This window comes from Perognathus longimembris, chromosome 13 (assembly GCF_023159225.1).
Source record: "Perognathus longimembris pacificus isolate PPM17 chromosome 13, ASM2315922v1, whole genome shotgun sequence".
NCBI lineage: Eukaryota > Metazoa > Chordata > Mammalia > Rodentia > Heteromyidae > Perognathus > Perognathus longimembris.
Window position 1 is genome coordinate 16,022,779 of NC_063173.1, and position 63,298 is coordinate 16,086,076.

Here is a 63,298-nt window from a genome sequence, read left to right on the forward strand (position 1 = left end):
ATTTTGTACCAATTTCTGCAATAGCCAGCATTAAATACTTAGGGAGACATTGTTTGAAACATCGGGTAAGCCAACTTTTAAATGTCAAACAAATTTAAGACCTATATTAGCCTATCAGAATAAAGAAAATAAATACCTTAAGAATGGTGCAAATGAATACAAATCAAAATGAAGTTTGTCTGACTTCCAGAATGGAAATGGTGTCAAAATGTTGTTTTTTGAGTACTTCTTTATAGTATAGAACATCAGAATGTTCTAAATAAAGACAAAATACTACCCTAGCCCTCATGAATACTCAGTGTGGAATCTGCCATATGTAAGGCACTATATTGCCACTGTTGAGGGAGGAGGCTTAAAAACAATGATAACTTGAACCAATATTCCTGCCACACTCACTTTCTCCCAGCACCTACTCAGGAAGCTGAGAAAAGTAGCCAATGGCACCCTTCTCTTTGGTGGGGGTGGGGGACACTGTGTTGTCAATTCCTTCTCCCTATCATTTTCCTCCTTCCTATTTGCTTTGAAGCAACATAGACAGAGTTAGCAAGGAGTAAATTAGAAGAGGTGAATGAGAAAGTTCCACTATAGCATAAATGCACATTTAGGAAGGAAATAAAGGCAGAAAAAGTTCTGAGATAAATGACTTCCATATATGGTACCCAAATTTTAGCTAGCCCATCAACCTCTATTACCAGATAAAGGAAAGAATGAAGAATCCCCTAAGCATCCCAACTTCCCAGCAATTCAAGGGAACTCAAAAAAGAAAAGGGTTTCAAGAGGTCTTTAAAGAAAAGTCTCACAAAACAAAACAAAAAAATGGGTTGTTATTTCATTTGATTGGTCTAAGTATGTCATTTCAGGTTTTCCTCAGTTACTGATGCTTATGTAGAAATTTTACATGTACCCTTAACATTGATGTGTAAGGGAAAAATCATTATAAAATCCATAATCATCCAAAAATGTAATATTGTTTTGTATTTTTGTATACCTTTATCACTTAATAGGCACACAGCATTGACAATGGATTTGAGAACTTTGCCAAAGGAAAACTAGAAAACTGTGAAGTCTGTCATGATAGCTCTTTCATATAATCTGAATATGTTGACAATTTCTCAGAGAATCCTGTACTATACCCACAAAGCAGGTGACCCATTTCTCAAATATCACAACTCAGAATTCTATTTTGTGCCATTCTGCCTTTGGTACAATAAGACATAGCAAGCATGCATTCATTCTGAATTTGATATTGAATCTGCAGGCCATGTACTGTTCCCTGTAGGCAGAGCAGGTAGCAAAATAATTTGACTTTAGCAAGGACAAATCGTCCTTTGATAAACACCCTAGTTCTCTTAAATCTTAAATTTAAAATTAAGTATCATATCTGTTACCCACAATATTTCTTGAAACAAGTCTCTTTTATTGTGCATTTATCATGATTAGAATGAATATTTACAAAATATATTCTGTTTTATGCCACATGATTGCATGATTGCAGTGATTCTCATGACTATAAACAGCACCTGAAAAGTAGTGGACCAGTATCTGACATTTACTATAAAGTACAGTGGTATCAGTGAGGGCCACAGGGCTTCATAAATGGGATGTTCCTCTCTCTGCGCTGTAGAAATCTCTAAAGCCCCTTGGGGACTAGGCTCACCCAACAGAAATATGCCTGGTGTCATTCTGCTGGCATGGTGAGCTTTTCAGTTGTTAAGTAGTTTAGGATGATTTTCATACAATTTACTCATTACTTTTGGATTCTTATGGTTATATACATTTCAAATTATCTTTAATCTTATTTTTAATTGCACCATTTACTGTTTTTAACACATTTTCTAAATTGCAGACATGAAAGAATGCAAGTAAATCAGATACTAATAACTCTCCTGGTTCATTTGTACGATTCAGTAATTGTGAGGAGTTCTTTCTTTGAAATTGCTTTCAAATAAATGCCCTCACTTCCTTATCCTTGCTGAACTGTTATGTCCTCACTAAGACCTGAGCTGACCACTCCCTGCCCCTGGTCCATCAACTTGCAGTGCTTGAATTGCTTTGATTTTTCTCTATTGGATTCATGCCCCTCTTGAAGTAAGATTATTTTAAATTTTTATCATATTAAAAGTTTTATTATATGGGTATAGAACATAAAATTTCACCTTGACTGCTTGTCACTAAATAATTCAAAATGATTCTCAAATGCACAAAGGAATAAATAAATTATTTAAAAGATTCATATCCATGATTCTAGAAGCTAAAAGATTGATTTTTTTTTTCTGATGCACTGGAGAAAAGAGAAGAAAGGGAAGGACACATGATACTAGTCTGCATACAATGATGGATGATGGATGAGCAGAGAAGAGCTACAGTTTTGAGGGAGAGAAAGCCAAGTTAGCTCCATTATCCTGAGCAACACATGGGTCTCACCAGGAATTCAACTTTTCAAAATGTGTTCACCTCGCTGTCATCACACTACAAACTGGACTCTTTCCTCAGAAATTATTCTTTGTTTCACTCAGTCCTTAGATGAGGAACCATCTCCTCATTCCAGTAGAGGATTCACTTACTTTGACCAGACAAGGAAATTCACAGATTAATCAGAGTTGGTCCCTGCTCTTCTTTTATAGAGATCCTCGTAATTGGGAAAGATAAGAAGCTGGGACTACAAACTAGAGTATTATGAGTCCTGAAAGTCAATTATTCAAAGACAACTTTCTATAAGAAAAAGATTTCTAAAAGATGTTGTGTGTTCATACCCTGATATTTCTCTTAGAACGTATTCAGATGTAATTTTGGTTGTCATGCTTCTCTCAAGAAACAGCAGATAGAGGTTGGAGAGAACACAGCTGAGGGACTGAGGTAGAATGAACTGGGGTCTCACTAAACCCTTTGATGTTATATCCCTAATGAACTCAAGATCCCTAGTTGGCTCAACCTCTCATGTTCCCAATACCATTCAAAAGCACCATTCTGGGAAGCAAAACTGACAACCCCATGGTACTTTGGAAATACACAAGATCTAAATTATAACAAGATTGAAAAATGTGTGCATAAAATTTTGAAACAAGTTTCAGCAAATTCTGCATTCTGTAAAACAATTTATGCTTTCAATTGTAAGTTCTAATTGTATTTATGTTAATCATTATAAGTCTCTTAATTTTTATGTCATTTGAAATTGTAACCTTTATATTTGCTGACAGCTCCACATTTGGATAGATATAGATATATTTGTATACATCTTGCCAACAGAATGGGTTATGGCATATGTGGGTATTTATTGCTACTACAAATTCTGAGAAAGAGAGAGACTTTACTAAAATAATATTTTACTCTTAAGCACTTTCTTCAAAGCCCCCATAATCTCATTATTCCTAAGACTATAGATGAGGGGGTTCAACATGGGGATCACCACCATGTAGAACACAGATATCACCTTGTTCTGGTCAGTGGAGTAACTGGATGTGGGCATCACATAAATGAATGTAATGGTCCCATAGTACAAAGTCACCGCAGTGAGGTGGGAGGTGCAGGTGGAGAAGGCCTTTTGGCGGCCCTCAGAGGATCTCATCTTCAGGATGGTGATGAGGATGTATATGTAGGAGATGGCTATGACAATCACTGTGAACACAATTATAGAACCAGCAGAACAAGTGGAAACAAGTATAAAAATGCTGTGTACCGAACATGAGAGCTCAACTAAAGGAGCAAAATCACAGAAGAAATGATTGACTCTGTTGGGTCCACAGAAGGTTAAACCAAAGAAGGAAACGGTAAAGGAGGAAGCATTCAGAAAACCCCCTATGTAAGAAACTACAAGTAACTGCACACAGACTCCTGTGGACATTTTGGTTGAATAGAGCAGCGGGTCACAGATGGCCACAAAGCGGTCATAGGCCATGGCAGCCAGAAGAAAGCATTCGACTGTCCCAAAGCAAACAACTGTACCCAGCTGGATGCTACATCCATGGTAGGAGATTATATTTTTGTCCACCAGGAAGTTGACCAACATGTTGGGTGTGACAGAAGATGAAAAGACTATGTCAACAAAAGCTAAATTGCTTAGGAAAAAGTACATGGGGTGGTGGAGCTGAGTGGAGACTCTGATGAGAAGGATGGTGCAGAGATTTCCAGATATGGTGACCAGGTAGATGCCCAGGATGATGATGAAGAGGATGACTCGAAGGACTGGATCATGTGTTAAGCCCAATAAAATGAACTCTGTCACTGCAGTGTGGTTCCCCTCCACCAGGGAATCCATCAGACAATGGAGCTGCTCCCAAATAAACCTGCAATTTAAAAATTGCAGGAGTATGTTTAAAAATATGATGGTCCCATTCTCGTTAATAAATGTGGAATGTCATTTTAAACAGTAATATTCTAGAGCCATTACATATTTTCATGCAGTGATGAGTGTATATGTAATCATATAATTTATCGTAGTAAAAGTTCTGAAATTCTTTCCTGTACATGCTCTTTTTTCATATTTGTACTTTTGAACACTTTATTATGTGCCTTCAAAAATGCATAATACACAGCTAAAATTGTGTATATGTATAAATATATGCTTATGATATATTCCAGTACACAATACTATTTTCATTATCAATGTAGGATTGAATAAACACAGTCTGAATAAGAGTATGTAACTTTTCACATGGTTATATGCCAAATGGTAAAGTCAGAAGTATGAAGTTGTGAAGGTTGTTCCTTCAGTAACTATGTAAAAATGATGTCAAATTATAATAATCACACAATTCAGTATACCCAGGATCTAACAGGTTTCTTCCTTTTTTTTTTTTTTTTTTGGCCAGTCCTGGGGCTTGGACTCAGGGCCTGAACACTGTCCCTGGCTTCTTTTTGCTCAAGGCTAGCACTCTGCCACTTGAGCCACAGCGCTGCTTCTGGTCGTTTTCTGTATATGTGGTGCTGAGGAATTGAACCCAGGGCCTCATGTATACGAGGCAAGCACTCTTGCCACTAGGCCATATCCCCAGCCCCAGGTTTCTTCCTTTTTAAATTTTTTTAAATGTTTATAATTATAGTCACTCTTATAAACCAGATTTTAGCTCATTTTAATAGGATAGGCTGAAAGACCTATGTAGCTTACCGTAAACAAATTTGTGTTGCACATCTTCTGTCTGGAAATATGTGAGATCTTTTAAGTCGTTGTCTAAAGGAATTGTCATTTAGCAAAGCAGTTTATGACTATAACACATCTTGATCAATATCACCTCTTTCGACATTCATACTCACTCTCCCAAATCACCCTTTTGAGTGCTTTTCTTAATTTTGTAGGATATACATTGAATTCTTGACTGCATTCTCTCCCCCTTCTCCTCTCCATCCATCCACTACTGACATGTTTCTTTGGCTGTGGTAAAGTTAATGTGTAATATCATCAGGGTTCTTCTATTCTTCAATATACTTATCAACTTAGTGAAAACCTTTTTGTGAAGGTATGAATACATTCCTAGCTGGCGCCAGTTGCTCACACCTGTAATCCTACCTATTCAAGAGGCTGAAATCTGAAAATCTCAGGTCAAAGCCAATCAGGGCAGGAAAGTCTGTGAAACTCTTATTTCCAATTAGCCACCAGAAAACCAAAGTGGTGCTGTGGTTCAAGGAGTAAAGCACTAACCTTGAGCTGAAGAACTCTAGGACAGTGCCAAGGCCCAGAGTTCAAGTTCCACGATCAACATATAAATAAAGAAATAGATAGATGATAGATAGATAGATAGATAGATAGATAGATAGATAGATAGATAGATACTATTACCAGACAGGAATTCTGAATTCACTTTTTCAATTTTCAATTTATTGGCTGTTATTGTCTTACGTTTTTGAAGCAGACAATGTTCTTCTAACAAATACTTTCAAATTCAAACTCAATAACTATGAGAAAAGCACTTGATAGTCCAAATTCAGGAAATAAAGTAATTTTAAACTAGATTTATATTTAGCAATGCTCAATCTTCATTTCCAAATATCTAACTTCATTTCAAAAGGTTCTTCATATCCAATTTTAGTGTACATAGTAATAGTTTCATAATTCCTATGTAACTCTGAAAATTCATACATGAACTATATAAGTATTTCTGCAAAAAAAATACATCTTTATATTTCAAATAATCTATTTAAATCTTTAAGCATTAACAAAAGCCCAAACAAATAAATGATAACATTTTGGCCAAGTTAGAATTGTGTGGGATGATTATGTTAGCTCCTGTTCTTTGGTTAAGTAAATAAGATTTTTGATGACGGATAATGACTATTTATCCATGTGGTAGTTCCACAGATGGTGAACAGAACGGGTCAGCCAAAATCTCTCACCTCCTGATTGCTTGAGTAGCTCTGCCCTCTCTTTTTCCTATGACATGAGAACCACTCAGGAGTAAAGCTTTCTCAAGTGGTAAACGCAAGAAGTCAGATTCATTACCAAATCCCAAGTCTTACCTCTGGAAATGAGAATTCATTCATCTTTTGATAGCAATACAAAGTCAAAGCAGCTATATAGCTACTCTTTTATTATTTCGTTCATCTTTGGGGAATAAATCCCTAATGAAACTAGAGATTCAATTATGAATTCAAAAGCTTCGTAGAAAATCATTATGTTCTGGAGTGCATATTTGCAAACTCAATTCTCACAACACAACAACTTTTTCAGAGCTGTTATCAATTCTCTGGTGGTCAATTTATTCTTTTGTTTCTATCTTGCTAGATGTTCATAATAAGATCTACAACTTTATTTCATATTTACAAGATAGTATAACTAAACAAATGGTTCCCTAGATAAAATATTTCTAGATTTACTTTGATAATTATGACTAAGAAATAGGGGAGAGCCAGGCACTTGTGGCTCATGCTTATAATTCTAGCTACTGAGAAGTCTGATATCTGAGGATCACAATTCAAAGCCATCCCAGCAAGAAAGTCCATGAGACTCTTACCCCAAAATAACTACCAAGAAAGCCAAAGTGAAGCTGTGGCTCAAGTGCTGTTCTTAGTTTTTGGTTTTGGCCAGCAGTCAGGATGTGATATGCATGCTGTATGTCATGCCGGAGCACATACATGTCCTTTTTATTTTTGCCAGTCCTGGGGCTTGAACTCAGGGCCTGGTCACAATCCCTGAGCTTCTTTTGTGCAAGGCTAGTGCTCTACCACTTGAGCCACAGTGCCAGTTCTGGCATTTTCTGTTTATGTAGTACTGAGGAATCAAACCTAAGGCTTTATGAATGCTAGGCAAGCACTCTACCACTAAGCCACATTCCCAGCCCTACACCCATTTTTTTAACGAACATCGATGCAAAACTTCTCAATCAAATTCTGGCCAAACTACCTCAACAATTAATTTTTAAAAGTCCTAAACTATGGCCAAACAGGATTCATTCCAAGGATGCAAAGCTGGCTCAATATATGCAACTCAGTTAATGTAATTCAACACATCAACAGGAGCAAGGACAAGAACCACATGCTCATCTCCTTAGAGACAGAAAAGGCATTTGACAAGATGCAACATCCTCAAAAAAATTAACTTCCCCCAAAACAAATCCTCAAATAAACAACTGCCCCATTAATAAGTGGGGTAAAGACTTAAAGAGAGGCTTCTCTGACGAGGAAATGAGAATAGCCAAGAGGCACATCAAGAAGTGCCATAAAAGAAATGCAAATCAAAACAATACTGATATTCCACCTTACCCCAGTAAGAATGTCTATTATCAAGAAAACTAATAACAACAGATGCTGGAGGTGATGTGGCCAAAAGGGAACACTACTACACTATTGGTGGGAGTGTAAACTTGTTCAACCACTCTGGAAAGAAGTATGGAGGGTCCTCAAAAAGCTAAACACACAGAGCTCTCTATGACCTAGTCACCCCACTTTTGAGCATTTATCCAAAGGATCACAAGCAAGACCACACTAAAGCTACCAGCACAACCATGTTCATTGCAGCACTGTTTACCATAGCTAAAATATGGAACCAACCCAGATGTCCCTCAGTAGATGAATGGAACAAGAAACTGTGGTATAGTGGGACTGGGGATATGGCCTAGTGGCAAGAGTGCTTGCCTCATATGCATGAAGCCCTGGGTTCAATTCCCCAGCACTACATATACAGAAAATGGCCAGAAGTGGAGCTGTGGCTTAAGTGGCAGAGTGCTAACCTTGAGCAAAAGAAGCCAGGGACAGTGCTCAGGCCCTGAGTCCAGTCCCCAGGACTGGCAAAAAAAAAAAAAGAAAGAAAGAAAGAAAGAAAGAAAGAAAGAAAGAAAGAAAGAAAGAAAAAGAAACTGTGGTGCATATACACAATCTAATTATATGCTTCCATCAAAAGGAATAACATCACCCCTTTCATAAGGAAATGGAAAGACTTGGAAAAATTTCATATTATGTGAAGTAAGTTAGACCCAAAGAAAACTAGGCTCCATTGGTTTCCCTCATTTGTAATAATTAGCATACCTAGAGGATAGTCCTAGCAGAGCTATCACAATAGCTCAATAGCTATGTACATATGACCATATAAGATGATACTAAGCAAATGAACTCCAAGTTATGGAAATAACTGGTTTGCCAGTGTTGTTGTTTTCAATGTAGTATGTGAAATTATGCCCTTTTCTTTTGTTTTTCTTCCCTATGGTTTAGCCCCTGTTGTCACTGCACTTGATTTTGGTACTCTGGGTATTGTATATATGTTGATCTGAATCACGGAGGTGAAGGGAACCATCAAAATGGTGAGACAAAGGGTAAAAGGTGGACCAATACAACAACAATACTTACAAGACAATATGTTGTAAACTAGCTATACTACTCAGAGGAGGAAGGAAGGTGGGAGAAAAATGAGGGAGGAGGTAACAAGTTTGACAAGAAATGTACTTACTACCTTACATATGTAACTGTAACCCCTCTGTACATCACCTTGACAATAAAAATAATATTAAAAAATCCAACATTCATTTATGAGGAAAGCTCTGGAATAACTAGGAATCCATGAAACATTCTTCCATATAATAAAAGCTGTATATGACAAAACTACAGCCAACATTACACTTAATGGTGAAAAGTTAAAGCCATTTTCTCTAAAATTAGGAATAAGACAAGGATGTCGGCTCTCTCCACTCCTCCTCAATATAGTTTTGGAATTCCTAGCCAGAGCAATAAGGCAAGAAGCAAACATAAAAAGGGATCCAAAGAGGAAAATGAAGTAAAACTCTATCTCTTTGCAGGTGACATGATCAAGTATTTAAAGTATCCCATAGACTTCTCTCCCAAGTTACTTGATCTGATCTGAAACTTGGGCAAAGTAGCAGGGTATAAAAGTAACCTACAGAAATCAATAGCTTTTCTGTATTCCAACAATGAGAAGAGCCAGGCTGAAATCAGGAAAGCAACTCCCTTTGTAATAACCTCAAAAATAAAATAAAATAAAACAACTAGTAATTAACATAACCAAAGATGTGAAGGACCTCTGTAATGAGAACTTTAAAAACCTGAAAAGAAGAAAATAAAACAAATCTAAGAAAGTGGAAAAGCCTCCGTGCTCCTGGATTGGGAGGATTAACATTGTGTAAATGGCAGCACTGCCAAAAGCTATCTACAAATTCAGTGCAATCGCCATCAATATCCCAACAACATTTTTAATGAAATTGAATAAGCAATTCAAAATGTCATATTGAATAATAGAAGACCCCAGATAGCAATAACAATCCTTAGCAGGAAGAGCAGTGTTAGAGGAATATTAATACCAAATTTCAAACTCTATTATGAACCCATAATAGTGCTGGCAGAATTGGTTGCACACGTACTCAGGAAGCTAAGATAAGAGGATCTTGATTCAAAACCAGAGGCAAGAAAGTCTGTGAAACTCTAATCTCCAATAAACCAACAAAAAGTCGAAAACGGATATGTGACTTAAGTGGTTGAATGGTACCCTTGAGCACAAAAGCTCAAGTACAGTGCTCAGGACCTGATGTCAATCCCTAGGACTAGCACAGGAAGAAAATGATAGTTTCATAATGTGTTATGGTTGAAATTGAAGATGACTATGAAGTGACTCCTTGTAGATCTTGAAATGACCTGTAAATAACCTCAAGCAACTCTCAATCACATTCTGAGAATGCATACATTTCTAGAAAAATACTTGAAGTCTTAAGAGTCATATCACTTGGAGTTCCTGAAACATCTTGGCACTTACTTCTAACATCTCACCATCCACCCGCAGGGGATCCTCCAATGACCTAGTAGGAGCCCTCCCAAGGACACAGAGGAAGCCAGGCATGTCCATTAGATGATTAAATGGATCATTACATCTGAACATTAAAGTAGCCCTCTACTCCAGCCTATAGACCAAATTACTGGAGATAGTCCACTTATCTTGAGACCAGAGGGGTCTGGACGTACTAGAGCTCCTGATAACAGACCCACTACCTCACACCCTTATAAAGACTAAGAGGCTCTTTTTTGTTTTGTTTATAGTTTTTCTGAATAATAATTTATTTATTGTCAAAGTGATGTACAGAGGGGTTACAGTTTCATACATAAGGCAGTGGGTACATTTCTTGTACAATTTGTTACCTCTTCCCTCTTGAGACACCTACACATCCCCATGGATAAACTATACCAACCCTTACATCACACTACAAAAGAAAATGAACTAAAAATGCACCTTTGAGGAAAACAAAAATGAGAAAGTAGGGCTGGGAATATGGCCTAGTGGCAAGAGTGCTTGCCTCATATACATGAAGCCCTGGGTTTGATTCCTCAGCACCACATATATAGAAAATGGCCAGACGTGGTGCTGTGGCTCAGGTTGCAGAGTGCTTGCCTTGAGCTAAAAGAAGCCAGGGGCAGTGCTCAGGCCCTGAGTTCAAGGCCTAGGACTGGCCAGAGAGAGAGAAAGAGAGAGAGAGAGAGAATAGCCACATTTATAGGTTAATATAAGAGAAGTTCAAGGCCTAGGACTTGCCAGAGAGAGAGAGAGAGAGAGAGAGAGAGAGAGAGAGAGAGAGAGAGAATAGCCACATTTATAGGTTAATATAAGAGAAATATGTTCTTTGAGGAATATGGTTTCAGGCTTGGCAAAAACATCCACAAACCTTGAATTAGAAAAAAGAAAACCCTTTTGATCTTTATAGAACTATGGTAAGTTTTTAAACTGTATTTTGACAAAAAAAATCAGACTTTGTTTTTTTCTGTTTTTCAGGCTGTTATTCATATCCAGACAAATTTTAGATTTAGCTTAACAATCCATACAAACAATGCCATCATAGTTTTTTTAGCATAATTTCAATGAATGTTTATTTTAAGAAAAATCTGGTGGTGCACTTAAAGTAGTATTGTACCTACATAGCAACTCAAGACACCAATTTCAAATCCAGGCCACAAAACAAAACAAAAAATCTGTTGCTATTTCATTTGATTGATCTGAGTATGTAATTTCCATTTTTCCTCCATTGTTATTTCCTTACAAAGAAGTTTAATGTTTGCCATTAACATTGATGTACATGGGGGAAAATCATTATAAAATTCATGATCAACGGGGCTGGGGATATAGCCTAGTGGCAAGAGTGCCTGCCTCGGATACACGAGGCCCTAGGTTCGATTCCCCAGCACCACATATACAGAAAAAACGGCCAGAAGTGGCGCTGTGGCTCACGTGGCAGAGTGCTAGCCTTGAGCGGGAAGAAGCCAGGGACAGTGCTCAGGCCCTGAGTCCAAGGCCCAGGACTGGCCAAAAAAAAAAAAAAAATTCATGATCAACCAACAATATATAATGTTGTTTAGCATTCTCTGTATACCCTCATCAATTAACAGGTACACAGAATTGACAATGGATTTGAAAACTTTGCCAAAGAAAAATTGTAGAACTTCAAACCCTACAGGAGTACCTCTTTAATCCAATCTGAGTATGTTCACAATTTCTCTAAGAATCCTGTACATCACTCACAAAGCAAGTGACCCATTTCTCAACTATCACAACTCAGAATTCCATTCTGCACCATTTTCCCTGTGGTTCAACACGACAGAACAAGCAATGCATTTGTTCTGAATTTGGTATTGAATCTGCAGGCCATGTATTGTTCCTTGTAGGTGGAGCAGGTAGCAAAATAATTTGACTATAGCAAGGACAATTTGTCCTTTGATAAACATCCTAGTTATCTGAAATCTTAATTTTAAACTTAAATATATCTGTTACATGCAACACTTCTTTGAACTAAGATGATTCTTTTACTATACATTTAACATGACTAGAATGAATATTTGCAAAGTATATTCTGCTTTATGCCATATGCTTGCATGAGTGCAGACATTCATATGATTATGAACAGCACCTGAAAAGCAATGGACCAATATCTGACATTACTATAAAGTACAGTGGTTTCAGTGTGGGCCACAGGGCTTCATGAATTGGATGTTGCTCTCTCTGTTGTGGACTTGAAATCTCTAAAGCCCCATGGGACTAGGCTCACAAAACAGAAATATATCTATTGTCATTCTGCTGGCATGGTGTTTTGTTTTGTTTTTTGGTAAGTGCTTTATGAAGATTTTTGTACAATTTAGCATTCCTTTTGGACTCTTACAGTTATGTACATTTCAAGTTGCCTTTAACCTTCTTTTTAAATTGCACAGTTTTCCTGTTCTTAACACATTTTCTAAACTGCAGGTACAAAAGGCTGTGTGGTAGAATGCATAAGCATCAGATAATAATTGGTTTGTAGGCTTCAATAATTATGATTTCTTCCTTTGAAATTGCTGTCAAAGCAGTATGAAGTTTCCTCAAAAGACTAAATGTAGCTTTCCTATGGCTCAGAAATCCCATCCTTGGGCAACTCCCCAAATGATCACAAACATGCCCACACTAAAGCTACCAGCACAACTATGTTCATTGCAGCATTATTTACCATAGCTAAGATATGGAATTGATCCAGATGCCTCTCTGGAGATGAATGGATAAAGAAAATGTCATATATGTGCACAATGGAATTCTATGCTTCAATCAGAAAGAAAGACATTTCCCCATTCATAAAGAAATGGAAAGTCTTGGGGAAAAATCATATTAAGTGAAGTAAAGCAGACCCTAAGAAACATAGGCTCCATGATTTCCCTCACCTGTAATAATTAGTATATGTCTAGGATAGTCCTAGCAAAGGACTGCAATAGCCCAACAGCTATGTACATATGACCTTATGAAATGATGCTAATTGAAATGAACTACATGATGAGGAAAGGAGAGAATTTTTGTTGTTGTTTTGGTTTTCTTCCTTTCCTCTCTTCCTTCCTTCCTTCCTTCCTTCCTTCCTTCCTTCCTTCCTTCCTTCCTTCCTTTCTGTTGTAGTGTACTTTTTACAGTTAGTTCTATTGTCTTTTGACTTTTTTTTCGCCTCTGGTTTATTTCCCATGCTCCCTGTTTCTCATTTTAGTACCCTTTGTCTTATATATAAGCTTATTGGATTCGGGGGAGGGCAGGGGAATCATAGAAATTGTGGAACAAAGGATGAACCAATGCATCGTGATGCTCACTAGACACTATGCTGGAAATGAACTTTACAACTTGGGGGTGGGGGAAGCTGAGTGGAAGGAAAAACCAGAGAAAATAATGGAGGGGAATAACACTTGAAAAGAAATGTCCTCATTACCTTAATTATGTAATGTTCTGTACATCACCTTTACAATGAAAAAAGAAGGAAAGAAATTGATACCCAATAGGAAATGTCCTCACTTCCTTCCATCCTTGCTCAGGGTGTTATGCCCCCACTGAGACCTGCACTAACCATGCTCTGTACTTGGTCCATCAACTCCCAACACATGAAACTGTTTTAATTTTTCTCTGCTGAGCTCATGCCTCTCTCTCTCTCTCTCTCTCTCTCTCTCTCTCTCTCAGTAAAATTATTTAAAATGTTTACTATATGGATGGTAGGACATCAATTTCATCTTGACTGCTTGACACTTGTTAAAAAAAAAACAGGCTGAGCAGTTCCTCGAATAAATGAATAACTCAAAATACTTCTTCAAAAATATCAACTATTAAAGGAAATATTAAAAAGACTCATGCCCATGATTGTAACAACAAAAAGATTCATTTCCTTCTAAAGCCCTGAAGAAAAGAGAAGGGGAAGTGGATATAGTACTCGTCAGCACGTAAAGATGGATGATGTCTGAGGAGAGAAGAAATGGAATTTTAAGAAAGAGAAAGCCAAGTTAGCTCCAGCATCCTGAGCAGCACATGGGTCTCCACAGAAAGCCAGCCTCAACTGTGTTTATAACACCCTTTGTGTCATCACACTTCAAGCTGGACTCTTTCTAAGAAATTATTCTTTGTTTTTCTTTCACTCAGTCCTTAGATGAGGAAAGCTCTCCTCCTCACAGCAGAGGATTCACCTGCCTTGACCAGACAAGGGAATTCACAGATTAATCAGAGATAGTCCCTGCTACTCTTCTCTGTGGACCCCCCTAATTGGTGGAGAGAAGCTAGGACTACAAACGGCAATGTTATGAGTCATAAAGGTCAACTATTCAAAGATAACCTTTCTATAAGAAAAACATGTCTAAAAATGTTATGTGCTCATACCTTGATATTTCTCTTACAATGTATTTAAACATAAATATACGGTTGTCATGTTTGTCTCAGGACAAAACAGATATTGGAGAGAACACAGCTGAGGGACTGAGGTAGTGTCATTAGCAATCCTTCTGTTACTAGAAAAAAAAAGCTGAGATAACAAACTGGAGAAAAGGTTAATCTTGGCAACTGAGAATTGTTAGTCCTTGAAAGGTTGGTTCTGCTGCTCTGGACCATATGATTTCATCTTGGCAGGGACACATGCTATTTACCTCGTGGTTAGGAAGAAAAATAGAACCCAGAAGAATGAACTGGGATCTCATTAAACCCTTCGCTGTTACATCCCCAGTGAACTCAAGATCCCTAGTTGTCTCAACCTCTCATGTTCCCAGTAAAAAGCACCTAAAAGCACCACTCTGGGAAACAAGACTGACAACCCCATGGTACTTTGTAAATACATAAGATCCAAATTATAACAATATTGAATAACCTTAGCCTATAGGATTGAATGTTTTTGAAAAATTATGCATAAAACATTGAACCAAAGTTTATCCAATTATATTTTTGTAAAACAATTGTAAGTTTTATTCATGCAAATCATTAGGAGTCTCTTAATTTTTATTTTATTTGAAATTTTAACCTCCATATTTGCCAAAAGGTCCACATTGTATCCATTCACTCCACATTCATATGTGTCTCACTAACAGAATAGGTTAGGGCATATATGGGTTAGTATTACTATAACAAATTCAAAAAGAACAAAATAAGAGATGTCACTAAAAAGATATTTTACTACCAAGCTGTCTCTTCAATGCCCCCTTTATCTCATTATTTCTCAGACTGTAAATCAGGGGGTTCAACATGGGGATCACCACCATGTAGAACACAGATATCACCTTGTTCTGGTCAGTAGAGAAGTTAGACTTGGGCATCACATAAATGAATGTAATGGTCCCATAATATAGAGTGACCGCAGTGAGGTGGGAGGTGCAGGTGGAGAAGGCCTTGTGGCGTCCTTCCGTGGAGTGCATCTTCATGATGGTGATGAGGATGTAGATGTAGGAGATGGCTATGACAATCACTGTGAACAAAATTATAGATCCCGCAGAACAAGTGGAAATAACTATGGAAATACTGTCTACAGAACAGGAGAGCTTGACTAAAGGAGCAAAATCACAGAAGAAATGATTAACTCTATTGGGTCCACAGAAGATTAAACCGAAGAAGGAAAGGGTAAAGGAGGAAGCATTTAGAAAACCTCCTATGTAAGCAACTACAAGTAACTGCACGCAGACTCCTGTGGACATTTTGGTTGAATACAGCAGGGGGTTGCAGATGGCCATAAAGCGATCATAGGCCATTGCAGCTAGAACAAAGCATTCAACTGTCCCAAAGAAAACAGCTGACCCAAGCTGAATGCCACATCCTAAGTAGGAGATTGCATTTCTCTTCACCAGAAAGTTAACCAGCATATTAGGTGTAACAGAAGATGAATAGCCTATGTCAGCAAAAGCTAAATGGCTGAGGAAAAAGTACATGGGGTGGTGGAGCTGAGTGGAGACTCTGATGAGAAGGATTGTGCAGAGATTTCCCAATACAGTCACCAGGTAGATGCCCAGGATGATGATGAAGAGGACGACTCGAAGGACTGGATCATGAGTTAGGCCCAATAAAATGAACTCTGTCACTGCAGTGTGGTTCCCATCCATCTGGGAATCCATCAAACAATGGAGTTACAGCAAAATAAACCTGTAATTTAAACAATTGCAGGAAAATCAAAACCACATTGAGATTCCACTTCACCCCCATTAGAATGGTCATTATCAAGAAAACAAATAATAGTAGATGCTGGCAGGTATGTAGCCAAAAGGGAATGCTACTGCACTTTGGTGGGAGTACCAACTTGTTCAACCACTCTGAAAAGCAGTATGGAAGTTCCTGGAATGACTATCCACAGAGCTCCCACTCCTGGGCATTTACCCAAATGATCACCAACAAAGTCACACTAAAACTACCAGCACAGCCATGTTCATTGCAACATTATTTACCATGCCAGATGCCTCTCAGTAGATAAATGGATCAAGAAAATGTGGTAAATATACACAATAAAATTCTACACTTCCATCAAAAGGAATAACATCGCCCCTTCCATAAGGAAATGGAAAAAAATTCATATTAAGTGAAGTCAGACTCCCCCCCCCAAAATTAGGATCCATTGTTTCCCTCATATGTAATAATTACTATAGGTCTAAAATAGTCCTAGCAGAGGATCACAAGAGCTCATTAGCTATGTACATATGACCTTATAAAATGATGCTAATCATAATGAACTATAAGATATAGAAATAAGAGTTTTTATTGTTTTTGTTCTTCTAAGGTACTGTGTGAAGTTATTCATTTCTTCCTTAGTTTTTTTTCTTTTACCTTTGGTTTATACTATTGTCACTGTATTTGATTTTGGTGCCTTGTGTCTTGTATATATGTTTATCTGATTCTGGGAAGAGAAGGGGAATAACAAAATGGTGAGACAAAAGGTGAAACAATGCAACAGTGATACTCACAAGACACTATGATGGAAATGAACTTTACAACTTGGGTGGAGGGAGATAGGAAGGAGGGAAAGACAGAAAATGAGGGAGGGTGTAACAATATTCGACAAAAAATGTACTCATTATCTTACTTATGTAACTGTAACCCCTCTGTACATCAACCTTACAATAAAATAAAATAAAACTTGGAGCAATGTAGTTATAAATATGATGGCTCTATTTTCTTTAATAAATGTGGAATTTCATTATAAATAATATTATTCAAGAACCAGTACATGTTTTTGTGATATGATGAGTGTACATGTAATTTTATAATTGATCTTAGCAAAAGAGCTGAAATTTTTTTCTTATGCTCACTTTTTTTATATTTCTACTTTTTATCATGTGGCTTCAAAAACACATAATAAAAAATACAGGACAATGAAAATACCAGCAAAGAATACTAAGTATCATGTAAAAACAACATACATGAGGTCTTCACAGGTTACTCGGGAAGTAGCCAATATTTATATATGTGCATCCTCAATGAGAGGTATACACTTAAAATAGTGTATATATACAAATACGTGCTTATGTTATGTTTCACTAAACAATTTTATTTCATTATTAATGTAGAATTGAGTAAACAGAGTCTGAAAGAGAATATGTGATCTTCGCAGTTATATAGCAAATAATTAAGTCAGAAATATGAAGCTGAGAAGACTTCCTTTAATAGCTATGTAATAAATTATAGTCATCACTAAATTCAGTACACACAGGATTGAGTTTAAAACAAGTTTCTTATTTTTGCATTTGTGAAATGTTTATTATTGTAATCATTTTCATAAATCAGACAGATTTTAACTCATTTTAATAGAATAAGATGTAAGACTTACCTACCTTACACTAAATAACTTTTGTATTGCATGTCTTTAGTCTGGAAATATATGAGATGTCTAAACATAAGTTTGGGGAAGATTTTGTTTTTTATTACTATTTTAAGTAGTTAAATAAAGGAGTTGTCAATTAATAAAGCAGTTTATGAATTCAACACATCTTAATCAGTATCACCCCTTGCAACATTCTTATCCATCTCTACCCATCCATCCCTTCCCATGCTTTTCTCAATTTTGTAGGCTATGCACTGAATTCTTGATGGCATTCTCCCCTCCTTCTCTTCTTCCTTCATCTACCACTAGCAGGTTTCTTTGGCCTTAGTAAAGTACTTGTGTAATATCATCATCAGGGTTGCTCTATTCTTCAATATACTTATTAACTTAATTAATACAAACATTTTTGTAAATGTATAAATATAAATATGTTGTTGATACTATAATCAGACAGGAATTGTAAATCAGTATTATAAATAAAGTTGCCTACTATTTCAATTTAGTGGCTGTCATGGTCTAATATTTTTTAAGCAGAAAGTGTCTTCTAGCAAATAGTTTCAAATTCATCTTCAATAACCGTGAGAAAAGCATATGATACCTAATCCAAATGCATGACACAAAGTTATTTTAAACTAGCTTTATATTTAACAATGTTCAACCTTCATTTCCAAAGCTTTCTTTTCCTTTCATGGTTTTTCATTTCCAAAGCTTTCATTTCATTTCCAGGTTCTTCATTTCCAAATTTTGGGTGTGTATACTAAAGTTTTAAAAAATATCATTTTACTCTCAAAATTCATACATAAACATTGTAAATATTTCTGCAAAAATATTACATCTTTATATTTCACATCTCCTCTTTAAATCTTTAAGCATTAACAAAAGCCCAAAGCAAGTCAAAGACAGCATTTTCACAGACTGCCAAGTTTGGACAGTGTGAGATGATGGTGGGAGTTCCTGTCCTATGGTAAAGTAAATAAGATTTCTGATCATGGATAATGACTACCCATGTGCAATTGATGATGTAAACAGAACAAGTCAACCCAAATCGTTTACCTCCTGCTTGCTTGAATACCCCAGCCCTCTCTCTGTACTAAGACATGAGAACAGCTTAGGAAGTAAAGCTGTCTTAATCAGTAAACATGAGAAGTCAGATTCATTACTGAAACCTGAAGTCTTACCTCTGGAAATGAGAATTCATTCATCTTTCAATAACAACACAAAGCCAAAGAGATTATATAGCTAGTCTTTTAATTTTTGGTTCACCCTTTGGGAATAACTCCCTGATGAAATTGGAAATTTAACTATAAATTCAAAAGCATTGTGGAGCATCATTATGTTCTGGAGTGGATATTGAGCAACTCACTTCTCACAACATAACAACTGCTCTTACAATACTTGACCAATTCTCTAGTGGTCAATTTTTTCTTGTTTCTATGCCAGTAGATGTTCATGAGACTATCTATAATCTCATTTAATATTTACAAGATAGTATAACTAAACTATATTATTGAGCAATATATAAAGCAATACTATTTCTAGATTTACTTTGATATTTATGATTAAGAACAGGTAAATGGAAAGATGTTCACCCTCATTAATCAGCAGGGAATTGCAAATCAAAATCACAATGAGATTTTATCCCATAACTAGTGGGATGGTAGTATTGAAAAGCAAGATGACAGATGCAAGTAAGGATGCAGATATACTGGACCTCTTAAACAATGATGGTGGGAATACAAAAGGCTTCAAACCAGCTTAGTAAACTGTATGAGAGTCCTCAAATAGTTCAAAGTAAAATTAACCTATGACGTAAAAAAAGAAATGGTATGAACCAGACACTGGTGACTCATGCCTATAATCCCAGCTACTCAGGGGACTTACATTTTAGGATTACTATTTGAAATCAGCCTGGGCAAGAAAGTCCTTGAGACTTGTATCTCCAATTATCTACTAAGAAAACCAAAACTGTAGCTGTGCCTTGAGAGGGAGCATGCTAGACTTGAGAAAGAAATATCAATGATAGCACCTAGGACTTGAGTTCAAGTTCCAGAAAGAGAGAGGGAAAGAAAGAAAGACACAAAGAAGGAAAAAAGAAAGTGAGAGAGAAAGAGAGAGGGAAAGAGAAAGAGAAAGAGAGAGAAAGAAAGGAGAAAGATAAGAAGAAAGAGGAAGGAAGGAAGGAAGGAAGGAAGGAAGGAAGGAAGGAAGGAAGGAAGGAAGGAAGGAAGGAAGGAAGGAAGGAAGGAAGGAAGAAAAGGATGATAAAGAAACTTTACTGAATTTCGGGTATAAAATACAGTAGCTTTGACTGGTATTTGTTCACTGCTAAGTATTTTGTATTGATAACTGCAATACACAGCATTAAATACTGTGGGGACACTGGTTGGACATCATGTAAATTGAATTTTAAATATTAAAACAAGTTAAGAAATGCATTAGCCTAACAGAATAAATAACTATCTTAAAATGGTATAGTAGACTAGAGCTGGGAATATGGCTTAGTGGTAGAGCCTTTGCCTAGCATGCATGAAGCCCTGGATTTGATTCCTCAGCACCAGATAAACAGAAAAAGCCAGGAGTAATGCTGTGGCTCAAGTGGTAGAATGCTAGCCTTGAGGAAAAAGAAACCAGGGAGAGTGCTCAGGCCTTGAGTTCAAGCCCCAGGACTGTCAAGAAAACAAAAAAGCAAAAAAAAAAAAAAACCCAAAAGATAGAATACAAATAAAAAAGAACCTTTAATGACTTCCACAAGAGAAATGGTATCTTTATTATGATCTCTTTTTTCATCTGTCTAATCAAAGATTTTGTATCTTCTTTACATCTAAAAAAAGAAGAAAAATGTTCACTTTATTCTATGTCTCTCTCTTATTTAGATGCTTAAACATCTCAAGAAGAAGAGAAGGTGATAGAAGGAAAACATATTGTCTCAAACTTTATTTCTTGAGTCTGTTTAAATAGTTTCATATAATTCCCCTATTGTTTCATCTATCTATACTTCCTCAGTCGAAAATTGTAGTAACAGAACATTACTCTTATTAACATTCTTAAATCATTCTATCATCGACCTGATGATTATGGTCCACTCTAATATAAGGAAAACACTCCCAGAATTTCCTAATTGATTATGTTCTTTTCACCAATGAGCAGGTCCCAAAAGAATATGACTTTGTATGCAAGCACCTGGCTCTCAGTGAGGTACAGGGTTATGTTTCTTTTCCCCCTTAGAGATCCAGGCAAGACATTATAGGTCCACCTAATTCATTGTTATAGACAGGTACTGAGCCTGCTATATTAAATCTATTGGCACTGAGCTTCTCCTACCGCCTCTACTAGATTTCCTTTTCCTTTTTAATAGATGTGCTATTATCAAAAATTTAGCACAGCCAATCAATCCGGATATGTGCATCTCCCACACAGAAAAAAAATCTGGCAAGATGAAAACATAGTAAATATGATAGTAATGTTTACTAGGAAAAAATTATGGTAGAGCAAAATTACATAGCATGCTGCTACCACACGAAGATAGCATTTCAGTTTATCTCTATCTTCAGGATAGAGATAATGAGGTTTTAAGTTTAAATGCAGGAAGAATTAGGGATAGAGCACAAAGTATATATAATTTAAGACTTTTAGTAACTGATGTGCCATAGCTTGTCATTGTATCAATTGTGGTTCTCTGGGTTCCAGAGACGTTTCCTGGCTGCCATCACTTGAGGGGATCAATCTGGTTCCCAAAATACTACTCTCCAACTGTGGTGCAAGTTGATCATTATTGATACTTATCCTCATCTGCAGGTGATCTGTCTTATCAGGCCCTGATATCCTTCTGGTAGTTTTGTTACTAATAAGATGTTCTCAAGCTGGAAACCAATGGCTTAAACCTAGACTACTAAGCTACTCAGGTGGCTAAGATCAGAGGATCTTGATTCAAAGCCAGCACAGCAATAGTCTGTGAGACTCTTCACTCCAATTAACTTCCTAAAAGTCAAAAGTGGAACTTTGACTCAAGTTGTAGAGGATTCGCCTGGAACACAAAAGCTCATGGACAGTGCCCAAGCCCTGAGTTCAAGCCCCAGAACCAGCACACATACAAAAATATATGTCATCAATCCTACCCTATCTTCCCTGAAATCGAAGGTGATTACAACAGGACTCAAGGTTGAATCTTGGAATTACCTATAAATAAACTTAAGCAACTCTCAATTGCTTCCTGAGAACGCTCCAAAAACCAGTTGGGAGATGCACACACAACGCTTATATAAACAGACTTGAAGTCTTTAGGCTCATCTCACCTGTGGATCCTGAAGCATCTTGGGACATAATTCTAACATCTCACAACCATGTTTTAACAGTACTCCACCCCCAGGGGCTCATCCAATGACCTAGTAGGAGCCCTCTCAGGGACAGAGAGGAAGCCAAGTCTGTCCACTTGATGATAAGTGGTTCACCAGGTGCAGACATTAAAGTAGCACTCTACTCCAGCCTATAGACCAAGTTACTGGAGATAGTCCACTTATCCTGAGACCAGAGGGGTCTGAATGTATTAGAGCTCCTGATAACAAACCCACTATCTCACACCCTTATAAAGACTAAGAGGCTCTTATTGAAACACCTACACAGCCCCATGGATAACCATACCAACCCTTATATGTCAATGTATAAGTAAATGGACTCAAAAAGAAACACTGATCAAAATAAAAACTAAAACATGGTCATGAGCTAGCTGGTGGCTCACACCTGTAGTCCTATCTATTCAGAAGGATGAGATATTAGCATTGGAGTTCAAAGGAAGTCTGGGTGGAAAAGTCCATGAGACTTTTTTCTCTACTTAATCACAAGAAAATGGGGAGTTGAACTGTGGCTCCAAATGGTAGAGCATGAACCATAATCAAAACACCTCAGGAGCAGTGCCCAGACACTGAATTCAGCCCCAGGAATGACCCCCCTCCCCCGCAAAAGGGGGTTGGGAGGCTAGAAAATAGCAATATATATTCTTTAGGGAATATGTTTTCAGGCATGATCCAAGAATTCACAAACCAATCACACTAAGTGAAGTGAGTGAGACCCAAAGAAACAAACTCTATGGTTTCCTTTATTCATAATAATTACTATATTTCTAGGATTGTCCTAGCAGATGATCACAATAGCTTAATAGCTAGAGACATATGATCATATAAGATGCTGCTAAGAGAAATGAACTCCTAAGTATGGAGGCCAGCGGTTTATCACTGAGGTTATTATTTTTGACATACTATGTGAAATTATTTCTTTTTTCCTGTGTTCATCTTCCCTATAATTTAGCCACTGTTGTCATGTATTTGATTTTGGTACTCTGGGTATTTTATATATGTCTTTTGGAAATAAGGAAGGAAAGGGGAACATTAAAACAGTGAGACAAAGGGTAAAAGGCGAAGCAATGCAACAGCAATACTTACACAATATGTTGTAAACTAAATGTACAACTGGGGGAGAGTGGATGAGGGAGGGCGAATGTGGGAGAAAACTGAGGTAGGGGGTATCAAGTTGGACAAGAAATGTACTCACTACCTAATATATTTAACTGTAACCCCTCCTGTACTCCACCTAGACAATAAAAAATTTGTTTAAGAATTCACAAACCGGGCTGGGGATATAGCCTAGTGGCAAGAGTGCCTGCCTCGGATACACGAGGCCCTAGGTTCGATTCCCCAGCACCACATATACAGAAAACGGCCAGAAGCGGCGCTGTGGCTCAAGTGGCAGAGTGCTAGCCTTGAGCGGGAAGAAGCCAGGGACAGAGCTCAGGCCCTGAGTCCAAGGCCCAGGACTGGCCAAAAAAAAAAAAAAAGAATACAAAAAAAAGAATTCACAAACCATGAGTTAGAAAAAAAACACCTTTTGATCTTTATAGAAGTATGGCAAGATTCTAAACTATATTTTGCCTATAATCAGACTTTGGTTTTTATTTTCTGTTTTCAGGCTGGGATTGATATCCAGATAAACTTTAGATTTCCCTTAGTAATCCATACAAACAATACTAGTTTTTTTATTATAATTTCTTTGAACATATAAAATGATGCATTTTTTTAACAAACACACAATCTACTGGTTTACTTAAAGTATCAAAGTACCAGAGTAGCAAATCAAGACCCCAAGTTCAAATCCAGTCCACTTAACAAAACAAAAAAAAAAAATCTGTTGCTATTTCATTTGCTTGACCCCAGTATCTCATTTCAGTTTTTCCTCAGTTAGTACCTTTTTACAAAGGCATTTAACATTCTCCATTAACATTGATGTATATAGAGAAAAACTTACCTAAATTCCATGATCAACCAACAATATATAATGTTTAATATTCTGTGTGTACCCTCATCAAGTAGGTACATAATATTATTATCCCCTGTAGGCAAAGCGGTTAGCAAAAATAAACCCTTTGATATTATATCCCCAGTGAAATAATGATTCCCTACATGGTTCAAAGGTTCAATGTTTCTTATTGCATACCCAAAGCACTACTCTGGGAAACAAAACTGCCAACTCTATGGTACTTTGGAATCACATAAGATGCAGATAGTGACAAGCTTTAATAATCATGGCCTATAGCTGTGAATGTTTTTTGAAAAAAAAAAGTGTGCATAAAATAGTGAACTAATTTTTAACAAACTGCTTTGGGTAAAACAATTTATGCTCTCAATTGTAAGTTTCATGTTATTTTATTTCAGTAAATCAAAATGAGACTTAATATTCATATAATTTTAAATCACAGTCTCTATATCTGCTGAAAGCTACACATTAGATAGATGTAGATAAATGTATATACATTTAACTGACAAAAATAGTTAGGGCATATATTGTCTATTATTGCTGCAACTTATAAAACAAAAACAGAGACTTCCCTAAAAATATGTTTTACTACCAAGCTCTCTCTTCAAAGCCCCCTTAATCTCATTATTCCTGAGGCTGTAAATCAGGGGGTTCAACATGGGGATCACCACCATGTAGAACACAGAAACCACCTTGTTCTGGTCGGTGGAGTAGTTGGACTTGGGCATCACATAAATGAATGTAATGGTCCCATAGAACAGAGTGACCGCAGTGAGGTGGGAGGTACATGTGGAGAAGGCCTTGTGGCGGCCTTCTGTGGATCTCATCTTCAGGATGGTGATGAGGATATAGATGTAGGAGATGGCTATGACAATCACTGTGACCACAATGATGGAGCCAGCAGTAAATGAGGGAACAATTGTGAGGATGCTGCCTGCAGAACAGGATACTTCAACTAAAGGAGCAAAGTCACAGAAGAAATGATTAACTCTATTGGATCCACAGAAAAGTAAGCCAAAGAAGGAAAGACTAAAGGAGGAAGCATTCAGAAAACCTCCTATGTAAGCTACTGCAAGTAACTGCATGCAGACTCCTGTGGACATTTTGGTTGAATACAGCAGGGGGTTGCAGATGGCCATAAAGCGATCATAGGCCATTGCAGCTAGAACAAAGCATTCAACTGTCCCAAAGAAAACAGCTGACCCAAGCTGAATGCCACATCCTAAATAAGAGATTGTATTTCTCTCCACCAAAAAGTTAACTAGCATGTTAGGTGTGACAGAAGATGAATAGCCTGTATCAGCAAAAGCTAAGTGGCTGAGGAAAAAGTACATGGGGTGGTGGAGCTGAGTGGAGACTCTGATGAGAAGGATTGTGCAGAGATTTCCCAATACAGTCACCAGGTAGATGCCCAGGATGATGATGAAGAGGACGACTCGAAGGACTGGATCCCGTGTTAAGCCCAATAAAATGAACTCTGTCACTGCAGTGTGGTTCCCTTCCACCAGGGAATCCATCAGACAATGGAGCTGCTCCCAAATAAACCTGTAATTTTAAAAATTGCAGAAGAATATTTATAAATATGATGGTCCCATTTCTTTAATAAATGTGAAGGGTCGATTTATACACTAATATTCAAGTCACTACATCTTTTCTTAAAAAGATGAGTCTATATGTAATTTTCTTTTTGCCAGTCCTGGGGCTTGAACTCAGGGCCTGAGCTCTGTCCCTGGCTTCTCTTTGCTCAGGGCTAGCAGTCTACCTCTCGAGCCACAGCACCACTTCTGGCTTTTTCTGCTAATATGATTCAGAGGAATCGAACCCAGGGCTTCATGCATGCAAGGCAAGCACTCTACCGCTAAACCATATTTCCAGTCCCAAGTCTATATGTAATTTTATCACTGATCTTAGCAAGAGACCTGATAACCTTTTTCTTATGCTCACCCTTTTTATACTTCTACTTTTGAATACTATTTATTATGTGGCTTCAAAGAAAATAGCAGCAAAGAATACCAAGTGTCATGGATAAACAACATACATAGGGTCTTGACAGGTTACTCTGGTAATAGCTGATATTTATATACGTGCATCCTGAATGATAAGTACACAGCTAAAATTGTGTATGTGTACAAGTATGTTATTACGATGTGTTCCATTAAACAATATTATTTTCATTATCAATGTAGAATTGAATAAAAAGAGCCGGAAAGAGAACATGTGATCTTCACATGGTTATATAGCAAATAATAAAATCAGAACTATGAAGCTGTGAAGACTTCCTCTAGTTGCTATGTAAAAATGATGTCACGGGGCTGGGGATATGGCCTAGTGGCAAGAGAGCTTGCCTCGTATACATGAGGCCCTGGGTTCGATTCCCCAGCACCACATATACAGAAAACGGCCAGAAGTGGCACTGTGGCTCAAGTGGCAGAGTGCTAGCCTTGAGCAAAAGGAAGCCAGGGACAGTGCTCAGGCCCTGAGTCCAAGGCCCAGGACTGGCAAAAAAAAAAAAAAAAAAATGATGTCACGAAGTTCAGTATACCACAAGTTATAGTAATCACAAAGTTCAGTACACTCAGGATTGGGTTTCTAACAGGTTTCTTACTTTTCTAATTTGTGAAATCTTTATTATTGTAGTCACTTTCACGAATCAGACAGGTTTTAGCTCATTCTAATAGGATAAGCTGAAAGACCAATCTACCTTACAATAAATAACTTTTGTATTACATGTCTTTAGTCTGGTAATATATGAGTTGTCTAAACATAAGTTTGGGGATGTTTTTGTTTTTTATTAATATTTTAAGTAGTTGTCTATAGGAGTTGTCATTTAACAAAACGGTTTATGAATTCAACACATCTTGATCAATATCATCCCTTGCAAATTCTTATCCATCTCTCCCCATCCATCCATTCCCCTGCTTTTCTTAATTTTGTAGGCTATGCACTGAATTCTTGATGGCATTCTCCCCTCCTTCTCTTCTTTCTTCATCTACCACTAGCAGGTTTCTTTGGCCTGGGTAGAATTCATGTGTAATATCATCATCAGGATTGCTCTATTCTTCAATATACTTCTTAACTTAATTAATATAAACATTTTGTGAAGGTGTAAATATGTTGTTGATACTATAATCAGATAAGAATTGTAAATTAGTATTATAAATACAGTTAGTTATTCTTTCAATTTATTGGCTGTTATGGCCTTATACTTTTGAGGCAGAAAATGTTCTTCTAGCAAATAGTTTCAAATTCATGAGAAAAACATATGATACCTAGTTCAAATGCATGATGTAAAGTTATTTTAAACTAACGTTATATTTAGCAATGTTCAATCTTCATTTCCAAATTTTTCGTCTCATTTCAAGGTTCTTTCATTCCAATTTTTTGAGTGTGTACACTAAAGTTTTCATAAATGTCATCTTACTCTAAAAATTCATATATAAACAATGTATTTCTGGAAAAAATACACCTTTATGTTTCAAGTCTTATATTTGAACCTTTAAGCACTAATAAAAGCCCAAAGCAGGTCAAAGACAGCATTTCCACAGGCTTCCAAGTTTGGACAGTGTGAGATGATCATATGAGTGCCTGTCTTATGGTTAAATAAATAACATTTCTGATCATGAATAATGACTACTCATGTGCAACTGATGATGTAAACAGAACAAGTTAACCAAAATTGCTTACCTCCTGCTTGTGTGAGTACCTCGGCCCTCTCTCTGTACTAACACATGAGAACAGCTTAGGAAGTAAAGCTTTCTCAAATGGTAAACACAAGAAGTCAGATTCATTAACAAAACCCAAAGTCTTACCTCTGGAAATGAGAATTCGTTCATCTTTTAATAACAACACAAAGCCAAAGCAATTATATAGCTAGTCTTTTATGATTCTCTCTGGGGGAATAATGTAATGAAACCGGAGATTCAGCTATGAATTCATAAGCATCAAGGAGCATCATTATGTCCTGGAGTGGTTGTTGGGCAACTCAATTCTCACAACACAACTATTCTTCCAATACATAACCAATTCCCTGGTGGTCAATTTATTCTTGTTTCTATGTTAGTATATGTTCACAAGGAGATGTATAATATTATTTAATATTTACAAGATAGCATAAATGAACAAGTTCTTTCATAGAACAATTTTATTTCTAAGTTCATTTTGATATTTATGATAAGAAATGGTACTGACCAGGAACTGGTGTCTCATACCTATTATCCTTACTACTCAAGAGGTTTACATCTGACGATTACTACTCCAAGTTAGCCTGGGCAAGAAAATCATTGAGACTCTTATTTCCAATTTTCTACCATGAAAACCAAAGCATATCTGTGCCTCAAGTAGTAGAGTGCTACACTGGAGAAAATTTCTCAATGATAGCACCCAGACCTTGAGTTCAAGCTCCAGGAAGATAGAAAGAAAGAACAAATTAAAGAGAGAGAAATAAGGACAGAAAGACTAGAGGAAGAATGAGGGAAAGAGAGAGAATGGAGAGAAAGCAAGGAAGGAATGAAAAAAGAAAGAATGAGGAAGAAAGAGAGAGGAAGGAAGGAAGGAAGGAAGGAAGGAAGGAAGGAAGGAAGGAAGGAAGAAAGGAAGGAAGGAAGGAAGGAAGGAAGGAAGGAAATATAATAAACTTTACTGGGTTTTAGGTATAAAATGGTGACAGTAGCTTTAACAGTCTGGTATTTGTTCGCTGCTAAATAGTTTGTATTGATAACTGAAATACACAGCATTAAATACTGTGGGGACACAGGGTAGATATCATGTTAATTGACTTTTAAATATCAAAACAATTTAAAATGCATTATCCTATCAGAATAAATAAAACCCTTAAAATGGTGTAATAGAATATGAATAAAGAAGCTTGAGTGACTTCCACAAGAGAAATAATGTCTTTTATCATTTGCCTCTTTTAATATCTGTCTCTCTGTCTCAAGCCCCAGGACCAGCAAACACACACACACACACACACACACACACACACACACACACACACACACACACACATCCTCAATCCTATCTTCCCTGAAATTGAAGGTGATTACAACACAACTCAAGGCTAGATCTTGGAATTAACTCTAAATAAGCTTAAGCAACTCTCAATTGCTTCCTGAGAACTCTCCAAAAACCTGTTTAGAGTTGGACACACACATATAAACAGACTGGAAGAATTTAGGCTCATCTCAGCAGTGGATCCTGAAACATTTTTGGATTTAATTCTAGCATCTTAATAACCACACTCTAAGAGTATTCCACACACAGGAGCTCATCCAATGACCTAGTAGGAGCCCTCTCAGGGATACAGAGGAAGCCAAGTCTGTCCAGTTGATGATAAATGGTTCACCAGGCGCAGACATTAAAGTAGCACTCTACTCCAGCCTGTAGACCATGTCACTAGAGATAGTTCACTTATCCCAAGACCAGAAGGGTCTGGACGTACTAGAGCTCCTGATAACAGACCCACTACCTCACACCCTTATAAAGACTAGGAGGCTCTTACAGGGCTGGGAATATGGCCTAGTGGCAAGAGTGCTTGCCTCGCATACATGAAGCCCTGGGTTCGATTCTCCAGCACCATATATATGGAAAACGGCCAGAAGGGGCGCTGTGGCTCAGGTGGCAGAGTGCTAGCTTTGAGCGGGAAGAAGCCAGGGACAGTGCTCAGGCCCTGAGTCCAAAGCCCAGGACTGGCCAAAAAAAAAAAAAAAAAAAAAAAAGACTAGGAGGCTCTTATTGAACCACCTACACATCACCATGGATAGCCAACTCTTATATGTCACTGTATGAAAAATAATCGCTGATCGAAACAAAAATTAGAAAACAATTAGGCACTGGTGGTTCACACCTGTAAACCTAGCTACTCAGAAGAATGGGATCTAAGGTTTGAAGTTTAAAGCCAGCCCCTGGCAGGAAAGCCCATGAGATTCTTATCTCCAATTAATCACAAGAAAACTGGGAGTAGAACTGTGGCTCAAAATGGTAGAGCATTAGCCCTGAGCAAAGACCTCAGGGACAGCACCCAAGTGCTAATTCAAGACCCAAGACTGACAAAAAAAAAAAAAAAGAAAAACAAATACAAAATAGGGATGTTTATAGAAGTAATTATAACAGAGAATATGGTCTTTGGAGACTATGGTTTCAGGCCTGACACAAGAATTCACAAACCATGAGTTAGAAAAAAGAACCCCCTTTTGATCTTTATAGAAGTATGGTAGGTTTCTAAACTACATTTTGCCTATAGTGAGATTTTGATTTTGATTTTCTGTTTTCAGGCTGGGATTGATATCCAGAAGTTTTTAGATTTCCCATAGCTATCCATAAAAACTATGCTATCAGTTTTTATTATAATTTCTATGAACATGTAAAATGATGCATTTATAACAAACACACAATCTGAAGGTTCACTTAAAGTAGCAAAGTACAAGAGTAGCAACTCAAGATCCCAAGTCCAAATCCAGTCCACTAAACAAAAAAAAAAATCTGTTGTTATTTCATTTCATTGATCAGAGTATGTCATTTCAGGTTTTCCTCAGTTGTAACTTCCTTAGAAAGACGTTGAACAAAGTGGTCCGGTTGCCGGTGGCTCACGCCAGTAATCCTAGCTATGCAGGGGACTGAGATCTGATAATCTCAGATCAAAGCCAGCCAGGCAGGAAAGTCTGTGAGATTCATATCTCCCATTAACCACCAGAAAAGTAGAAGTGCACTGGGACTCAAGTCTTAGAATGCTAACCTTGAGCTGAAGACCTTAGGGACAGTGCCAGGCCCAGAGTCCAAGTCACATGACTTACAAAAATAAAGTTTAACAAGCCCCATTAACATTGATGTTTATAGAGAAAAACATCCTAAAATCCATGATCAACAAGAAATATATAATATTGTTTAATATCTTCTATATACCCTCATCACATAATAGGCACACAGTATTGTTGTCCGTAGGCAAAACAGTTAGCAAAATAAACCCACTGATGAAGTTAATTTCATCCTTAATGAAATAAAGATCCCCTATTGGCTCAACCTTCCAATGTTTCTAACACTTCCCCAAAGCACTACGCTGGGAAACAAAACAGCCAACCCTATGGTACTATGGAATTGCATAAGATCCAGATTATAACAAGATTTAATAACCTTAGCCTGTATCTGTGAATGCTTTGGAAAAAATATGCATAAAATATTTAACTAATTTTTAACAGGCTCTGATTGAGGTAAAACAATTTATGCTCTCAATTGTACATTTAAGAAACTTTAGGTAAATCATCATGAGCCTCTTGGTTTCTATACAATTTTAAATTTTAATCTCTATATTTGCTGAATGCTATGCATTTAGATATAGGTAAATTCATATACATCTCATTAACAAAATTAATAAGGATGTATATTGGCTAGTATTGCTACAACTTCTAAAAAATAGACTTCACTAAAAATATGTTTTACTACCAAGCTTCCTCTTCAAAGCCCCCTTGATCTCATTATTTCTGAGGCTGTAAATCAGGGGGTTCAACATGGGGATCACCACCATATAGAATACAGATATCACCTTGTTTTGATCGGTAGAGTAACTGGACTTGGGCATCACATAAATGAATGTAACTGTCCCATAGAACAGAGTGACTGCAGTGAGGTGGGAGGTGCAGGTAGAGAAGGCCTTGTGGCGGCCCTCAGTGGAGCGCATCTTCAGGATGGTGATGAGGATGTAGACATAGGAAATGGCTATCACAATCACAGTGAACACAATGACAAAGCCAGCAGTAAATGAGGGAACAATTGTGAGGATGCTGCCTGCTGAACAGGATACTTCAACTAAAGGTGCAAAGTCACAGAAGAAATGATTAACTCTATTGGACCCACAGAAAACTAAACCAAGAAAGGAAAGGATAAACGAGGAAGCATCAAGAAAACCTCCTATGTAAGCTACTGCAAGTAAGTGAACGCAAACTTGTGTAGACATTTTGGTTGAATACATCAGGGGGTTGCAGATGGCCATAAAGCGGTCATAGGCCATCGCAGCTAGAACAAAGCATTCAACTGACCCAAAGAAAACAGCTGACCCAAGCTGAATGCCACATCCTACATAAGAGATTGTATTTTTCTCCAGCAAAAAGTTAACTAGCATATTAGGTGTGACAGAAGATGAATAGCCTGTGTCAGCAAAAGCCAAATGGCTAAGGAAAAAGTACATGGGGTGGTGGAGCTGAGTGGAGACTCTGATGAGAAGGATTGTGCAGATGTTTCCAGATAGGGTGACCAGATAGATGCCCAGGATGATAATGAAGAGGACGACTCGAAGGACTGGATCATGAGTTAAGCCCACTAAAATGAACTCTGTCACTGCAGTGTGGTTCCCCTCCACCAGGGAATCCATCAGACAATGGAGCTGCTGCCAAAACAAATATAGGATGAAAAGAGTACATGAAAGTTTTATAAATAAATATGATATCAATTTCTTTAACAAATATAGAATGCTATTAAAAAAACAAAGACCTTCAAGTACCTGTACATTTTTATAAACAACGTTGCTGTCTTTAATTTTAAAATTTTTAGCAAGCACATCCCAAAAGTTCTCAGTATATTGTCTTTTTTCCATTGCTTATGTTTTTGAAACTGTCTAATGTGCCTTTACACCCAAATAATAAAAATACAAGGCAATGAAGATAACAGCAATGATAGACATTTTTAATAAATAAATTAAACTCATGTAGAATTTTGCAAGAACTTTGTAGCAACTAATAATTATTTCAGTGATTGTTAATGGCAAGCATGCACCTGGGAATTAGATACTTACACAAATATTTATAAATATATGATTCACTGAATGTTCCAGAAAACATTAATTCCATTATATTGTAGAATTCAATTAGCAGAGTCTGAAATAGAATATAAAATATTGTCATAGTAACATAGCAAGTGATAAAGTTAGAAAAATGAAGTCCAAGAAAGACTACCTGTTCGTTTAGTAAATATATAATAATGAAATTAAATGGTAATACCCGTAAAGTTCAATACACCTATGGTTGAGTATATCATCAACTCCTTTATCCCTGAAAAATTTAGTGAGTAATATCACATGGATATTCAGGTATTTTACTCTTAAATTAGTTCTTTAAGTAGTAACAAACACCCAAGACAACTGAAACCTAGCATTTTGAGAAAGAATGCCAAAAATTTGGATAATGCTGAATAAACAGTGTCAGCTTCTGTCTTATGGCTAATTAAACAGGAATCCTAGTAGTGGACTTTCACTGTACGTGATGCATGAGTACATCTGCCCTGCTTTCATATTATGATATATGAAAAGTACAAACTACAGAAAGCACAGTTTTCTCAAACACTAAGTGAAACCAAGAAAGAAGATTAATGAAAGTCAAACACTTACCTCTTAAAATGAGAAGTCACTCAGCTTTCGGTAGCAATACAAAGTCATAATAGAATATATATATATATATATATATGCATATATATATATATAGAGAGAGAGAGAGAGTAAATTGTTTTATAATTTCTGTTCTTCTTTGGGAAATAATTGCTAGGGTAACTGAGGATCCAGCTATGGATTCAAAACAAAAGGTTCTGGAGTATGTACTATGCAACTCAGTTCATATAACACAACTGATTCTCCAAGATGGTACCAATTCTCAAGTGATCAATTTAGGCTTTTTTTTTTCTACCAAGGTGCTTGATCATGCACACAATGATAGTCTTTCCTTAGTATTTCCTCAAGAGAATAATTAAACAAATTGCCTTACAGATAAATATTAGTTCAAGTTCACTTCAAAGATTATGATTAAAAAGTAGTGCTAAATTTCAAGGACAAATGTCAACATTAACTTTAAACATTCAATATGTGTTTGCTGCTAAGTAATTTGGTTTTGTTTTTGTGGTTGTGACTGTAGTTTGCAATGGCATCCAATCAATCAGTACTTTTTTGAAATTATCTTTAAGTACTTCTACAAAGGAAATGCCATTTAACAAAGCAGCTTATAAAAACAATGCATCTTGATCACTGTCATCCCTTTCGACATTCCCATCCATTCCTCCTCTACCCACCACTTCCCTCACAATTCTTAATTCTATAGGATGTATACTGAATTCTTGACAATCTCCCCCTATTCTCTGCTTCATTGTCGACCTATTTGCCCTTGACCCCACTCCAACACTTTCAAGTTCCTGCTTCCTGGTGTCTATTTGGTTTAACTTTGACTTCACCTTCCGAAGGAATTACACTATTTGGCTTCTCCTTTCTGAAAAATATATTCTGAAATATATATTGTTTCCAGGAGATGCTGGCTCACACCTCTAAGCTAATCAGGAGGCTGAGATCTGAAGACCACGGGTCTAAGCCAGCCCAGGCAGGAAAGTCCATGAGACTCTTATCTCCAATTAATGGCCAGAAAAGTGGAAGGGGTGCTGTGGAATATACTTGGAGCTCAAAAAATTAAACTCTCAATAATAAACCCTCTTTGTAGGTCTTTAGCCCACTTGATGAGTGGGCTATTAGTTCTTTGTGGTTTTGTTTTGGAGGAAAGTAATTTTTTTAGTTCTGCATATATTTTAGATATGAGGCCTTTGTCCGTTGAATGGCCGGTAAAGATCTTCTCCCACTCTGTGGGCTTTCTGTTTATCTTGCAAGCTATGTCCTTTGCCGTGCAGAAGCTCTGCAGTTTGATGCAGTCCCATTTGTCCAACCTTTCTTTGATTTATAGCCTTTCTGGGTCTTTGTTCAGGAAGTTCCATCCTGAGCCAATGAGCCCAAGTGTTTCTCTTACTTCTTCCTTTAGTGTTTTCAGGGTGTCTGTTTTGATTTCGAGGTCTTTAATCCATTTGGAATTGATTTTGGTGCAGGGTGATTCTCTGATGAGGAAATGAGAATGGCCAAGAGACATATGAAAAAGTGCTCTACATCACTGGCCATAAAGGAAATGCAAATCAAAACAACATTGAGATTCCATCTCACCCCAGTAAGAATGTCATATATCAAGAAAACTAACAATAACAGTTGTTGGAGGGGATGTGGCCAAAAGGGAACCCTACTTCATTGTTTGTGGGAATGTAAACTGGTTCAGCCACTCTGGCAAGCAGTATGGAGATTCCTCAGCAGGCTAAATGTAGAACTCCCCTATGACCCAGCAACCCCACTTTGGAGTATTTATCCAAAAAACTACAAACAAAATCAAAGTAAAGCCACCAGCACAACAATGTTCATTGCAGCACAATTTGTCATAGCGAGAATCTGGAACCAACCCAGATGCCCCTCCGTAGACGAATGGATCAGGAAAATGTGGTACATATACACAATGTAATTTTATGCCTCTATCAGAAAGAATGACATTGCCCCATTTGTAAGGAAATGGAAGGACTTGGAAAAAATTATACTAAGTGAAGTGAGCCAGACCCAAAGAAACACGGACTCTATGGTCTCCCTTATTGGGACGAATTAGCACAGGTTTAGGCAAGTCACAACAGAGGATCACAAGAGCCCAATAGCTATACCCTTATGATCCCATAAGATGATGCTAAGTGAAATGAACTCCATTTTATGAAAATGATTGTTATATCAGAGTTGTAACTACTTTCAACATCCCATGTGTATCTGTAGTTTCTAGTATTGATGATGTTCGTGTATCACCTTCTTGTGATTGTATCTACACTATCTCTGTAATCTTATCTGAGTGTATGGGAAACAGTGTGTACTGGTATTAGAATTAGGAAATTGAAAGGGAATACCAAAATTGAGAGACAAAGGGTAAAATACGAGAAACAACAACAAAAGCAATACTTGCAAAACTGTTTGGTGTAAGTGAACTGAACACCTCAGGGGGAGACAGGGGGAGGGGGGAGGGAGGTATGATGGACAAGGTAACAAACAGTACAAGAAATGTATCCAATGCCTAACGTGTGAAACTGTAACCTCTGTACATCAGTTTTATAATAAAAACTTAAAAAAAAAAGAAAAAATAATAAACCCTCCAAGAAACAACTCCTCCTTAATAAACGAGCTAATGATTTAAAGACAGACTTCTCAGAAGAAGTAAAAATGTGAATAGAGGTTCAACTTCTCTGGCCATAAAAGAAATGCTAATCAAAACAAAACTAAGATTCTACCTCACCCGTGTTCAAGTTGTCATTATCAAGGAAACAATGACAAATTCTGGTTAGGATACAGTCAAAAGGAAAAAGTATTTTACTAATGGTTGGAATGAAAGGTTGTGCAACCACTCTGAAAGGCAATATGGAGGTTTCTCAAAGCCAGCCCCTGGCAGGAAAGTCCATGAGATTCTTATCTCCAATTAATCACAAGAAAACTGGGAGTAGCAAAACCAGTCAGGTACTCATGAAGGAAAGAGAACTATAGACTGATTTCCCTGATAAACATTAATGCAATAATTCTCAACATAATTCTGGTCAATAGAGTTCAACGGGTCATTAAAAAAAGTCATGCACTATGACCAAACTGGATTCATCCCGGTATGCAGAGCTGGTTCAATGTAGGCAAGTCAATCAACGTAATCCAACAAATCAAAATACACCAAATCAACCAGAGCAAGGTCAAGAATCACATGATTATTTCACTAAATGCAGAAAAAGCATTTGTTAAACTCCAGCACCCATTTATGATAAGAGCTTTGGAGAAACTAGGATTCCAGGGAACATTCCTGAATATAATTAAGGCTGTCTACAATAAACCCACAGCGAACATTACTCTTAATGGGGAAAAGCTAAAACCATTTCCTGTAAAATCAAGAGCAAGACAAGGGTGTCAGCTCTCCCCTACTCTCTTCAACATAGTACTAGAATTCCTAGCCAAAGCAAAAAGGCAAGGGGAAGACATAAAGGGGATCCAAATTGGAAAAGATGAAGTCAAACTCTCTCTCTTTGCAGATGACATGATCCTGTATTTAAAGAACTCCGCAGACTCTACTCCCAAGCTACTTGAGCCGATGCAAAACTTTGGCAAAGTTGCAGGATATAAAATATTCCCTCAAAAATCAATGGCTTGGGGCTGGGGATATAGCCTAGTGGCAAGAGTGCCTGCCTCGGATACACGAGGCCCTAGGTTCGATTCCCCAGCACCACATATACAGAAAACGGCCAGAAGCGGCGCTGTGGCTCAAGTGGCGGAGTGCTAGCCTTGAGCGGGAAGAAGCCAGGGACAGTGCTCAGGCCCGGAGTCCAAGGCCCAGGACTGGCCAAAAAAAAAAAAAAAAAAAAAAAAATCAATGGCTTTTCTATATGCAAAAGACCCAAAGACTGAGGCTGAAATCAGGAAAGCAATTCCTTTTGCAATAGCCTCAATAAACATAAAATACCTAGGAATAACCTTAACCAAAGAAGTGAAAGACCTCTATGATGAGAACTTTAAAAACATGAAAAATGAAATTAAGGCAGAACTAAGGAAATGGAAAAACTTCCCATGCTCCTGGGTTGGGAGGATTAATATTGTCAAAATGGCAATATTGCCAAATGCTATCTACAAACTCAATGCAATACCCATTAAAATCCCAACATCATTTTTTAATGAAATAGAGTAGGCAATCCAGAAATTCATATGGAACAATAAAAGACCCCAAATAGCAAAAACAATCTGAAGTAGAAAGAACAGTGCTGAAGGAATTACAATACCAAACTTAAAGCTGTACTATAAAGCTATAGTAATAAAAACAGTCTCAGGAACAGGCCTGAAGACCAATGGAACAGAACTGAAGACTCAGAAATGAACCCGCAGAACTATGCCTATCTTTGATAAAGGAGCTAAAAAAAATAGCATGGAAAAGAGATAGCCTCTTTAACAAATGGCAAAACTGGTTCAATACCTGCAACAAACTAAAACTAGATCCTTATATAGCACCCTGCACCAAAATCAATTCCAAATGGATCAAAGACCTCTAAATCAAAACAGATACCCTGAAAACATTGCATGGATTAGGAGAAACACTTAGGCTCCTAGGCACAGGATGAAACTTCCTTAACAAATGACCAGAAATGCAACAAATCAAAGAAATATTGGAAACATGGGACTGCATCAAACTGCAGAGCTTCTGCAGGACAAAGGACATTGCTTGCAAGATAAACAGAAGCCCACAGATTGTGAAAAGATCTTTACCGGCCATACAATGGACAAAGTCCTCGTATCTAAAATATATGCAGAACGAAAAACATTAAATTCCTCCAAAACAAAACCTCAAAGAACCAACAACACCCTCAACAGTGGGCTAAAGACTTAAAAAGAGACTTTTCTGAAGAGGAAATGAGAATGGCCAAGAGACATATGAAAAAGTGCTCTACATCACTGACCATAAAAGAAATGCAAATCAAAACAACATTGAGATTCCACCTCACCGTAGTAAGAATGTCCATTATCAGAAGAACTAACAATAACAATTGTTGGAGGGGATGTTGCAAAAAAGGTAACCCTACCTCATTGCTGGTGGGAATGTAAACTTGTTCAGCTACTCTGGCAAGCAGTATAGAGATTACTCAAAAGACTAAGCAAAGAGCTCCCCTATTACCCAACAGCCCCACTTTTGGGCATCTACCCAAAAGATTACAAACAAGAACACACTAAAGCCACCAGCACAACAATGTTCATTGCAACATAATTTGTCCTTGCTAAAATGTGGAACCAGGCCAGATTCCTCTCAGTAGTCGAATGGATCAGGAAAATGTGGTACATATACAGAATGGAATTTTATGCCTCTATCAGAAAGAATGACATTGCTCTATTCATAAGGAAATGGAAGGACTTGGAAAAAATTATACTAAGTGAAGTGAGCCAGACCCAAAGAAACATGGACTCTATGGTTTCCCTCATAGGGAATAATTAGCACAGGTTTAGGCTAGACACAGCAGAGGATCGCAAGAGCCCAATAGCTATACCCTTATGAACACCTAAGAAGATGCTAAATGAAATGAACTCCATGTTATGGAAACCAGTGTTATATCACTGTTGTAATTACTTTCAACATGCCATGTGAAGCCATAGCTTCTTTTGTTGATGATCCTCTTGTATCCCCTTCCTATGGTTGTACCTGCACTATCACTCTATCTTATCTGAGTACCCTGGATACTGTATATACTGGTATTGGAACTAGAGAAGTGAGAGGGAATAACAAAATCGAGAGACAAAGGATAAAAAGACAAATGATTCCAAAAGGAATACTTGCAAAACTATTTGGTATAAACCAGTGGAACAACTCATGGCAGGAGAAGGAAAGGGGAAGGGGGGAAAGAGGGAGGAGGTAACAAATAGTACAAAAAATGTGCCTATGGCCTTACTTAAGAAATTGTAACCCCTCTGTACATCACTTTGACAATAAAAAAAGTAATCATTTAAAAAGAAAAAAAAAAAAACAGGGAGTGGAACTGTGGCTCAAAATGGTAGAGCACTAGCCCTGAGCAAAGACCTCAGGGACAGCACCCAAGTGCTAATTCAAGATGCAAGACTGACAAAAAAAAATGGAAAAAATACAAAATAGGGATATTTATAGAAGTAAATATAACAGAGAATATGGTCTTTGAGGATTATGGTTTCAGGCCTGACACAAGAATTCACAAACCATGAGTTAGAAAAAAGAACCCCCTTTTGATCTTTATAGAAGTATGGTAAGTTTCTAAACTATATTTTGCCTATAGTGAGATTTTGATTTTTGATTTTCTGTTTTCAGGCTGGGATTGATATCCAGATATTTTTAGATTTCCCGTAGCTATCCATAAAAACTATGCTATCACTTTTTATTATAATTTCTATGAACATGTAAAATGATGCGTTTTATAACAAACAAACAATCTGCAGGTTTACTTAAAGTAGCAAAGTACAAGAGTAGCAACTCAAGATCCCAAGTCCAAATCCAGTACACTAAACAAAACAAAAAAAATCTGTTGCTATTTCATTTCATTGATCTGAGTATATCATTTCAGTTTTCCCTCAGTTGTAACTTCCTTAGAAAGAAGTTGAACACAGTGGCTTGGTGATAGTGGCTCTAGTGATAGTGGCACTAGTGATGCAGGGGACTGAGATCTGATAAACTCAGATCAAAGCCAGCCAGGCAGGAAAGTCTGTGAGATTCATATCTCCCATTAACCACCAGAAAAGTAGAAGTGCACTGGGACTCAAGTCCTAGAATGCTAACCTTGAGCTGAAGACCTTAGTGACAGTGCCAGTCCCAGAGTTCAAAACACATGACTTACAAAAATAAAATTTAACAAGCCCCATTAACATTGATGTGTATAGAGAAAAACATCCTAAAATCCATGGTCACCAGCAATGTATAATGTTTTCTAATACTTTCTATATACCCTCATCACATAATAGGCACACAGTATTGTTGTTCGTAGGCAAAACAGTTAGCAAAGTAAACCCACTGATGAAATAAATTTCATCCTCAATGAAATAAAGATCCCCTATTGGCTCAACCTTCCAATGTTTCTAACACTTCCCCAAAGCACTACTCTGGGAAACAAAACGGCCAATCTTATGGTACTTTGGAATTGCATAAGATCCAGATTATAACAAGATTTGATAACCTTAGCCTGTATCTGTGAATGCTTTGGAAAAAATATGCATAAAACATTTAATTAATTTTTAACAGGCTCTGCTTTATGTAAAACAATTTATGCTTTCAACTACACATTTAAAAAACGTTAGGTAAATCATCATGAGCCTCTTGGTTTCTATACAATTTTAAATTTAATCTTTATATTTGCTGAACGCTATGCATTTAGATACAGATAAATTCATATACATATCACTAACAAAATCAGTAAGAATATATATTGGCTAGTATTGCTATAACTTCTAAAAAATAGATTTCACTAAAAGTATGTTTTAAAACCAAGCTCTCTCTTCAAAGCCCCCTTGATCTCATTATTCCTGAGGCTGTAGATGAGGGGGTTCAACATAGGGATCACCAGCATGTAGAATACAGATATCACCTTGTTCTGGTCAGTGGAGTAGTTGGACTTGGGCATCACATAAATGAATGTAATGGTCCCATAGTACAAAGTGACTGCAGTGAGGTGGGAAGTACAGGTGGAGAAGGCCTTGTGGCGGCCCTCAGTGGAGCTCATCTTCAGGATGGTGATGAGGATGTAGACATAGGAAATGGCTATCACAATCACTGTGACCACAATGATGGAGCCAGCAGTAAATGAGGGAACAATTGTGAGGATGCTGCCTGCAGAACAGGATACTTCAACTAAAGGAGCAAAATCACAGGAGAAATGATTAACTCTATTGGATCCACAGAAGAGTAAACCAAAGAAGGAAAGACTAAAGGAGGAAGCATTCAGAAAACTTCCTATATAAACTACTACGAGTAAGCGGACGCAAACTTGTGTAGACATTTTGATTGAATACAGCAGGGGGTTGCAAATGGCCATAAAGCGATCATAGGCCATTGCAGCTAGAACAAAGCATTCAACTGTCCCAAAGAAAACAGCTGACCCAAGCTGAATGCCACATCCTAGATAAGAGATTGTGTTTCTCTCCACCAAAAAGTTAACCAGCATATTAGGTGTGACAGCAGATGAATGGCCTATGTCAGCAAAAGCTAAGTGGCTGAGGAAAAAGTACATGGGGTGATGGAGCTGAGTGGAGACTCTGATGAGAAGGATTGTGCAGAGATTTCCAGGTACTGCCACCAGGTAGATGCACAGGATGATGATGAAGAGGACGACTCGAAGAACTGGATCATGAGTTAAGCCCAATAAAATGAACTCTGTCACTGCAGTGTGATTACTATCCACCAGGGAATCCATCAGACAATGGAGCTTCTGCCAAAGCAAATCTAGGATGAATAGATTACATGAAATGTTTATATATAAACATGACGCTATTATTTTCTTTAACAAATATGGAATGTTATTAAGAACAAAGTCCTTCAAGCTTAAAGTTCAAAAACTTTAGCATGCATGTCTCAAAAGTCCTTAGTATATTGTTTCTTTTCCTTTATGCTTATGTTTTTGAAACTGTCTAATGTGCCTTTATACCCAAATAATAAAAGTGCAAGGCAATGAATATAAAAACAATGAAATTAGTTTTTGGGGTTTTTTTGGCCAGTCCTGGGGCTTGGACTCAGGGCCTGAGCACTGTCCCTGGCTTCTTTTTTTGCTCATGAAATTAGTTTTTAATAGAAAAATAAACTCATGTATAGTTTTGCAAGAACTTTGTAGTAACTAATAATTATTTCAGTGCTTATTCAATGGCAAGCATGCCCCTGGAAATTAGATACTTACACAAATATTTATAAATACATGATTCATTAAATGTTCCAGAAAACATTAATTCTACTATCATCGTAGAATTAAATTGTCAGAGTCTGAAATAGAACATAAAATATTCACATAATTATGTAACAAGTGATAAAGTTAGAAACATGAAGTGCAAGAGGCTACTTGTTCTTTTAATAACTATTTAATAATGAAATTAAATTATAATGCCCATAAAGATCAATACATCTGTGATTGAGTATATAAGAAATTCCATTACCCTTCAAAATGTTAATGAGTAATATCACATGGATATTCTGGTTTTTAATTCTTCAATTAATTCTTTAAGTATTAACAAATACCCAGACAACTGAAACCTAGCATTCTGAGAAAGTGTGCCAAAAATTGGATAATGCTGAATAAATAGTGTCAACTTCTGCCTTATGGTTAAGTAAACAAGAATCCTCATAACGGACTATCACTGTAGGTGATGCATGATTACATCTGCCCTGTTTTCACACTATGTTATGTGAAAAGTGCAAATTACAGAATGCAAAGTTTTCTCAAATAGTAAGTGAAACTAAGAAAGAAGATTAATTAATGAAAGTAAAGTCTTACTTCTTGAAATGACAAGACATTCATTTTTCAGTAGCAACACAAAGTCATAACGGATGTATATAGAGAGGGAAAGAGCAAGTTGTTTTATAATTTCTGTTCTCCTTTGGGAATCACTAAGGTAACTGAGGACCCAGATATAAATTCAAAACAAAAGGCTCTGGAGTAGGTACTGTGCAACTTAGTTCACACGATACAACTGATTCTCCAAGATGCAACCAATTCTCAAGTGATCAATTTAGTCTTTTATTTCTATCTAGAGCCTGCTCGTGCACACATTGATAATCTTTCCTTAGTATTTCCTCAAGAGAATAATTAAACAAATTGCCTTACAGATAAATATTAGTTCAAGCTCACTTCAAAGATTATGATTAAAAAGTAGTACTAAATTTCAAGGACAAATGTCAACATTAACATTAACTTTAAACATTCAATATGTGTTTGCTGCTAAGTAATTTGGTTTTTGTTTTTGTGGTTGCTACTGTAGTTTACATTGGCATCCTATCAGTCAGTACTTTTTAAAATTACCTTTAAGTACTTCTACAACAAAATAGCTTCCAGAGTCTGACTTAGGGACTTGATCAGAGTCACCCTTTCAACATTTTCACCTGTAACGCCCAACCCACTCTTACCTCACTGTTCTTAAAATTTTAGAATACCTATTTATTCTCATTTAACAAAGCAGTTTTTTAAAAAAAATTTATTATCAAACTGATATACAGAGAGGTTACAGTTTCGTACATTAGGCATTGGATACATTTCTTGTACTCTTTGTTACCTTGTCCCTCATACCCCCCTCTCCCCTAACCCCTTTCCCTTCCCCAACCCATGAGTTGTTCAATTCATTTACACCAAACAGTTTTGCAAGTATTGATTTTGTAATTATTTGTCTTTTTCATTCTGTGTCTCTTGATTTTGGTATTCACTTTCAATTAGTTCTAATACCAGTATACATGGTTTCCAATATACTCAGACAAGATACAGAGATAGTGTAGGTACAACAACAGAAAGGGGATACAAGAAGATCATCAATAATAGAAGCTACAGTTACACATAGCATGTTGAAAGTAGTTACAACTGTGATATAACAATCGTTTCCATGACATAGAGTTCATTTCACTTAGCATCATCTTATGTGTTCATAAGGATATAGCTATTGGGCTCTTGTGATCCTCTGTTGTGACTTGCCTAAACCTGTGCTAATTATTCCCTATAAGGGAGACCATAGAGTCCATGTTTCTTTGGGTCTGGCTCACTTCACTTAGCATAATTTTTTCCACGTTCTTCCATTTCCTTACAAATGGGGCAATGTCATTCTTTCTGATAGAGGCATAAAATTCCATTCTGTATGTGTACCACATTTTCTTCATCCATTTTTGTACTGAGGGGCATCTGGGTTGGTTCCAGATTCTAGCTATGACAAATTGCACTGTGATGAACATTGTTGTGCTAATGGCTTTACTGTGATTTTGTTTGTGGTTTTTTTGGATAGATACCCAAAAGTGGGGCTGCTGGGTCATAGGGGAGTTCTATGTTTAGCCTTCTGAGGAATCTCCATACTGCTTGCCAGAGTGGCTGAACCAGTTTACATTCCCACCAACAATGAAGTAGGGTTCCCTTTTGACCACATCCCCTCCAACAATTGTTATTGTTAGTTTTTCTGATAATGGACATGATCAGAATGTGAGGACATTATCAGATTATCAGAATCTGGGGTGAGGTGGAATCTCAATGTTGTTTTGATTTGCATTTCTTTTATGGCCAGTGATGTAGAGCACTTTTTCATGTCTCTTGGCCATTCTTATTTCCTCATCAGAGAAGTCTCATTTTAAGTCTTTAGCCTACTTGATGAGGGGGCTATTGGTTCATTGAGGATTTGTTTTGGAGGAATGTAACTTTTTTAGTTCTGCATACATTTTAGATATGAGGCCTTTGTCCATTGTATGGCCTGTAAAGAACTTGTCCCACTCTGTGTACTTTCTGTTTATCTTGTGAGCTATGTCCTTTGCCCTACAGAAGCTCTGCAGTTTGATGCAGTCCCATTTGCCCAACCTTTCTTTGATTTGTAGCCTTTCTGGGTCTTTGTTAAGGAAGTTCCATCCAGTGCCAAAGAATCCAAGTGTTTCTCCCACTCCTTCCTTTAGGTTTTTCAGGGTATCTGTTTTGATTTCGAGGTCTTTGATCCATTTGGAATTGATTTTGGTGCACGGTGATATTTAAGGATCTAGTTTTAGTTTGCTGCATTTGTTGAACCAGCTTTGCCAGCACCATTTGTTAAAGAGGCTATCTTTCTTCCAGATTTTGTTTTAGCTCCTTTATCAAAGATTAAGTAGCCATAGTTCTGTGGGTTCATCTAGGTCTTCAGGCCTGTTCCGGTGCCAATACCAAGCTGTTTTTATTACTATAGCTTTATAATACAGCTTGAAGTTGGGTATTATAATTCCTCCAGCACTGTTCTTTCTGCTTAGGATTGTTTTTGTTATTCTGGGTCTTTTATGGTTCCATATGAATTTCTGGATTGCTTCCTCTATTTCATTAAAAAATAGTGTTGGGATATTAATGGGAATTGCATTGAATTTGTAGATACCCTTTGGCAATATTGCCATTTTGATTATATTAATCCTCCCAATCCAGGAGCATGGGAGGTTTTTCCATTTCCTTAGTTGTGCCTTAATTTTGTTTTTCATGTTTTTAAAGTTCTCATCATAGACATCTTTCACTTCTTTGGTTAAGGTTATTCCTAGGTATTTTATGTTTTTTGAGGCTATTGAAAAAGGAGTTGCTTTCCTGTTTTCAGTCTCGGCGTTCGGGTCATTAGCATATAGAAATGCCATTGATTTTTGAGGGTTTATTTTATATCCTGCAACTTTGCCAAAGTTTTGGATCAGCTCTAGCAGCTTGGAGGTAGAGTCTATAGGGTTCTTCGGGTATAGGATCATGTCATCTGCCAAGAGAGAAAGTTTAACTTCATCTTTTCCTATTTGGATCCCCTTTATATATTCTTCTTGCCTAATTGCTCTGGGTAGGAAATCTAGTACTATGTTGAAGAGAAAGGGAGAGAGTGGACATCCCTGTCTTGCTTCTGATTTTAAAGGGAATGGCTTTAGTTTTTTTCACCATTTAGAGTTATGCTTGCTGTTGGTTTGTCATAAACTTCCTTGATTATATTCAGGAATGTTCCTTGGAATCCCAGTTTTTCCAGGGCTTTTAGCATAAATTGGTGCTGGATTTTATCGAACGCTTTTTCTGCATCCAATGATATAACCATGTGGTTCTGTACCTTGCTCCGGATTACAATAATTGACTTGCATATATTGAACCAACTTTTCATCCGTGGGATGAATCCAGTTTGATCGTGGTGTATGATTTTTTTTGATGACCTGTTGAAGTCGATTGGCCAAAATTTTGTTGAGAATTTTTGAGTCTATGTTCATCAGGGGAATCGGTCTATAGTTCTCCCTGCCGGGTTTGGGGATGAGGGTTATACTGACTTCATAGAATGTGTCTGGTAGTGAACATTCTTTTTCAATTTCATTGAAGAGTTTGAGAATTATTGGTGTGAGATCTGTTTTGAAGGCCTTTTAGAATTCTGCTGTGAATCCGTCTGGACCTGGGCTTTTCTTGGATGGGAGATCACTTATTCCTGTTTCTATTTCAATACTGGATATGGGTCTGTTTAGAAGGTTTAAACCTTCATGGTTGAGTTCAGGATGTCAATTTTTTCTAGGAAATCATCCATTTCTTCCAAGTTCTTGAATTTGTTGAAATAAAGGTTTGCAAAATAGTCTCTTATTGTGTTCCGAATTTTGGTTGTTTCTGTGATGATGTTACCTGTTTCATCTCTTATCTTGTTTATTTGTGAGTGCTGCCTTCATTTTTTGGTCAGGTTTGCTAGGGGTCTGTATATCTTGTTGATTTTTTTCAACGAACCAACTCTGTTTTGTTGATTCTTTGGATTTTTTTTTTTGTCTCTCATTGATTTAATCCTATTTGATTTTAATTATTTGCTTCTATCTATTGACTTGGGGTTTGGCTTGTTGTTCTCTTTCAAGGAAATTAAGATGCTTCTTTAAGTTGTTGAGTTGCTGTTTCTCCAGTTTTTTGGTGTATGCACTCAGAGATATAAAATTTCCTCTGAGTACTGCCTTTGCTGTGTCCCAAAGGAGCTGGTACTTTGTGTGCTTATTTTGGTGAATTCCATAAACATTTGAATTTCCATTTTAATTTCTTCAATGACCCACTGATGGTTCAGCAGTGTGTTGTTTAGTCTCCATGAATTGTAGGATTTTCTGTGGTGGCTGTTTGAGTTGAGCTCTAGTTTTATTCCATTGTTGTCTGAGAGAATGCAGGGAATGGTTTTGATACTTCTAAATTTGTACAGATTTTCTTTGTGCCCTAAGATGTGATCTATTTTGGAGAATGTTCCATGTGCTCCTGAGAAGAATGTGTATTCTGTTGTTGCAGGGTGGAATATTCTGTAGATGTCGATTAATTCTAGTTGGTCTATGCAACTGTTTAATTCTGTGGTTTCTTTGTTCACTTTTTGGCATGTTGTTCTGTCCATAGATGACAGTGGAGTGTTAAAGTCCCCAACTATCAATGTGTTTGGGTCTTTGTGTGTTTTTAGAGTCAGTATTGTTTGTTTGATGAAGTTGGGTGCTCCTGTATTTGGAGTGTAGATATTAGGGATGGTTATATCTTCCTGTAGGAGTGATCCCTTTATTAGTATGTAATAACCTTCTTTGTCTCTTCTTACCTTTTTTAATTTGAAGTCAATTTTGTCTGATACTAGGATTGTAACTCCAGCCTGCTTATGGGGGCCATTTGCTTGGTAGATTTGATTCTAGCCTTTCACTTTTAGAAGATGTTTACTTTTGCTGGATAGATGTGTCTCTTGGAGGCAGCAGAAAGATGGATCTTGATTTTTCATCCAACTTATGAGCCTATGTCTTTTGATTGGAGAATTAAGTCCATTAATGTTGACAGTTAGGATTGAGAGATGATCTTTTGTTCCTTTCATTATCACTATCCTGTTAAAAGCTGTGTCTTCCCATTTCTTGATCTGATATTCTGGTTTACTATTTAGGGTTCATTTCTCTGTCTGTATTGGGATCTTGATTATTTTCCTTGTATAGTACATCTTTGAGGGTTTTCTGTAAAGCTGGTTTGGTGGAGATATATTGTTTCAGTTTTTCCTTACTGTGGAAGACTTTTATTTGACCGTCGGCTATGAATGAGAGTTTAGCTGGGTACACTATTCTTGGTTGGTAGTTATTTTTACTTAGGGTTTTCTATACCTCATTCCAGGCTCTCCTTGCTTTCACAGTCTCTGCTGAGAAGTCTGGAGTAATTCTGATTGCTTTTCCTTTATATGTGATTGTTTTCTTCTCCCTAACAGCTTTAAGGATTCTTTCCTTCTACTCTATTGATTCTGTTTTGATCACAATGTGTCAGTGGGATGTCCTATTCTGGTCTGGTCAGTTTGGGGTTCTAAATGCTTCTTGCATCTGTATAGGCCTATCCTTCTGGATATTTGGGAAGTTCTCGGCTAATATTCTGTTAAATATGTTGCCTATTCCATTAACTTCTTTTTCCAGGTTTTCCTCAATACCTATTAGCCTTAAATTGGGCTTCCTGATTGTGTCTTGGAGCTCCTGGAGTGATCTGTTTTGTTGATTGGATTAGTTTTGTATTGATTTTTGATCTTTCTCCATAGATTCTAGGGATTCTTCAGCTCCTGGGATTTGATCCTCTGCTTCAGCTAGTCAGGACTGTAGGCTGGCTACTTTATTTCTGACTGGTCTTTCCTGATGATTTCCATGTCATCTCTTAGGTCCTGTATGGACTTCTTTACTTCGTTAACTTCATTAATTTGGTTTTGAGTGCTGTCTTTGTGCTGGGTAGCTATCTTTTCATTTGACTCTTGAATTTCATTTATCTTTCTATTTGTCGAGGCCATGAAATCATCTATTACTTTAAGGAAGGATTGCTGTATTGATTCAAGCTTTTCATTTATTATGTTTATCAGTAGACTTTGTAGAGCATTTTGAGGGTTCTCTTCTATGTCTTTGATTGATTGCTCTGCTTCCTGCTTGTTTTGAGTGGGAGATAAGACTCCATTGTTTGCCATCTTTCTTGTCTTTCTTCTGCCCATTTGGATTGGGAATGCCAATCTACAAGCACCCGTGAGCACCGTTTAAGACCCAAAGCAGCCCTTACCAAGCACTGTTGTGTAAATCTTAGAAGTTCACAATTATATATAGATACCTTTTATACTTGTGTATAAAAGTATATTTGTTGTTTCTAATGAATACAATTTCAATATAACAACCAATCCTGAGCCCTGTATTCAGTAGTTACTTATTTACTGTTACAACCCTATGAGCAATTCTTGTTCTTATATTAAGTTCTTTTTGGACTGGCTTTCTCTATGAACCCCTTTGATTCACTTGGAATAAGCAGGGATACCCTCTATCCAGTAACCAGGAGTCAATGGAATCTGGAGGTCCTAAAAGTAAGTCAGGAGGGTAAGTTAGAGGTAGTAAAGAGAATAGAGTAAAATGTATGGGGGGTGATGGTTTTGGTTTAGTTTCAGTGACGTGGAAATATGGAGGAGAGTAGAATCAGTAGAAAGAACAAGGTTAAAATGATAGACAATAGAGAGTTAGCAGTAAAGAGTGGAGGTGTTATTCATAGGAAAGTAATTTCTAAAGAAAGAGAATGCAAAGAGAGAAATAAAGAAAAAATGCTGGAAGACAGATGCACATAACAGAGAAAAATTATTTAAAAAAAATAAAAAAGGAAAAAAGAAAAAAAATCAGAAAAAAACAAACAAACACCAAAAAACAAACGAAAAAGAACTTGATAGAACCCACAGGTAAAAATGGAAAACAAAAACAAACCAATGACGTTTCAGAAATGAAAAAATATATATATAAAAAGAAAGCTTAAAAAATGTTTGAGAAAAAATTAAAAAATAAAAAGGAGTCTTCCTTGTTTGGATGGGCTTTCTACAGTCTCTGGTTTCCTTGCGATGATCTGCAGTCTATTCTGCTGCTTGGCTTGTTTGACTTGCTTTCAGCTTGCAGGGGGTGGATCTGGTCTGACCCTCTTCCCCTGTTAGTGAAATCCTGGGGCTCTGTGGTTCCCACAGCTTGCAGGTAAGACTTGGGCATCCTCTGTAGGTGGTGGATATGAACAGTCTTGGGAACCATGGCTCCTCCTGTCTGCTGTAGGGCCACTGCCTTTAATGCCTGGCTTTGAATAGCCTGTGGACTCAGCAGGGCGGGGCACCTCTGGTCTGGTTTACCCAGCTGAGAGTTGCTCGCCTAGGGGAGGTTCCTCCCTCCTGGGTGGGGCAGTCTCCTGGGTAGAGCAGGGTATGGAATTCAGCTCCATTTTGGGCTGGGAATTGGGCTTCTAAATGGAACTGTTCTCTCTCTCGGGAAGTTTGTTCTCCTGTGTGGCTGTTCTGTACCGCTGGTATGGTAGCTGCTCACTGCTTTTGCTTTTAATTGAGGAATTCCGGTGGTCCGGGTAGGCCACCTCTAGCAGAGCTGAGGCCCAGGACAAGCCCCTCCCCCCCTGCCTGGGCAAGGGTCGTACTTCTGGGTTTAGCTGGCTCTCACTGGTTGGCCCCTCTTGCCCTTCTCGAAGATGGCTGTTTTGTCCTCATTTTCCCCAGGCCCGCTTTAACTCCAATCTGGTCTGACCCTATGCCAGTGTCAAAGATGTCGCTTTGCTCTGGTGTTGGGGGAAGAAGCTGCTCTGTGGGCGCGAGTGAGTGTCTTTCATGGGGTACTCACGCTTTCTCAGTGATTTCGGCCTGTCCGTGCTCAGCCTGTGATCCATGTCTGTCTACTGCTGTCTGAAGGATTTCTCCCTGGTCTCGAGTGAGTGTTTTTGCTGCATGGAGTGCAGGGCGCTGTGCTGGCGCTGGAACTGGTGTTATGGCGGGATGCTGCCAGGAGCTCAAATCTGTGTTTTCAGATGAGCAAAGTCAATTTTTCCTTCCTGGCCAGAATCCCTGTACTGTTATAACTTACTTTGGCTGTCTTTCTAGGAGTAAAAGTTTCTCTGGGGTGGGAAAACTGCAGTGTTGGAAGGAGCTCAGCTAGGGCTCTGCTGTTCCTCTGCCATCCAACAAAGCAGTTTATAAACACAATGCATTTTGATCTGTCACCACCTTCATTTTCACTGCCCTTTGATGTACTCTTTCCTTAATTTTGTGGTATATACAATGAATTATTGACTGCATTCTCCACCTCTTCCTCCCCTTCATACATCTACCTCACTTCCTTTGGCCCAATGGTCACAAAAATAAGCCTGAGGACCAATGGAACAAAATAGAAGACTGAGAAATGAACCCACAGAACTATAGCCATTGAATATTTGATAAGAGATCGAAAAACATTGATTGGAAAAAAGGCAGCCCCTTCAACAAATAGAGATGGCAAAGCTGGATATCCACATGCAGAAAACTGAAACTACATCCTTCAATATCACCTTGTACCAGCATCACTTCAAAATGGATCAAAACCTCAATTAAGTCCTGAAACCATGAAACAATTATAGGAAGGGATAGGGGAAACACTAAGGCTCCTTGCACAAATCAAAACTTAATAAGAAAAGATCCAGAAATAAAACAAATCAAAGAAACACTTGATAAATGGATTGCATCAGACCTAAAATTTTCGGCATGGCAAGGGCATAGCTAACAAGACAAAAAGAAACCCCACAGAATTGGAGAAGATTTTTATTAACTATACTCAGACAAGGGCCTAATTTCCAGAATAGAGCTCAAAAAGTTGAACTCTCAGTTAATAAATGAGCTAATGACTTAAAGACAGGCTTCTCAGAAGAAGTAAAAACATGAATAAATGTTCAACATGTCTGGCCACAAAGAAAATGCAAATCAAAACAGCACTAAGATTCTACCCCATCCCTATAGAATGGCCATTATCAAGAACAAAAAACAACGAGAAATGCTGGTAAGGATGCAGTCAAAAGGAAACAGTGTTACATTGTTGGTGGGAATGAAAACTTGTTCAACTATTCTGAAAGGCAATATGAAAGTTCCACGATTAACTAAACATAGAAATACCCTATGACAAAGCAATTCTACTCCAAGGCACTTATCCAACACAGCAGAAACAAGTCTATAGTAGAGCCACTTATACAACCCTATTCACTGCAACACTATTTACCATAGCCAAGAAAACATCCCAGATGCCCCTCCATGGATAAGTGGATTTAAGAAAATGTGGTATAAGTACACAATTGAGTTCTCCCTTGAATTTACTGTATTTCAGTTAAAACACTTATATACACTTGCATACCACCCAATACATTTACTTAAAAGATTACACACTAAATATAGCTTCCATATATAAGGGGGGAAAGCATCCTTTGTCTCTCTGGGCCTGACTTACTTCAAAATATCCCAGGAACGTAAATGTTCATCTTCCTCATACTACCTTCAGCATATTGTTGTATTATGTCTTATAGCTATTCATACAAAGACACCAAAAATCAATTATATGTGTTGTATTATTTAAAACAATTAGCAGAATTGCATGCTTATGTTACACCTGATATTCATAGTTCAGATTCACTCCATTCCACCAAGAAAAGAGATTGTATCTCTCCTTAATATCCATCTACCTGGCTGGCCAGCTTCAGCCACAGCTCAGTTCTCCTGTGTCACATGACACACTCGGGGTTGGCCTTCTAGCATGGTCCATCTGAAACTTAAGGGACTAATGTTCATGCAACGGAATTCCAATTTCTATTATTTATTATTGCCTTCAGGGACTTGAACAGCTTCCATATCTGCAATTTGCTTGCCTGTGGACTCAACAGTCTACTGTGGCTTCTCAAAAACACTAAGGCTTCAGTGAATGTTAAATGACATTGACCTATAGACCTCAGTAGATGGCAGTGGATCTAGAGAAATAACAGTGAAAGCTGACATCCATCATCACAAGTTGTTTCACTCTTTCTTCTCTTCTGAAGAATGAACACAAAAAAGAAAAGGACCTAACTTATAAGCTATGAAGATTTAATAAGTGTTCTTTGTTAGGAAGACATACTTGTGAAAAGTGAAATTTAGTTATAATTATCATAGTGTTCTAAAATTGCCATCTCAAAAATAGTTACATTATTTTGCATACAGCAGATTCTACATTGAGGATATATAAGATAGCTAGAGGAACATTGCCTTCATTGTAAACATTGTGCTGCTCTACAAAATAAGATTTTGATATGATTTCCCTTTTGGAAGTCATTGAACTTCTTTTAACTTATAGTTCTTTTGTGGTTTTTTTTAGGGGGGGGGGGCAGTCCTGGGGTTTGAATTCAGGGCCTGAGTACTGTCCCTGGCTTCTTTTTTGCTCAAGGCTAGCACTCTGCGACTTGAGCCACAGCACCACTTCTGGCTGTTTTCTATATATGTGGTGCTGAGGAATCACACCCAGGGCTTCATGTATACGAAGCAAGCACTCTTGCCACTAGACCACATTCCCAGCCCCTAACTTATAGTTCTTGAGAAAGTTTTAAAGATGCACTTTCTGGCTGCTGTATGACAATGTATGTCTTATTTTTTATTATTTAAAAAATACCTAGGAATTAAACCAACCAAAGGTGTAAAAGATCATTATAGTGAAAACTATAAAAATCTGAAGAAAGATCTCAAAGAGGACACCAGGAAATGGAAAGACCTTCCATGTTCATGGATAGGTAGAATCAATATTGTGGAAATGGCCATACTGCCAAAGATGATATAATGCAATACTATCCCCATCAAAATCCCAGTGATGCTCTTTACTAAGATAGAGAGAACAATCCCAAAATTCATATGGAACAACAAAACACATAGAATAACCAAAATAATTCTAGCAAAACAAAGCAATGTATGAGGTATCACAATGTCAGGTTTCAAACTCCACTACAGAGCCATAATAACAAAAACAACTTGGTATTGGTACAGAAATCCACCTGAGGTTACAAAAATAAAGGACCCAGAAACAAAAGCACATACTTACAGTCATCTGATATTTGATAAAGGAGCCGAAAAAAAGCATAGCCTCTTCAACTACTGGTGTTGGGAAAACTGGCAGTCATACGCAGAAAACTAAAAGTGGATCTCTGCTTGTCACCATGTAATAATATCAATTCAAAGTGGATCAAAGATCTCAACATCAGACCTGAAACTCTGAATCTACTGTGAGAGCAGGACAAACGCTAGAACTTATGGGTATAGGCAGGAACTTCCTGGATAGAGTTCCAGGAGCACAAGAGATAGGAGAGGGACTCAACAAGTGGTACTACAGTGCAGTAAAATAAAGTTTCTACACAGCTAATGACATAGTTACTAAACTAGGAAGATAGCCAACTAACTGGAACAATACATCAGACAAAGGCCTAATATCCAATATATACAAGGAGCTCAAGAAACTAACCCCTCCCAAAATTAATACACCAACTACTAAATGGGCAAAGGAGCTAAGGAGAGACTTCTCAGAAGAAGAGGTAAGAATGGCTAAGAAACACATGAGGAAATGCTTATCAGCCTTGACCATAAACTAAATACAAATCAAAACAGCAGTGAGATTCTGTCTCACCCCAGTTAAATTGGCCAACATTGTAAATTCAAACAACAACAAATGCTGGTACGGATGTGGAGAAAAAGGAACTTTAGTGTTTTGCTGGTGGTAATGTAAACTAGTACAACACACTCTGGAAAGAAATCTGAAAGTTGCTCAGAAAAATAAACATAGACATACTCTGTGATCCAGCCATACCACCCTTAGGAATCTACTCTGAGCAACATGAACCAGGATATGAGAAGGACACCTGCACATCTATGTTCATTGCTGGACTATTCTCAATATCCAAGATATAGTAACCCTGGTGCCCCACAATAGATGAGTGCATCCAAAAAATGTGGTGCCTATGTACAATGGAATTTTACATAGCCATTAGATAGAATAAAATAATGTCATTTGCAGGGAAATGGATGGAACTAGAACAAACCAGGTTAAGTGAAGTAAGATCAGAGACAGATGTGTGGAAGTTAGGGTTAAAACACACTGGAATATGACAAATTTACACACGAGTCTAGATACACACATGCAGTGAAACCAAAACAGGATAGCCTTAGGAGAGAATCACAAATGTGCAATACCCAAGCACTGCTTCGTATATATATATGGAAATGAAATTTAAAGATAAGGAAAAAAAGACTGTTTTCATAATTTTTTTAAAGTTCTATAGGTATTCAGTAATCTTTACCTTATAGACAGTGTGTTTATTCATGGGCATATCTGTGGGTGAGTAGTGGGAGTGCACCAAATCCAAGGGGAAAGGCTGGGAAAGTGCAGCAGAGGAGCATACTAGACATTTATGAAAGTGAACTATGCAGCTCATCAACAGAGATAGGAGGGAGGGAACAGGAGAGAATGAGGTGGTAGATGACACTGTACAAAAGGAAATGTACTTATTACCTGACCAGAGTAAATGTGACCTCTCTGTATATCACCTCTATAATAATAATAAAGTAGGGAACCCTACTTCATTGTTGGTGAGAATGTAAACTGGTTCAGCCACTCTGGAAAGCAGTATGGAGATTCCTCAGGAGGCTAAACGTAGAGCTCCCCTATGACCCAGCAGCCCCACTTTTGGGCATCTACCCAAAAGACCACAAACAAGAACACACTAAGGCCACCAGCACAACAATGTTTATCGCAACACGATTTGTCATAGCTAAAATATGGAACCAACCCAGATGCCCCTCAGTAGAAAAATGGATGAGAAAAATATGGTACATATACAGAATGGAATTTTATGCCTCTATCAGAAAGAAAGACATTGCCCCACTCATAAGGAAATGGAAGAACGTGGAAAAAATTATACTAAGTGAAGTGAGCCAGACCCAAAGAAACATGGACTCTATGGTTTCCCTCATAGGGAATAATTAGCACAGGTTTAGGCTAGTCACAGCAGAGGATCACAAGAGCCTAATAGCTATGCCCTTATGAGCACCAAAGATGATGCTAAGTGAAATGAACTCCATGTTATGGAAATCAGTGTTATATCACTGTTGTAATTACTTTCAACATGCCATGTGAAACCGTAGCTTCTTTTGTTGATGATCCTCTTGTATCCCTGTTCTGTGGTTGTCCCTGCGCTATATCACTGTATCTCATCTGAGAACCTAGGATATTTTATATACTGGTATTAGAACTAGGGAAGTGAAAGGGAATATCAAAATCAAGAGACAAAGGATAAAAAGACAAACAACTCAAAAAGCAATATTTGCAAAACCATATGGTGTAAACCAACTGACCAACTCATGGGGAGGTGGGGAGAAGGAAAGGGAGAGAAGAAGGGAGGAGGTAACAAATAGTGCAAGAAATGTACCCATGGCCTTACATATGAAACTGTAACCCCTCTGTACATCACTTTGACAATAAATAAGTAATTATTATTAAAAAATAATAATAAAGTAAATTCTTCAAAAAAGTTAATGTTATTTCATTCTAGGAGTTTATTACCATTTCTTAATCATAGATATCAAAGTAAACTTGGAAACAATAGCTGTCTAGAAGACAATTTGTTTAATTAAGCTCTCTTGTAAATATTAAAGTTTCCAGATGTATGCATGAACATCTACATAGAAACAAAAGAATAAATTGACCCCCAGAGAATTGGTGCCATATTGGAAGATCAGTTGGGTTGTGGTGGGAATTGAGTTGTACAATAGCCACTCCAGAACCTAATGAGGCTCCATGATGCTTTCCAATTCATAGCTGGATCTCCAGCTTCATCCGGGATTCCTCCACAAGGGAGAACAGAAGTATTTTTAAAAGTGATATGACCACTATGACTTTGTGTGACTACGGAAGGACGAGTGAATTCTCCGTTCAAGACACAAGAAATTGGTTTTGTTCCTTAGTTTGATGCAACTTTCACTTACTATTGGAGAAAATTTGACTCTCTGTAAAGTCCATAGTCCGTGTGTGTAGAAACACAGCAGATATAATCAAGCAATCAGATAGTGAAATGATCTGGGCTGACTTGGTCTTTTTACATCTTCAGTTTCATGTGAGTGATTATTCATAATTCATTACCAAGATTGTTCATTTTCTTGAAAGTAAGAAACACAAATGATTACTTCAGCACTGCTCTCAGCTTGTATTGATACTTAAAAGGCTAATGATTAGGTTAAAAACTTTTAAATGTAAAGATATACAAACCTTGGCAGAAGTAGTTTGTTCATCAATTTGATTCTTTTAGACTAGAGTATGATTTATAAAAAAAATTTATGTATATATAGAATATTTGGAACATCAAGATCAACCTAGGAACAAGCACAGAGTTCCTTCATGAATTTTAATATGTACTTTATACAGCTATATATTATGTTTAAAATGCCTTGACTTTGTGCCCAAAAAACCCCACTAGAAACTACTGTTAAAGTAAAAATTATTTATTTGAATGGATTAATTTTCATTTGAGCTAAGTATTAAGTGCTATTTGCACAGAGATTGAAATGGTAATTCAATGGATATACAAAATAGTATTTTCTGTTTCAAAAGCATAAAAATATTTATCCAGATTTAACAGTATACAAAGCAGTAACTAAACTCATTGATAGCCCTAACTTAGAATTTTTATCTAGCTGAGTATCCAGAAACAAATTTATTACTTCCCAGAAAGGATTTTATTTAAGTGATATCATCTTGAAATGTAAAACTACCTAGGGGATAATATGACATGTTGAGCTGAAGAAGATCAAATGAATCCAATTTGTATTTATAACTGGGTTTATGGAATTGGTGTTTACAACAACTTAATTTCATTATAATGCAGTATGGAAAGGAACAGGCAATAATGTTTTCAGCAGAATATTTGGGAACTAGGATATCTTATGCAAGCACGGACATGTTACACATTCATGACCAGACTCTGCTAACTCAGATCTACATGATAAAAATTATGATATTGTTTTTGGAATATGGAATAAACTATGTAGGTACCCAAGGTGAGTATAGATGCAATTCTTGCCTACATGCTTACCATTTAGAATGCACACAAATTTACTTGAGCCTTCTTTGCAACAGCTACACTACCTTGTTTCCTTCAATTACACTCAGTCTTCTTCCTGGTTATAAACATTTGGTGAATATTTTATTTGCATATTTTCTGTAAACAGAAAGATAAAGAGACAGTACAGGATAGAATTTTGAGGGTGGTTTTACTAAATTCAGTTTTAAAATTCTAGATGGAAGAATCATCTTTCCATGTAAATATGTGCCACTGTTTGAATATGTTTATGATGACATTCTATATATGTTAGTGAAAATGAAATGACTACATTTATAAACTTTCATATACTCTATTCATCCTAGTGTTTTCCTGGCAGCAGCTCCATTGTCTGATGGATTCCCTGGTGCAGGGAAACCACACTGCAGTGACAGAGTTCATTTTATTGGGCCTAACTCATGATCCAGTCCTTCGAGTCATCCTCTTCATCATCATCCTGGGCATCTACCTGGTCACCATATCTGGAAATCTCTGCACAATCCTTCTCATCAGAGTCTCCACTCAGCTACACCACCCCATGTACTTTTTCCTTGGTCATTTAGCTTTTGCTGACATGGTCTTTTCCTCTTCTGTCACACCCAATATGTTGGTTAACTTCCTGGTAGACAAAACTACAATCTCCTACTATGGATGTGGCATTCAGCTAGATACTGTTGTTTTGTTTGGAGCCGTTGAGTGCTTTCTTTTGGCTGCCATGGCCTATGACCGATTTGTGGCCATCTGCAACCCACTGCTCTATTCAACCAAAATGTCCACACAAGTCTGTGTCCAGTTAATTATAGTTGCTTACACCATTGGTTTTCTTGATGTTTCATCCTTTACCATTTCCTTCTGTTCTTTCCTCTTCTGTGGACCCAATAGAGTTAATCATTTCTTCTGTGATTTTGCTCCACTACGTGAAGTTGCCTGTTCTGAAGATAGTGTCTTCATACTTCTTTCCACGTTGACTTCTGGCTTCATTGTTATCTTCACAGTGACTGTCATAATCATCTCCTACATCTATATTTTTATTACCATCCTGAAGATGCGCTCCACTGAGGGCCGCCAGAAGGCCTTCTCCACCTGCACCTCCCACCTTACTGCAGTCACTCTCTTCTATGGGACCGTTACATTCATTTATGTGATGCCTAAATCCAACTACTCCACTGACCAGAACAAGGTGATATCTGTGTTCTACATGGTGGTCATCCCCATGTTGAACCCTCTCATCTACAGCCTCAGGAATAATGAGATTAAGAGTGCTCTAAAGAGAGAGCTTGGCAGGAAAAAAAATTAGCGAGATCTTTTATTTTCTAATCTATTCGATACAAAAAAAAATGATCCACAGATATATCTAAAAGGAAAGTTGGTCAGTTGCATTGTATTTAATGGTATGCCACCAGTCATGGTGAAGTTTTAAGTAAACATGGTGGTAGTTTCCAGATCCTGTAGTAAATAACAGTTTTCTAATATGCTAGCTATATAAAACCTCACTAAATCTATATTAAGAACATAAGATGCATTCATAAAACAAACTTCTAAAATCTTTTTTTTTTTTTTTGGCCAGTCCTGGGGCTTGGACTCAGTGCCTGAGCACTGTCCCTGGCTTCTTTTTGCTCAAGGCTAGCACTCTGCCACTTGAGCCACAGCGCCACTTCTGGCCATTTTCTGTATATGTGGTGCTGGGGAATCGAACCCAGGGCCTCATGTATATGAGGCAGGCACTCTTGCCACTAGGCCATATCCCCAGCCCCTGAAAATCTTTTTAAAGTTTTTCTTATACTTTTCTTTTTTAATTTAATTTTGTTGTCAAGGTGATGTACAGAGGGTTTGCAGATACATACATAAGGTAGTGAGTACTTCAGTATACTCAGGTTGTTAGATCTTATTACTGTCTGGATCTGAAGTTAAGGTCTATAAATTTACTGATGTCATGGTTACTTGTGTTCTATTAGATAATGATGGTGGTATTGAGAGGTTGACCTAAGTGGGAGTTTTTTGTATTATTGATAACAAAATATCAAAGACTATTGTGGGACCCCAATATAGTCTCCTTCAGTTAACTTACTGACTTCATGGGTGAATGGTTTTGCACTACTCTGTCCCTTCCATAATGTGCCACAAAAGACCCAGACTTAACTTATCAGGGAACAAAACATTCAAACCTGTGTGCCAAGCCAAACTGTTCATTTCTGTAAGTTCGTTATCTCACCTATTTGTTACAGTCATGGAGAAGTGACTGCACACATTCAATCACTTTATTGTACCCATTTCAACACCAGTTTATCCTGAGATTAACCTGGAAGGTATATTTATGACTTTGTAGGCTGTAAGATAAATATAAGGAGGAAACAGACAGAACAATTTTGGAAACCTCTTCTTGAAGAAAAAATATCTTTGGAGAATGACCTTTGTATATACATAAAATTCTTGTCTATGTTCCTAATCTCTTTTCTGGTCAAATTATGGGATCCCAGGAGAAGAATATGACTATTACTGGTGGATTGGGAGTGTAGTATCTCACTCGTGTACATGAAATTTACAGAACAATATCAGCTTTGGTCATTTTAATTAATCCCATGGTGAGCACAACTAGAACAAATGATGAAATGTTAACTATGTCCTAAATATGATACTAGACATACAGAACATAAGGCAATGCATTACCAGACAATAGGAGATCATAGAAAATATACAGACCACTGAGGTATCACTTTGTGACAACATAGCTTGACAAGTCAGAAAAAAGTCTTACTATCACAGGGCACTAGTACAGATTGCAGATTTTGTATTGTTTTGGCATAACAGAGCCAAAGTTAAAAAAAAAAAAACTAGGTAAATGTAATGTGAAAAGTCTGATTGACCCACTTCATATATATCTTCAAGAGAAAGGGAAATGGGAAGTAATCAGTTCTTGCACAGATATGCAGCCATAGAGCTCTAGGAAATCTCAAACATACAAGGCGAGCAAGCTAGTATTATATTAAAGTGAAATTAATGTGCCAAACTATAGTTAATTCTATCAATTATTAAGATAAATACGTCCTGCTCAAGGAAACCAAGATACTAAGAAAGAAAGTCAGTGGATACAACAAAAACAGAAACACTAAGTTTTAGGATATAGATAGACGGTAATCAACATAGTCAATAATACTATTTTTAAAAGGGAAAGAAGGCTCCAGCTCTCGGTTCCAGGGTTTCTGAGACTCAAAATTTAGACTTTCTATGCATCCCAGGCTGAAGCTGGGGACCCTGAAGCTGTCACCATGATATAACAATAACATATTGATAAATACTATACCCACTATGGATACCATTTGCATGAACATGAGAAATTGTCAGGGATGGCTATACCTTTAAGACCAGGGACTGCGTGGCTATTAACCACTCCTACCCTCCCCTGCCCCCGCCCCCATCCGGAACCGGAAAGTCGGCCCAAACCAGCCCCGCCTCTCATCTTGGAGCACATGTCTCATAATGGCATCAGCCTGAGCCCAGGGTGCCGGTCCTGGGGGGGACTGTGATCTCCGCCTCTGCAGGAAGTTCCATGACATCACCATGATGGACAGTTCATCAGCTAATCGTTAATACCCAGTTAGTCCCTCCTCTTCCTGCTGCCATTACTGTTATATAAACCCCTCCCCTGAATAAAACTTCGGGAAGCTCCTGAAGCTTACTCCTAGATGTCCACGTGTACCTGGCCTCCTTGGTGAGTATGGGGGGGGAGGCATTCTCGGGGCCACACCCGGTCCAGAGCTTACCGGTGGCCCTTGCTCCCGCATTACTTCCTACTGACCAGAGACTATGCGTAAGAGTGAAAGGGTAACACACGGAGGGGGCAAATAGGCCTGGGATCTCCACGGAAGGGGGCATAAAGTTAACCCAGCAAGAAATGAAGTGAAGCAAGAAGCACATGAGCTTTCAACATAAACAGAGAGAGAAAGAGAAGAGATAATTTTGATAAGACAATTCTAGATATGATACTTAGTGTGGTTGTAAACTAATTTGCATACTAGAAGACTATTATAAACTAGAAGATTTGCATTTATTTCAATTTTCTAGAAAAGAATGGTACTATAAAGAACAGAATGCAAAAAGGATAAAATTAATAACAGAAAACAATAGAATGTCAAGTAACAGAAATAAAAGTTAATAGAATGTCAATATACAATGAAAGTGAAAATAAAATGAAAGTACAAAATCCCAAAAGCCAAAAAGGGAAAGCAAAAAGCAATACAAATACGCCATTTACAGCTTTTATTAGGAATGTAAGTAATCATAAGCACTTGTATGTAACAACTGATAATTTAGGTAAGCTGAAGAATTTTTTAAATCAGAACTAATTCAAATCAACTCAGGAAAAAATCCAGCAAGATCCATTGTTCATTAAATAAATTTAATCAGCATATAAGAAAGAAAAATGGAGGCAGCAATATTTTACTATCAAATTTTATTAAATACTAAAGACATTCAATGAAATATTAATTCCACTTTTATGTAAGTTCATCGAGACTTCAGAGTACATATTTCAATTCAATAGTAACATCTGTGAAGTCTTGATCATGGAACCTAACAAACACAAAATAAAACACAATACTAGCCTAGTTTCATTCTTATGAAATACACAAAAATACCTTACTGAATATTAGCACCTTCATCAGGAGTTTATGAACACCATAATGTATTATTAGAAGATTAAGTTTATTCTAGCAAGACCATGGAGATTTAATTTAAGAACCTCAAGAGAGAATTGAAACAAATTAATCAGAATTTAATTAAATGCAAAATATTCAGTTAATTTGTTTTCCCTGACAGTAACAATAAATGTCATCAGGCTTGCTAAATGCTATGCAGCTTCAGTATAGCATTCTGGACAAATGTACTGCTTAGTATTTCATACTGGATCATAGGAGAAATATAAAAACCCTGAACAGTATTTTTGAGAAATTTGCTACATGTTGTATATCCAGTACCAGATACTCAGAGAAATTGTATAACATCTTCAGATCCATGGACTTTGCAGTATTTACTTTTTCTTTGAAAACAGTATTTGACAAAATTACATAACTATTAACTCATGAGATTGTACAAAATAGTATATTGATATATGTGTGTATATGTATATA

At 37.3% G+C, this 63,298-nt stretch overlaps 6 protein-coding genes across 6 annotated transcripts; 1 reads left to right on the forward strand and 5 right to left on the reverse strand.

The window, feature by feature from the left end:
- Positions 1–3,310: 3,310 nt before the first annotated feature.
- LOC125361527 (olfactory receptor 502-like) lies at positions 3,311–4,256 on the reverse strand. The gene has a single exon (XM_048360049.1). The coding sequence runs from the start codon at positions 4,253–4,255 to the stop codon at positions 3,311–3,313; it is 945 nt and encodes a 314-aa protein (XP_048216006.1). The 5' UTR covers position 4,256.
- Positions 4,257–15,327: 11,071 nt separating this feature from the next.
- On the reverse strand, positions 15,328–16,272 carry LOC125361517 (olfactory receptor 502-like). Its single transcript, XM_048360032.1, has one exon. The coding sequence runs from the start codon at positions 16,270–16,272 to the stop codon at positions 15,328–15,330; it is 945 nt and encodes a 314-aa protein (XP_048215989.1).
- Positions 16,273–24,844: 8,572 nt separating this feature from the next.
- Positions 24,845–25,789, reverse strand: LOC125361537 (olfactory receptor 502). Its single transcript, XM_048360061.1, has one exon. It carries the CDS (start codon positions 25,787–25,789, stop codon positions 24,845–24,847), a length of 945 nt encoding a protein of 314 aa, XP_048216018.1.
- Positions 25,790–31,689: 5,900 nt separating this feature from the next.
- Positions 31,690–32,634, reverse strand: LOC125361559 (olfactory receptor 502-like). The gene has a single exon (XM_048360091.1). It carries the CDS (start codon positions 32,632–32,634, stop codon positions 31,690–31,692), a length of 945 nt encoding a protein of 314 aa, XP_048216048.1.
- An 8,444-nt stretch (positions 32,635–41,078) lies between these two features.
- On the reverse strand, positions 41,079–42,023 carry LOC125361609 (olfactory receptor 502-like). The gene has a single exon (XM_048360167.1). The coding sequence runs from the start codon at positions 42,021–42,023 to the stop codon at positions 41,079–41,081; it is 945 nt and encodes a 314-aa protein (XP_048216124.1).
- Positions 42,024–58,527: 16,504 nt separating this feature from the next.
- Positions 58,528–59,469, forward strand: LOC125362429 (olfactory receptor 478-like). Its single transcript, XM_048361276.1, has one exon. It carries the CDS (start codon positions 58,528–58,530, stop codon positions 59,467–59,469), a length of 942 nt encoding a protein of 313 aa, XP_048217233.1.
- The last annotated feature ends 3,829 nt before the right edge of the window (positions 59,470–63,298 follow it).

What these genes read in the sequence shown, in the direction of transcription:
- LOC125361527 (XM_048360049.1), bottom strand. Translation starts at nt 4,255, where the DNA reads ATGGATTCCCTGGTGGAGGGGAACCACACTGCAGTGACAGAGTTCATT.
- LOC125361517 (XM_048360032.1), bottom strand. Translation starts at nt 16,272, where the DNA reads ATGGATTCCCAGATGGATGGGAACCACACTGCAGTGACAGAGTTCATT.
- LOC125361537 (XM_048360061.1), bottom strand. Translation starts at nt 25,789, where the DNA reads ATGGATTCCCTGGTGGAAGGGAACCACACTGCAGTGACAGAGTTCATT.
- LOC125361559 (XM_048360091.1), bottom strand. Translation starts at nt 32,634, where the DNA reads ATGGATTCCCTGGTGGAGGGGAACCACACTGCAGTGACAGAGTTCATT.
- LOC125361609 (XM_048360167.1), bottom strand. Translation starts at nt 42,023, where the DNA reads ATGGATTCCCTGGTGGATAGTAATCACACTGCAGTGACAGAGTTCATT.
- LOC125362429 (XM_048361276.1), top strand. Translation starts at nt 58,528, where the DNA reads ATGGATTCCCTGGTGCAGGGAAACCACACTGCAGTGACAGAGTTCATT.